The sequence below is a fragment of the Nannobrachium achirus genome (genome assembly GCF_963921795.1).
Source record: "Nannobrachium achirus genome assembly, chromosome: 1".
NCBI classification, from domain to species: Eukaryota; Metazoa; Chordata; class Actinopteri; order Myctophiformes; family Myctophidae; genus Nannobrachium; species Nannobrachium achirus.
Window position 1 is genome coordinate 76,090,706 of NC_137810.1, and position 72,089 is coordinate 76,162,794.

At 41.2% G+C, this 72,089-nt stretch overlaps 1 long non-coding RNA gene across 1 annotated transcript; it reads right to left on the bottom strand.

Moving 5' to 3' along the window:
* Window positions 1-1,343: 1,343 nt before the first annotated feature.
* Window positions 1,344-23,865, bottom strand: LOC308291837. The gene is made up of 5 exons (XR_013962360.1): window positions 23,728-23,865; window positions 20,633-20,720; window positions 18,896-18,984; window positions 11,065-11,156; window positions 1,344-2,668 (listed from the first exon to the last, which is right to left on the bottom strand). It is a non-coding gene; the product is annotated as an uncharacterized lncRNA (long non-coding RNA).
* Window positions 23,866-72,089: the final 48,224 nt, after the last annotated feature.

Here is a 72,089-nt window from a genome sequence, read left to right on the forward strand (position 1 = left end):
GTCGCGGGGTGTGCTGGCGGGACCCCAGGAAAATGGTTTATCTTGTGCAGTAGTTCAGTGGAACAGTTGGTGTAATAGATATCAAAATACATTCTTATCAAAGCAACCTTTTTGAACCTTAATCTTGTGAGATTAGCACAATATGATTTGATATTGCGTGATGTTGAAAATACTTTGTTTAGAGCAGGGGTCAGCAACCTTAGATGACCAGTACATAATCTGCATACAATTCTACATTCATTAAAACTCTGAACTCTGGCTGGGGGGCATTGGGAGAGAGGTGGATTAATGTAGTCTAATCATCGTCCTAACAATGTCCTGCAAATCAAAATATGAATGTTTGATGGCATGTCATTAAAATCTATCTTGACATGGCACACTGGTGACCATTACAAAAAGGTGGTGGAAGCCTGTCAATATAGGGCTATGCTTTCCCCACACTTATATACACTTTAATTATGACTAAGATGTATCACCTTTTATTTTCCTGGGCTGAGAATAGATATAAAATACCCTGTATTGCACTTGGGAACGTCTCACTTTATAATAGAAGTAGAGCCAATGTTGAAACATGTCAAAGAGTTTAGTAGCTGTGTTGAAGCCATACTATTTGTATGCTGTATGATCGATACTGCTCAGCATGTCAGGCACATTATTGAATGGTGTCAAAATGACAATGCAAAACTATTGTTCAGGCTACATTGTGACAAACTTTATCAGAGAAGTTGGATCCTTGTTGATCGCGTCACCATCTTGCACACAGTACACGGATTGAAGTCCATCCAGCAGGGATTGAGGTCCATTCAGAGAGCATGGATTAGTCAGGACACCATCAATACAAGTTTTGACTCTTGCAAGGATCAAACAGTTATGTGGAACCATGTAAAATAAATTATAACACCAGATTGTAGAGCCAAGAATAATTGGAGGTTAACACACCTTTAAACTGAATGTTCATGGGCTTGTGTATTAATGGATGTTACATTTATTCAAAAGAATCACTTTTTGTTCAAGTGGTGAATAACTATTCTGATTGTGGATAGTAACTCAAAAACCCAAAACACATCTGTATTCATAGTAAATGTCAGACTAAATAGATTACCAAATATATAGATTAACTTTCAAAACAGATTCACTTTTCAAACACATGGTAAAAAGAATAAGAGACACAAACACTGTAGCAGATATAGTTTAAATGTTTATTAACAAACTGTTTAGTACCTTTACTTTATGCAACACCATAAATATCTGTGCTATTATAATCAATGGTTAGTGGTTATGATTATATTTAACAATATTATGGTTAAATTGTAAGATTTGTATGTTATGCTAAAGTTAACAGTTTTACTATTGACAGATATTTTACTATGGTTATATTATTGATGTCAGATTGTTATTATTAGTACTGTTATTGTCAAAACTAAAGTGGTGGAAAGTCTTACAAAATATACTCAAGTGCTTGGCTTGCTGAACTGGATATGTTCAATCTTTTAATTTTTTTAATTACTTTTACTCCACTACATCTTATCAAACATTATATTATACTGTACAAATTTTGATTACTAACATAATACATTAACCACTACATTTCTAATTAAACTTTGACTATTTGCTATTTACAATTTTTGATTATTAACATAATACATTAACCACTACATTCTTAATTACATTTTGACTATTTGCCATTTGAAAAATGGTATCTACAATACTTTTAACAGCTTTTCTACACATTTATGCAAGCCTATTTTAGATTTTCCAGGGTGAAGCGAAAAACCCCTGCCTCCTATTTCTGCCAATTTCAGAGTGCAGGGGGGAAAATGGTTCACCGACCCCTCAACGGCGATCAAGCAAGCTCCTGAAAAATGTATTTAAATAATAACTAACATTCTGCAACTGATTAACAAATTTAGGTATTGTTTAGTTACTATTTTCTTTTCAAATATTAACACAACACATTACTTCATTCCTAATTAAATGTTGACTATTTGAAAATAGCCGTTCTACAATCTCAGGAAACATTGGAAAACTATGTGTTGTGAGCTTGTAGATCTGCCATTTTGCTGTTTGCATTTGAAACCTGTGAAGTGTTATATTTTGCATGTATATTTTAGACGTTTGCTATTTTCTGTACATTATGATGCCAATACTTTTGTATGTTTAATCAAATAAATTTGGAATACTGAACATTTACTTGTAGAAGACTATTTCTATCTACTTTAAGCCAAACATTTGAGTACTTTTACCACCACTGTAAATATTTATTTCTAACTTTTGAGTAAATTTAAGATATTGAACTAGTAACTAACATTCTGTAATTGATTAACTAATTTAGTCGAAATAGGTGTTGCAGGCCTAAAAACAAACAGTGGGTTAAGAAATGATCAATATGCACATGCAAATATAAGATGGGTCATGAACAGGCAGTCTAAAATCCAAAGTGGCATTTGGTTAGAGATAGTTAGTCCATGTTTTTGTTATCCAATTTAGGGATGGCCAATGTCATTCTATGTGAGCTTATATAAATTCAGTACCACATGTCCATGAGCCAGAGCAAAAATTAAATGAACAAAGACATATTATTTTCAAAGAACATTCCTGAAAAGTAGAAAAAGGTTAAAGGCAGAACAATTCAAACATCTGTTAGCACTGTAGAATCACTCAACGGCATCTGAAAAACAGGGAAAAAAGTGTTAGTATATTTAACCAATGCAGACGGTTCACAATCAACATGACATGACTGAAATAAAGTATTCAAATGAAGAAACAGAAATTAGAATTTACCCCTGTAAAGCAGAAAAGTGTTAAAGACATAACAAGTGTATAACAAGGCCACAATAAGAAATGTACTCGCAACTCAACCTTTTATTGATATAGTACATGTAACATTACAATGGTCAAGGTTGTACATTGATTAAACAAACATTACATAATGTAGATCAACATGACATGACTGAAATAAAGTTATCAAATGAAGAAACAGAAATTAGAATTGACCCCTGTAAAGCAGAAAAGTGTTAAAGACATAACACGTGTATAACAAGGCCACAATAAGAAATGTACTCGCAACTCAAGATTTTATTGATATAGCACATGCAACATTACAATGGTCAAAGTTGTACATTGATTAAACAAACAATACATAATGTAGATTAGTACACAACAATCACATAATGTAGATTAGTACACAATCACAGAAAGCAATGGGTTGGTTGGTTGGTGTTTAGGTGAGTAGGTCAAATCAGATTTGAGTTTTGGGAAATCGATTTCCATTATTTGAGGGCTATGTGTACCAGTAAGTGCTGCATCTTGTGCATTGTAATGTATTACTGGTCTGATTTGACCTTTGTGGGACTAGAGCCTGCCAGAGTGTGTTGATGAACAAAGTTCATCCATATCCCCCATAGCATCTCTGGTGTCCACCTTTGGGCAGATATCACCGTAAGTTCAAGTGTCATTGTGCGATTTTAAGTGGAGTTATATATATTTTACATTTAAAATGTAGTTATATATATTTTACATTTAAAACCAACCCAAAGCGTTTCCATGAGAAGAAAACCTATAGAACAGTCTATTCACAAAGGATTGGCCCTAACCCTAGTTATGAACATTTTAGTGACATCAGAGGCCCGACACGATGCTTTTATTGTGAAGCCAAGCGTTCCTGAACTTCTTTACTCCTGGAGGTTTCTGCATCAGGAATATAGCCGATCTGCAAGCCCGCGACGCGTTGAGCTTGTAGAAAAGTAGGTCTGCGTGCTGCCAGTGTTTGCAAGCACGTCCTGCAGTCTATGCACTAGTCATCTTCGGTGGACAATACGCAATACACAGGATTGTGATAGCTGTAGTATGTACGTAGCACTCCAGACTGTAGACATTGCTGTGGTCTTGAGATGTACATGTGATCCAACAGCGTGTTCTTTTCTGTGGTGGCCTCCTTGATGAGTTGTGCATATCCTCTGGACTCTAGAAGCCTTGTTATGGGCCCAGGAAAACCGTTCAGTAGGTCTTCGTTGAAGTCTCCACAGACTACGATGGGCTGGTGATCCATAACTTCCAAGGAGTCCAGAAGCGCCTTCAGGTTCTCCATAAATGGGTTACCATAATGTGGTGGTCTGTACACCGCAGCGATCAGAAGCTTGACAGGGGACTCGATCTTTACTGCCACAAACTCAAGGTTTGTCACATTGTGAAGGTAACGCTTTTCACTAGCCTGGAAATGGTCCCTCACATACACAGCGACGCCACCGCCGTTCTGTTCTGCACGTTCAGGTAGCTTTGCATATGACACGTGTCTGTTGCGGCTGAACATGGTGTAGCCGTCCAATTGCAGACTGTCAGCCACAAAGGAGCCAGTGAGATGAGTTTCTGTCAAGCACAGGACATCTGAAAGTGTCAGCTCGTGGTGTCGTTTGAGGTCCTGAATGTGAGCCGGTAGACTTTGAGTGTTGTGGTGGACAATCGTCAAAGTTTGGGCTTGGGCCGTCGTCTCTCGAAACTTCAACAGTGGCATGACACTGTCCAGAGACGCAGTCTTCATGGACTCCAGGGCAGCTGTGATTTCAGGATCAGCCCAGATTCTCTTCTCATCAAAGTCAATGATGTGCAATCCTTGCAGTGTCGTTGTCCTACTGAGGGCAACGTAGGCCATCCCTGGTAGGAAGACCGCTTTCAAGGAAACCACTGCGGATTGTGTAGTCTTCCCTTGGACTTTGTGAGACGTGCAAGCATATGCCAGCTTGATGGGAAATTGCCTGCGAATCACTTTGTGGTTACTCAGGTTTTCCTCCATCCTCTCGACGTACACCTGTGTGGCGCCAGGCGTAGTTCTCCGGTACTTCAGTCCTGCTTCAGGCTTGTCTAGCACCAGCCAAAGCTTGGTTACTGTAGTTCCGTCCCTGTCGACCCGCATGTCAACACCATCAATCTTGCCAAATGTGCCGTTTACAAGGCCATCCTCCACATCTATGTTCCTAGTGATCATGACAGGGGCGCCTTCTGCAATTTGCAAGTTGTCCTCAAGATCCTTGTACTCTTTACCTTTGTTGGGTTTTGAGCGTCGAGTCATGCGGTGACTAATTTCGTCTCTCTCGTAGTCTTCTGCAGGTATGTCAACGATGTGAGTGTGTAGCAGAGACAAAGTGTCCGTGTTGTGTTTTTTAACCTGAGGGTTGGTTGCGAAGATGTGCAAAACATCCTTAGGACAATGTTGATCATCAGTCAGTCTCTCACCAAGGAGTGCTCTGTCTGCATCGCTCAGCCGTTCCCTCTTGTCCTTGACTCTCAACCTATTCAGAAGTTGTGCATAGGGCACGTCATCCTTCTGTCGCATGATTTCTGTCAACGTGACCATCTCAAAGTGTTCACGCAGAAGATCCGGTTTGCCTTCTTCTGGCACGCAGAGCGGTTTTCCGCTTGCCGTTGGAGGGAGCTGGTAAAAGTCACCTACTGCAAGTACCGACATGCCACCGAAGGGTTTCTTACTGCCTTTGATCTCTTGCAGTCTCCAGTGAACGTAGGTAAACAATTGCTTTGAAACCATCGAGATCTCATCGATGACGATGATCTCTGCATTTCCCAGCTTTGCCCTCACATCATCCAAACTGTTTCCCAGCCCTTTGTAGGGTGGGTTGAGGCTTCTGGGCAACTTCAACAGGGAGTGCAGTGTGTTACCCCCGATGTTGTACGCTGCAGTTCCTGTAAACGCAGACAGCAACACCATGGGCATGGATGCATCTGCGTCTTCATACAGTCTGGGGAGTCGACGGAGAATCCTTGTTGCCTCACCGAAGATGCACCTTATCAGGTGTGATTTGCCAGTTCCAGCACCCCCAGTGACAAAGAAGAAGAACGGCTCGGGGTTCTGCTCAAGTATGCTCTGAAAGCACCAGTCACGTACAGAGTGAAACACGGAGGCTTGTGTCTGGTTGAGGTTTTGACACATTGTACGCAGATAATCCAGGCTCATTTGCGGGGCTACTACTCTATGTGCAGGAATTGTACCCACATCATGATTGCTGAATTCTGGCACATCATCTCGTTCTTCCACGTCCAGCGGATCCTCGTCTTGTTCGGCAAGACATTCCATGCGATCCAGCTCGTTTTCTGGGGCAATGTTGGCCCAGGCATTTTCAACTGGGCCATTTTTCCAGAACTCCTCCACGGCCTCTTCCACCGCTTGACTGTACTTTTCGAACCTCTTCTTGTTCTCAGCAACAATCGTTTTCGCGGGCCAAATCTCGTCTGTTCCGGGCAATCTAACACACGCGGACTCGTAGAATTCCTGGTATGTGGGGAATGCTTCGGTTTTGAGGGTCGATTGATAGCGATGAGGCAGGTAGACTTTAAGCAAGTTGCCATAGAATTTCTCTGGCTCCTTCTTTTCCGAGAATTTTGCATATCTGACAACTGCATCCTTGCCCTGGCGCTTCTTAATGGTTCCCATGTTGTCAGACAACTTCACGCAACTTTCGGCTTTTGCTTGTTGGCCGTAGACCACCCTGTACTTGGATGCAAAGTCTGCTAGACACATGTTGTCAAACTCTGGTGTTTTGGGCCTGGCGTTGTACTTGTCCAGATATCCCTTCATCCACACTTGGTCCGAGTCGTCTGGTCTTTTCTTCAGCGCAGCGAGGGGGAGACTCATTTTCATTGCATCGTCATCCGTCGGGAGGAAGATAACATCACGGGAGCATTTCTTCAACGGCATGCTGCAAGTCCTGGCCACTGCCTCCTGAGAGCTAACCTGCCTGTTTTTCACATAGGTTTGAACGAGTTGGTTCATGGCATCCCTCTCGGTGACTTTCGTCGGATCGATGCCAACTACTACCTGTTTCAGAAGTTCGCCCATCTCATGTTCTGCCTTGGATATGTAGGAGAGCATGTATGTGATTGCGATATGGTGATCCAGAACAAACTGGATATCCATGTTAGCATTCCAGGCCTTCAGGAAAACTGGGTTGTAGTTGTTCACAAAGCAGTCCTTCACGCCGCGCTTCATGAGGAGCACGCGGTTCTTCCTCATGTCTTCAAGACAGCTGTCGTACTCTTCGCTGGTCATATTGCACTTTGCCAGCAAGTCCGGCAGATCTGTCACTCCTGACGCAGAGTCCAGCAGCAGGTCGAAAATTGGTTTGAGTTTCGCCATAGCAGCTTCTGCTCTTGCCGTCTGTTTTTTGCCAATGCCTTCGGCACGCTTTGCCTTTGGTGCACTTTGGTTTGCGCCTTCATCCATGTCTTTGTTTGCTTCGCTTTCATCTTCTGTGCCACAGTCATTTCCAGTTGGATCAACCGCCTTTGGGTTTATTATGCAGGTTTTGTCCACTGGTGGCTTTGGAAATCCAAACCTGCATGTCCTCCTACCTTTCCTACAGGACTTTGTATGGTTTCGGCTGTGCATCTGAACCTGTAGGACAATTTGGTAAAGCACAGGATCTTCGTCCGGATCAGGCAGCTGGCACGAAATGTAGCGGTCTGCAAACTCGCAGATCTTCTCCTCTGAGTCAACGCCAAGGACGGGGGCGCCGTCGACCCACATTAATCCATGGAGGTGCGGGGACCCTCTGGCCTGAAACTCTATACGATGGAAGCAGTCGATGACGCGTCCTAATGGTAGAGCTTCTGAACGCACCAAGTTTGTGTAAGCGGAACGAACTCGCTTGTCAAACATTCGCATAGTTGTGACTGCGTTGCTTCTGAGAATGTCGCATTTCTCATTCCAGTCCAACTTTTCAAAATCCACGATCTGACCTTGCTGTGCTTTTATTGCCCTGATGACCTCTGGCCATCTGAACTCAGCCGCACTTATGGTCAAAAAGAAGGTGGGTGGGCCTAACTGACGGACCATGGCAAACAAGTCCAACAATGTCTTGTGCCAGTAAGCTGGAGTCCCTCTAATTGGTGACATGAATCGTGTTGCGTCTTTGTTTCTGACCAGTCTCTCGACTTCAGCCTTGTCTTGCAACATCTTGTTGGTGATCCTGCGACCATCCTTGGTTAAAGGTTTTCCTTTCTTTAACTGAAATGAGATGGTGGTTTTCGCAATGTGTGTCTCTGAGACACAATGTGCAAAGAAGAGAAAGCTTTGGTCTTTAGCGAACCGACCGTCAACACTGAAAAGTCTTGTGTTAAAGTAACGGCTTGGGGACAGTGGGATCCTTCTCTTCACGTCCAACGTGTTTGCTCCAGTTGGAAACAAAGTAGGGAAGGCCTTTGCTTCAAGGTTAGGGACAGTGCTGTAGCTGACAGGCCTGTTGCCTTCGGCGGGGGCAATGCTAAATATGCCATCTCCATAGGTCATCAATTCTTGTCCTATGTCATCTGCCTCCAAGCAACTGTCTAGGCCATGTCCAGGTCTCAGCGCATCTTGCTCATCTTCAGCACTGGGGGGATCTTGATCCACTGCCCGCGATGCGTCGAGAGCTTCAGTAGACTCCGCTACTTCCATCATTTCGGCCTCATCACAACTGTCCATGACTTTGTCTGTGGGCAGGTTTTCAACCTGGCCCTCCACATCGTCGTCATCGTCTCTGATTGGGATGTCTCTGTAGTTTGGGTTAATCTGGTTGAGTGTCCTCGCGCCCAGTATAACATTCCTCATATTGACAGTGTGAAACAAATAATGGCCTTTGTGCCGCAAACTCCGCTTTAGCTTCATTCGGTACAATCCGGATGAGCCGAGCCTTCTCGGTAAGGCGTTTATTGTGGTTTCCATCTGTGATGGCACACACACCACAGCACCATGTAAAGCCCCCTGTTTGCCTTTAGGAAGCGTGAGAATCTTGGCAAACGGTATGTGCAAAGCTAGGATTTGCCTTTCCAGAACATTCAGGTTGCTGAGCTCTGGGGGAATGGGTGCTAGCTCTAAATTGTTTGCGACAGCCAAGGCTGGCATTCTTCCAGCTTTCAGGGTGACCCGACAGCACTTGCATATCCACTCGTGATGCCTTTCTTCGGGGACAGTGCAGTCTTGCGGGCCTCCACATTGATCGTCACACGAATGGACGTATTTGCCTGTCAAGCAGGCGGCAACCAGCTTGCGGTTTTGTGTGAAGTCGGACCGATGGCAACAATAAACTTGTTCCGAGAAAAGCGCCCGATGGCACGTTGTGCACACATAAGTCGGGCCATCTTCTATGTCTTTCTGGAACGTGGCTATAGCGATTTCTTCTAACCTTTTCTGTTTTGCAGCTGCTATAGCAGCAGCTTCAGCTTCCCTCTCCTTTTCGTCATGTCTCAGTCTGAGCTGGACTTGACACAACACATTGTACCTACGTCTAACTTTCAATGCAGCGCGGACACGGCGGCGCAACTTGAAATACATGTCCGTTTTGCATTTGTGGGCCATGTAAAACTTCATGTGTTTCCTGACCTTCTCCCTATACTCAACATCTTCATTGAACCTTCTGTTGCCATATCCCTTCATCTTGACCTGATGCTGCTTTCTGAACAGCTCATCTTCCCTATACCTTTTGTTGCCATGTGCCTTCCGCTTGAGCTGATGCTGCTCTCTGAATTCCTCATATTCCCTGTACCTCTTGTTGCGATATCTCTTCTGCTTGTCCTGATGGTTCCCTCTAAACTCCTCATCATCCCTGTACTTCCTGTTGGCATATGCCTTCTTGTAATTATTTTGCCGTTCCCTGAATGTTCTCTCACTTATTATTCTCATGGCCATGTATTTCTGCATATAGGCCTTCCTCTGAGACCTAGGTTTTTCCTTACGATCAGATTTCAGCTGAGCCTCTCTTTCCCTTCTCATCATTCTCCGTCTACGTTCTTTATTCACTTTTCTGGCCCTATCAGGTGTTGTATCCGACATCACTATTGGGGATGGTTCATAGCCAACCTGCAAAGAATGTTTGGTGGTTGGATGACCAGTGTCAGATTCATCCTTGATAGTCAGATCAACAGGCTCTTTTTGATGCAGGTTGACAGGATGCATATGCATAGTTGACGGACGTGGTGACAGAGCACTTGTGTGTACAAATGTCACTGGCATGAAGTCAAACTGCATGTGGTCAATGCGTGACGAATGCAAGAAGTCGTTTAGCGTGTCAATCTGAGCAATGAGATCTTCTAAGCGAGTGAAGGTCATCATTACAGCTTTGCCTCCGTTCCATTCAGGCAAAGGTAGGCCATCAACACTTCTGTCATGAGAGTCAAACAGTCCATATCTTCCAGAACTGTCTCTAAACACAGCAATGGTGTACGGTGATACTGTAAGGAGAGCAAATTTGACATTTTGAGACAGACACTGAAGTCTTTCCTTAAGATTCAACCACCAATGTTGTCGGTGAGGCTCTCCCTGATCTCTCATATAGCCCATTTCTATGTTCTCTCTTTGGACAGAGTACCTATTGTGTTGGGTTTCCACAGTGAGTGGCGTTTCCTCCATAGATAGATGTTCGCTCCTAAATTGCCCTTGCCTTTTTATTTTTTCTATTGTTCTTTTATACAGACCATCTCCCTTGTCCAATATCTTGTCAAGATCATCCGTCTTCAAGTCCAGACCTTCATTTAGATGTGCCAGAAATGCCAGAGCCATGCATGTACACTGACGATTCTGTGACATTAAGGAAAATGAACGATGATTCTGGCTTTTGGATGCTTGCACAGATATCACAGAGGGTGGCGCGATGCATGGTTGTTGTACAGGGTCATTGTCGGAGAATTCCATGTCCTCGCATGGTTGTTGTCCATGGTCATCATGAGAAAGTTCCATGTCCTCGCCAATGTAGACTTTTTCTTCAACATCAGACTGTGCCTGTAGCTGAGGCTCCATGGCTGGACTAAAAGTTTCTCGTTTCTCTTCATCCTCCTCAGCGCAACCATTTGGTGATCTTTTACGTTTCCTGTCAGCCCACACTTTACTCATATGGATCGATCTTTGTTTTTTTCTCGGCATGATGTCAACGTTCTAGGTCTAAATTTGTGAAATATCCTCTCTTTAGCAAAAGAAAAACCTTCAAATATGTAGTACTAATCACATATCACTAAGCATAAAGAATCAACTTAATGTGTGTGTGTGTGTGTGTGTGTGTGTGTGTGTGTGTGTGTTAAACTAACCTTGTAGTAGTGTCACTCTGGGAAGGTCGGTCGGTCAATTGCAGCCGTGTCCAGATGTCTAGCCGCAGAACAGAAGAGCCCACCGGCCACAGCTGTAAATAATTTAAAAATACAGTATTTTAGATACAGAGTTAAACTGAACATACATGTACTAGTAAGTCTCCCTAATCGGGAGAAAAGCGACCGTAACGGTGCATACACAAACTTAATAATAAGCAGCGATGACCGGGCCCTCGCAGGTCTACCCACGTCACAAGGGGCAGCAGTTACACTATTACACTATTGCCCTATTAAACTATTACACTTATTGCACTATTACACTTATTGCCCTATTACACTTTCACACTTTTACACCTATGAAACTATTAAACCATTACACTTATTGCGCTATTACACTATTACACTTATTATGCTAATACACTATTACACTTATTACACAATTACACTTATTACACTATTACTTTATTACTTTTTGTTGGCTTCCTTCTGTCTCCTAAGACAATGGAGTATGCGCCAGGGATTAGTCAACTTTATTACACTATTACAATAATAAACTATACACTTATTACAATACTACACGATTATACTTATTCCGTTATTACACTATTGCACTTATCGCCCTATTACACTTATTTCACTATTAACCTTAATACAATATTACACTTATTACACTATTTCACGATTACACTTATATACAGGTACGGTTTAGTAGGAGTTGTGTCCCCTCAGCCATCGCCTGATTTAACAATCTGCTAAGCAAGCGCATCCGTCGCTAGGATTGTTTTTCTGTGAATAGTGGGGACCTGATGATCTGTCTTGTCACTCTTGTGATGTTTTGTGTTATATGGTTTTGTGTTGTTTTTGTGTTGAACAGACTGTGAAGACAAATTTCCCCTCGGGGACAATAAAGATTATTATTATTATTGCGCTATTACACTTATTGCACTATTACACTATTACACTTATTGTGCTATTACACTATTTCACTTATTACAATATTTCACTTATTACACTATTACACTTATTGCGCCATTACACTATTGCACTTATTACAAACCATTGAAAAGATATAGTAAATAGGAACTATCAATAATCAACCGATCAGAAGAGGGGCGGGGCTAAGTTACACCAATGAAGGACAAGTACTTTAGACCAAGTCCAATGACACCACCCAAAAGTCTGAGCGACAAACCGTTGAAAAGATATAGCAAATAGTACCTGTCAACTATCGACCAATCAGAATAGGGGGCAGGGCTAAGTTACACTAATTAAGGACAATGAATCTGAAACAAGTCAAATGGCATCACCCATAAGTTTGTACAACAAACCCTTGATGAGTTATAGCCAAAAAAGCAACAATCAAGTTTCGATGGCCGGGCCCTTGCATGGCTATTACACCATTACCCTATTAAACTATTACACTTATTGCACTATTACACTTATTGCCCGATTACACTATCACACTTTTACACATATTAAAACTATTAAACCATTACACTTATTGCGCTATTACACTATTACACATATTACACATATGCTATTACACTATTACAGTTATTACACTAATACAATTATTACACTATTACTTTATTACACTATTACAATAATGAACTATACACTTATTACAATACTACAGTATTACACGTATTGCGTTATTACACTTTTACACTCTTGCACGTATTGCCCTATTACACTTATTGCACTATTAATCTTATTACACTATTACACTTATTGCGCTATTTCACTATTGCACTTATTGCACTATTAATCCCTGTGCACTGACTTTCGTACGTGTATGTGAAACTTTATTCTGTAACCGTCTATGCGGAAAATGATGTAGGGGGCGCTATTGAGCCATTAAGCCACGCCCCCTTTTGATTATTTTTAAATACGTAATTTTTCGCCACTTGTGATGTGTGTGCAAAGTTGCACAACTTTTGGAGTATATTTTGCGCCTCAAAAACGCGATTCTTTATTGGGAATAATAATAATTAAAGCTGCAAGCAGCAATGACCGGGCCCTCGCAGCTCTACCCACGTCACAAGGGGTAGCAGCCAATTAGCGTTAGAATTTTAGATTCAGCATTAGCATTTGTTAGCATTAGCATTTGTTAGCATTAGCATGTGTAAGCATTAGCATTAGTTAGCAGTAGCATTTGTTAGCACTAGCATTTTTAACATTAGCATGTGTTAGCATTATCATGTGTTAGCATTAGCATGTGTTAGCATTAGCATTTGTTAGCATTAGTATGTGTTAGCATGTTAGCATTAGCATTTGTTAGCATTAGCATTAGCATGCGTTAACATTAGCATGTTAGCATTAGCATTTGTTAACATTAGCATGCGTTAGCATTAACTTTAGCATGTTAGCATTAGCATGTGTTAGCATTAGCATTTGTTAGCATTAGCATGTTAGCATTAGCATGTTAGCATTAGCATGTGTTAGCATTAGCATGTGTTAACATTAGCATGTGTTAGCATTAGCATTAAAATTAGCATGTTAGCATTAGCATGTGTTAGCATTAGCATTAGCATTTGTTAGCATTATTACGACAAACGGTTCATGAGATATAGAGGCACTTTGTTTGGTGAAGGGCACTTCCTGTTTGGCAAAGGAAGTGCCAATTATGGTTAAGGACTCTCAATCAAGTCATATGACATCAGTGACGAGTCTGTACGACAAACGGTTCATGAGTTATAGAGGCACTTCCAGTTTGGTGAAGGGCACTTCCTGTTTGGCGAAGGAAGCGTCAATTAAGGTTAAGGACTCTTAATCAAGTCATATGACATCAGCCACGAGTCTGTACGACAAACGGTTCATGAGTTATAGAGGCACTTCCTGTTTGGTGAAGGGCACTTCCTGTTTGGCGAAGGAAGCGTCAATTAAGGTTAAGGACTCTTAATCAAGTCATATGATACCAGCCACAACTCTGTACGATAAACGGTTGATGAGTAACAGCCAAAAAAGGGGACAATCAAGTTTCGGCAAATCAGAAGAGGGGGCGGGGCTTAGTTAAACCAATTAAGGTGAAGGACACTTAGTCAAGTCATATGATACCAGCCACAACTCTGTACGATAAACGGTTGATGAGTAACAGCCAAAAAAAGGAACAATCAAGTATGGACCAATCAGAAGAGGGGGCACTTCCTGTTTGGTGAAGGAAGTTTGACGCTTCGCCAGGGGCACGCCGTTTTACGAAAACTCACGATTCGCACAACTTTTCATCGTTAAGGTGTCTTGAGTATGCCGAGCGAACTTGAAGTTGATCCGATTAACCCCCTAGGAGGAGTTCGTTAAAGTGCGACACGTGAAAACGCGCCAAAACGCCACTAATTAGTCAAAATGTCTGACTTCCGGTTTGGTTTCGGACATGGCGCCAAGAGACTTTTTTGTGAGTTCGGACATGATACAGGTGTGTACCGATTTTCGTACTTGTAGGTGAAACCGTATAGTGGGGCTGTTGCGTTGAAATTTTGTAGGGGGCGCTGTTGAGCCATTAGGCCACGCCCCCCCCTTTTTTATACGAAATTTCTCGCCACTTGTGATGTGTGTGCAAAGTTGCGCAACTTTTGGAGTACGTTTTGAGTACTATTTTTACACACAATCCAGGAGCATTGACAGGCCTGACACACACACACACAATCCAGGCCATTGACAGGCCTGACAAGGCTCGGCTGACACAAACACAGTACGTCGTCAATTCACCATACAGTAAAGGAGGAGGGGAGCGCACTTTTTATGATCTATATACCAGTTTGCTTGTTTCTCTCGCATAAATCTGGCAACACTCTTCCTTCCACTGTCCAGTGTTTTGTTTTATATACCAGTTTGCTTGTTTCTCTCGCATAAGTCTGGCAACACGCTTCCTTCGTCCCTCCACTGTCCACAGTTTGGCTAATGGCTAACACTAGCTCCGGTAGAACTGGTCGTTTTAAACTCTATAAAGGGAATTAAAAATGCTATCCTTAGATCGCCAACATGTGTTGTCCCTATACTCCCATGGACTTTGTTTGGAATTATCTTTGTTGTTCTTCAGCAACGTTTGACGTTACGTGAGTTATCACGCACACACACATGCACACACACACACACACACACACACACGCACACACACACACCACACTCGCCTGGCCTGGCCTCAGTGTGAAGGAATGGCACTCTCTGCTGGACAACATATTTCATTACACTACCTTTTAATGCAGTCCACACAGCTCACAGCACTGCCTAGATTTTTAATTATTTATTTTTATATTGGATAAATTTCACCGATAAGATATAAACCGATATGCCCAAATAAGGCCATATGGGGCCGATAATATCGGTGGCCGATATATCGGTCGCTCACTAATGTTGATTACATGACTTTAGAGATACTGTGTACCGCTTTGTGATTTTAGGCCAAAATCTGTAGGAGCAGTGTCCAAAAATGTGATTGAAAAGAATCAGCCTGATGGTGGTGCTAAAATGGGACAGATCCATGTTGATTAGAGTCTAGTACACAGTATGTCTAGAGTCTAGACATACTAGACATACTGTGTACCGCTTTGCATGATTTTAGGGCAAAACCTGTAGGAGCAATGTGCTTTTTTGCAAGGCCTCAAGGTGGCGCTAGAAGAGGGCCACTTGAGAAATGAGGTGGTTTGGCAGCCAAGGAGTATGTGTGCAAAGTTTGGCATGGATAGGGGCAACGGTGACGGAGATATGAGTAGGGTAAAAGTGTGACAGACTGAAGGCCGGTGGAGGTTTGGATAGTAACTGTAACATGCACATTTGTTTGTCCGTCACATTTGGGGTTAATTAAATTTTTGTCATTTTGCAGATACTCCAACTCCAACTATAGTTAACTCTAAAGTTAAATCATTTCCCGAACTAATATTTTCATCAGGCAAGAGAATTTTTTCTTTATATTTTTTAGAAAATTGGAAAATGGCAAGGGCAGGCAAGGAGACATGTTTACAGCTTGTAGATCGGCTGTTTTTGCTACTTGACATGAAGCAGATCATTCATTTACAAAGTTATAAATCCAGAGATAAGAAGTTTCTGGCCGACAGTATATGCAATGTGGCCTTCTGGAGTGAGTGGAGAAATATTGCGGCCCTCTCCATCATCAAAGTTGACCACTCCTACTATAGAGGTACTGTGTAACGATATGCGTTATGTTTGTACAAAATCTGTAGGAGTACTGTAAAAAGCACCTCCTGGTAGCACTATGCCAGGCCCATGTGAAAATGTGGGGCAGAGGTTCTGCTGAACTGCTGCTTACAGACAGAAACACAAAACACAAACAAGGTGCAAAACGTATTTTCAAACATACTAAAATCCATTATGCACATGTGGAAAGTTTGTCCGTCACATTTGAGGTTAATTACAATTTTGTCATTTTACATCAACTATAGATTTTTTTTTAATTGGAAAATAGCAAGGCAGGCAGGGAGACATGTTTAGAGCTTGTAGATCGGCTGTTTTTGCTACTTGGCATGAAGCAGGTTCATTTACAAAGTTAAAATGCAGAGATAAGAGGTTTCATGCCGACAGTATATGCAATGTGGCCTTCAGGAGTGAGTGGTGAAAAATTGCGGCCTTCTCCAATAACAAAGTTGGCCACTCCTGCTATAGAGGTACTGTTTAACGATATGTGTGATGTTTGGACAAAATCTGTAGGAGTACTGTAAAAAGCACCTCCTGGTAGCACTATGCCAGATAAGCAACTGTCACTTCGCATACACAAAGAAGGCAGTCGTAGCCAATCAGGAGGGAATATGGGGATTTGGGACAGATCCATGTTGATGACATGACTTTAGAAATACTGTCTGACAGCCGGTGGAGGTTTTGATAGTAACTGCGACCTAACGGCAATTAATGGTTTACATACTAAAATCCATTATGCACTTGTCATGGATATGAGTAGGGGAAAAGTGTGACGTGCCGGACAGACAGACAGACTGACTGACAGGCGGTGGAGGTTTTGATGGTTAACTGCACCTGACGTCGCAATTAATGATTTACATACTAAAATCCATTATGTGCATGGAAAGTTTTTCCGTCACATTTGGGGTTAATTACAATTTTGTCATTTTACAACAACTATAGAAATCAAAAGTTCAATATTTCCCAAACCAATATTTGCATCATATGGCAAGAGATATCGTGTAGCAATTCTTTTTTTAGCTTGCAGATAGCTGTTTTTGCTACTTGACATGAAGCAGGTCATTCATTTACATTCAAGTTAAAAAATAAGTTTCTGGCCGACAGCATATGCAATGTGGCCGTCTGGATGAGTGGAGAAATATTGCCATCATCGAAGTTGGCCACTACTGATATAGAGGTACTGTGTAACGATATGCGTGATGTTTGGACATGGTAGCACTATGCCAGGCATATGTGAAAAATGTGGGGGAGAGGTTCTGCCCTGTCATCCAGGGAGTGTGTGTGTGGTCAGTTTCGCTGCTCACAGACAGAAACAGACAGAAACAAGGTGCAAATCATATTCTCAGACATGCCTTTGGCCTGGGGGAGAAAATAAAGTGTGCGCTAAAATAATATAGAAAATGTATCTTCAGAATTGTAATGGCATCGAGGACATACATTCTGGTGTCAACCCCAATTATTATTCATTTAGTAGACCCTCCAGAAAAACTTGATTCTGTAATCACTTAGGTGTCAAACAACAAACCTCAACAAACCACATGTGTATCTCTGCATCTACACATCCTAGAGTGCACTCAGCAGTTTGGGAATGTGTTCGTTCAGCGACCCCTCAACACCTAAGTCCACACAGGCACTAAGATAGATAGATAATAGACTGGGGACCTAAAACTATGACATCAGTCTATATAAAGGTATTACAATTGAACTGTAGCTTTCAACTTTTTCAAGCCACTTCCCCCCAGACTAATCATATTTTAAATGGGGACCCCTCATGCTGACAAGCCTAAGTGCTTGTCAATTTAGTTTCCCTGCACCACAGATAAATATGGTGAAATAGCTGATTTGCAAACTCACTACACCTCTCATTGAACTGGGGAGACCCCACCCCTAAAAGCACTTGGAATTACAGACATGACATTTAGTTTTGACTCTTAGGGATGAGCAACCGGGAACCACTATCAGCTAATAGTGATATACAGTATATATGTATGGGTCAATTTAGATCCCCTGAAAACTTGGGTCAGGATTTACACAGTATTTTTAGAATCAACCTCAGTCCTAAATGGGTGAAGTATACTACTAAGTAGGCTAATGCAGATGTATTTGCCAGTGGTACAAATTCAAAATAAGTATGGAATCATCCATTTACTTTCAAAATGTGTTTGTAAATGTCTGCTTGAACAGTACTGCTGAGTCTGCTTAGCTAGTAGATCTGCTATTTTTGGCTAATGTTCTACTATAATAGGGATTCTAGGGTTTAAGTGGTTAATCCTATCACACAAGGATTTGGCGGCCCCCCTGTAGTAACTCTGAGGACCCCCTAGGGGTCCCGGACCCCCTGTTGAAGACTCCTGTTCTAGTACATTAAATTAGTCCTCTGCATCTACTTGGGATGTCATTAACGGTTAATTTACCAGCTGGTTAGCCGTCAAGTGTGGGGGTCAGCAGCAATGACTGCATGTCTACAGTTCTAGTTTTTTTTATTTATACAGCGGGTCCCATGTCCAAAATAGCAGATCTACAAGGTCAAAATGTGTTGCATGAGCCTGCAGTTGTCAGCAAATACAAAAATCCACTGCCATGCACATTTCTCATGGATGTTATAGTTGATCTTCAGAGACATGAATGGAGATCACTGTTACATCTGAAACTATTTGATTTGCGTGTGTCAGTTAAAACAAACCTTGCAGTGTCAGTCAGTCTGGGAAGGTCGGTCCGTCACCAACAGCCGTGTCCACCAAAAGAACAGAAGAATCTGTCGTCGGGTCACAGCTGAAAATAATTCCAAAAATACTGTATTTTAGACCCAACTGAAGATACATGCATTATTGATTTACACACTGAAATCCATTGTGCACATGTGACTTGGAAAGTCATATTTTAAGTAGTTATTAACAATTGAATTCACCCTTTGTTAGCCTTCTGGTTGGTCCCTGACTGAGCAACCAGCAGGCTCTATGTGCCTTGTTCTGCCTTTTTAAAAATAAAATAAAAAATAACCGATCTACAAGCTCACAACGCCTCGCAGTGCAAGACGTTGTGAGGTCTGCTATTTTTGGCTAAAGTTCTCAGAATATGGACGCTAGGGTTCAAGTGGTTGATATAGAAATGGAGAAAAAAAGCAGGCTTGTCCCACCCTGGTTCTGCATTTTTATGTTGAATTTGCTAAAACATAATTTTTGAAGAAGAAATAAAAACATAAAAACATGCTGAGTCACTATACTGTCACTGAGCAGCTTCTGTCTCTGCATCTACACATCCTAGCTAACGGAGTGCACTCAGCAGTTTGGGAATGTGTTCGTTCAGCGACCTCTCAACCCTAAGACCACAGGCAGGGTATAGACTGGGGACCTAAAACTATGACATCAGTCTATATAAAGGTATTACAATTGAACTGTAGCTTTCAACTTTTGCAAGCCACGTCCCCCACCCCAGACTAATCATATTTGAAATGGGGACCCCTCATGCTGACAAGCCTAAGTGCTTGTCAATTTAGTTTGACCCTGCACCACAGATAAATATGGTGAAATAGCTGATTTGCAAACTCACTACACCTCTCATTGAACTGGGGAGACCCCACCCCTAAAAGCACTTGGAATTACAGACATGACATTTAGTTTTGACTATTAGGGATGAGCAACCGGGAACCACTATCAGCTAATAGTGATATACAGTATATATGTATGGGTCAATTTAGATCCCCTGAAAACTTGGGTCAGGATTTACACAGTATTTTTAGAATCAACCTCAGTCCTAAATGGGTGAAGTATACTACTAAGTAGGCTAATGCAGATGTATTTGCCAGTGGTACAAACTCAAAATAAGTATGGAATCATCCATTTACTTTCAAAATGTGTTTGTAAATGTCTGCTTGAACAGTACTGCTGAGTCTGCTTAGCTAGTAGATCTGCTATTTTTGGCTATTGTTCTACTATAATAGGGATGCTAGGGTTTAAGTGGTTAATCCTATCACACAAAGATTTGGCGGCCCCCCTGTAGTAACTCTGAGGACCCCCTAGGGGTCCCGGCCGGACCCCCTGTTGAAGACTCCTGCTCTAGTACATTAAATTAGTCCTCTGCATCTACTTGGGATGTCATTAACGGTTAATTGACCAGCTGGTTAGCCATCAAGTGTGGGGGTCAGCAGCAATGACTGCATGTTTACAGAAGTGTGGGGGTCAGCAGCAATGACTGCATGTTTACAGTTCTAGCTTTTTTTATTCATACAGCGGGTCCCATGTCCAAAATAGCAGATCTACAAGGTCAAAATGTGTTGCATGAGCCTGCAGTTGTCAGCAAATACAAAAATCCACTGCCATGCACATTTCTCATGGATGTTATAGTTGATCTTCAGAGACATGAATGGAGATCACTGTTACATCTGAAACTATTTGATTTGCGTGTGTCAGTTAAAACAAACCTTGCAGTGTCAGTCAGTCTGGGAAGGTCGGTCCGTCAACAACAGCCGTGTCCACCAAAAGAACAGAAGATCTGTCGTCGGGTCACAGCTGAAAATAATTCAAAAAAGACTGTATTTTAGACCCAACTGAAGATACATGCATTATTGATTTACACACTGAAATCCATTGTGCACATTTTAAGTAGTTATTAACAATTCACCCTTTGTTAGCCTTCTGGTTGGTCCCTGACTGACCAACCAGCAGGCTCTATGTGCCTTGTTCTGCCTTTTTAAAAATAAAATAAAAAATAACCGATCTACAAGCTCACAACGCCTTGCAGTGCGAGACGTTGTGAGGTCTGCTTTTTTTGGCTAAAGTTCTCAGAATATGGACGCTAGGGTTCAAGTGGTTGATATACAACGGGTAATGTGACAAAGGCCCTGACAGTATGACTCAGACATATGGGTTGGATTGACAGTGAGGCACAGGTGTGAAACAACAAAGCTCTCGTACAGGGGTCTTCAACGTTTTCAGGCCAGGGACCCCTTGGCTGAGAGTGAGATGAAGCAAGTACCCCCAATACAAATTGTGTAAAATTGTGTTGCCGAATAAAACTGTTCATAGATTTCTTAGACAGACTTGTTTGATAGCACTGTCATCCTATTGTCATGTGTATTTTCATACATTTAACCACTTGAACAGTCAAATATTTTAATCTTTTTCCCACTACAAACCTCTTTGCCAAAAATAGCCGATCTACAAGCTTACAAAGTCTCGCAGAGATCGGCTATTTTTGGCTAATGTTCTACTAGAATAGGGATGCTAGGGTTCAAGTGGTTAATGCAAAAAACATGATCCTATCACACAAAGATTTGGGCGGTCCCCCTGTAGTGACTTTGAGGACCCCCTAAGGGTCCAAGACCCTGTTGAAGACTCCTCTTGTACATGAAACGAGTCCTCTGCATCTACTAGGGATGTCATTAACGATCAGCTGGTTAGCCGTCAAGTGTGGGGGTCCAAAATAATCATAATTAACTGGGGACCCCCCACCCTGACAAGCACTTTGTATAACACGGTTATATTGTGAAATCATATTTAAACTGGGGACCCCCCACCCTGACAAGCACTTTGTATATTGTGAAAATAGCCGATCTACATGCTGTGAGCATGTAGATCAGCTATTTTCACAATTTCTGTCTCTAATATTTGACAATTTGGCCAACGTTTAATTTGACATTTTAGGAGTATTAAAAAGTCATTAAATTGTAACTTTAGAAATGTGCAGATACCCTCTATTCCCTTAAACTTTGGTTTGTTTACTGTTGAGTGAGAAAACAATGCTGCACATTCAGTTAATCATCTAGAGACCCCCCAAAATAATTTGGGAATCCCCCTGGGGGTCCCGACACACAGGTTGAGAACCACGGGCCTATGTGAAACATTTGGGGCAGTGGGAAACAGTCATGTATCATGTTGTGGTTCTGTTATGGCATCTATGGAGTGTGTGCACGGTTTCATGTTGATCGGTACCAGAGATTAGCAGTCAACAGACACATGGATGGACAGGGTGCAAAAAATATTCTCTGCCATGCCTTTGGCCTGGCAGAGACAACATTTGCTCAAATATTTGATTGTGACAGTCAGTTAAAACAGTAAGCTAATGCAAATGGATTTGCCAGTGGTACAACTTTACAAAATGTGTTTGTAAGGGCCTTTGCACACAGGAGCATAGCATTTTTTTCCGTTAGCCAATGAGTTTTTACCACAACCTTATCATAGATTCCATATAGCTGATCTACAAGCTCACAACAAACCAGGGGTCTTCAACATTTTCAGGCCAAGGACCCCTTAGTTGAGAGAGAGATGAAGCAGGGACCCCCACAACCTTATCATAGATTCCATATAGCTGATCTACAAGCTCACAACAAACCAGGGGTCTTCAACGTTTTCAGGCCAAGGACCCCTTAGTTGAGAGAGAGATGAAGCAGGGACCCCCACAACCTTATCATAGATTCCATATAGCTGATCTACAAGCTCACAACAAACCAGGGGTCTTCAACGTTTTCAGGCCAAGGACCCCTTAGTTGAGAGAGAGAGATGAAGCAGGGACCCCCACAACCTTATCATAGATTCCATATAGCTGATCTACAAGCTCACAACAAACCAGGGGTCTTCAACATTTTCAGGCCAAGGACCCCTTAGTTGAGAGAGAGATGAAGCAGGGACCCCCACAACCTTATCATAGATTCCATATAGCTGATCTACAAGCTCACAACAAACCAGGGGTCTTCAACGTTTTCAGGCCAAGGACCCCTTAGTTGAGAGAGAGATGAAGCAGGGACCCCCACAACCTTATCATAGATTCCATATAGCTGATCTACAAGCTCACAACAAACCAGGGGTCTTCAACGTTTTCAGGCCAAGGACCCCTTAGTTGAGAGAGAGAGAGATGAAGCAGGGACCCCCACAACCTTATCATAGATTCCATATAGCTGATCTACAAGCTCACAACAAACCAGGGGTCTTCAACATTTTCAGGCCAAGGACCCCTTAGTTGAGAGAGAGATGAAGCAGGGACCCCCACAACCTTATCATAGATTCCATATAGCTGATCTACAAGCTCACAACAAACCAGGGGTCTTCAACGTTTTCAGGCCAAGGACCCCTTAGTTGAGAGAGAGATGAAGCAGGGACCCCCACAACCTTATCATAGATTCCATATAGCTGATCTACAAGCTCACAACAAACCAGGGGTCTTCAACGTTTTCAGGCCAAGGACCCCTTAGTTGAGAGAGAGATGAAGCAGGGACCCCCACAACCAAGTTTGGGCGGAAACGGTGCTGTCTTTCACAATAAAACACCACCAGTTAGCTCATAGCCGTCAACTTGCAAAAGTACTTTTTCAGCCGTTTTAACGGCAAACGCCCGGGGCAGGACTCAACTTTATAACGAACTAAAAAGCTAACCTAACGTTAGCTTCGTTTAGACGACAGCAAAGGCATTAGCGCTGCTTTCGAGTTAGTTTATACAACATGGCAGTTTGCTATCAAGCTAACGTTAGCTTAAACACGACGCAGAACAAAAAGAAATGATCATGTTAAAGAAAGTTAATTACCTCAGTGTTGTAGGGTCCTGCGGGGAAAAGGAAAGATGTAACAATATCCAAGTAAATCAAATGGAATCGCTGTAAAATAGTAGCAATAAATCTGTGTGTAGTGTCTGTCTCGTCTCAACCAGGGTCTCAACACCAAACAAACAGCACGACAGCGTAAAGCAGTCTGAGGGGGCGTGTCCTCTGGTTTTAGAGCAGAAGCTTCTAGAATCAGCCAAAGAACCCTGGAATTCCGGTCTGTTGATTGGCTTGAGCCAATGACGTAGCAGGAAGTGTATGAGCTTGTAGTCCTCTCCTCCTCTCCCAAGGTTTTTTTATTGCCATTTTATGATTTATTATAACTTATAAGTATACAGGAAAGTGTTATTAACATTACTGTCCTGTTTAAAAATGAATGAATAAACAGTAGCATAACCAAGGTTACTCTTCTGTAGATAGATTAGAGATAGATTGTAACATTTAATTATCAATAAATATCCATTAAATAATAAAAAGATCGCTTTTATCCATTTAATAATAAAAAGATCGCTTTGTAAAATACAATTTATTTATTATTCAAAAGTAAGAAATACATTGTAACATTTAATTAACAATAATTATCCATTAAATAATAAAGAAATATCACTTCATATAATACACTTTATTTATTATTAAAAAATAAGGCACAGACCTTTCATGTTTTTGTATGACCCGCCCACTAATGGTGGATTGATTTATTGATTGATTGATTGATTGATTGATTGATTGATTGATTGATTGATTGAAGACTTTATTAGACGTTTGCATGTAGGAAAAGGTACAGTTTCATGACGGTACAGTTCACTGGTCTGGTACAAGGTCAACTAAAAGGAGATCTAAGCACTTGGCTTATTTGCACAGGAAACCATCATGTAACCTTGAATGACAGACGAATAGAAGACAGTGCATGCAGTATAGTAAAAAAAAAAAAAAAAAAAATATATATATATATATATATATATATATATATATATATATATATAGCAAACATATAATTTTCCGATTGTCTGTCTGTCTGTCTGTCTGTCTGTCTGTCTGTCTGTCTGTCTGTCTGAATGAATGAGTGAGTGAGTGAGTGAGTGTCTGTCTGAGTGTCTGTCTGTCTGTCTGTCTGTCTGTCTGTCTGTCTGTCTGTCTGTCTGTCTGTCTGTCTGTCTGTCTGTCTGTCTGTCTGTCTGTCACAGCGTTTCTCCTCAGTGGCTGGAGCAATTGATCTGAAATCGCATCACCATTAGCATATGAATACACCTGACTAACTGTGAAGCCCGTTTGTCACTTTCACAAATCATATGCTGTATATTAGCATTTTTATGGTGTATCTATATCTATTCTGCATCTAGCATGAGGCATATCTATTCTGCATCTAGCATGAGGCAACATGTTTAACCAGCTCTGTGTGTGTGTGTGTGTGTGTGTGTGTGTGTGTGTGTGTGTGTGTGTGTGTGTGTGTGTGTGTGTATAATCGCATCACCATTAGCATATGAATACACCTGACATAACTGTGAAGCCCGTTTGTCACTTTCACAAATCATATGCTGTATATTAGCATTTTTATGGTGTATCTATTTCTATTCTGCATCTAGCATGAGGCATATCTATTCTGCATCTAGCATGAGGCAACATGTTTAACCAGCTCTCTCTGTGTGTGTGTGTGTGTGTGTGTGTGTGTGTGTGTGTGTGTGTGTGTGTGTGTGTGTGTGTGTGTGTGTGTGTGTGTGTGTAATCGCATCACCATTAGCATATGAATACACCTGACATAAGGTCAACTAAAAGGAGAAAGCGGCAGAAAGCGCTGTTCTTCTATTCTCTCTTGTCAGTTGTCAACTTGTAGATCAGGGGTTCTCAACAGGGTGTCCTCAGAGTTACTACAGGCCGGGGCCATCCAAATCTTTGTGTGATAGAAGCTTTTTTTCTCCATTTCTTTATCAACCACTTGAACCCTAGCGTGTGTGTGTGTGTGTGTGTGTGTGTGTGTGTGTGTGTGTGTGTGTGTGTGTGTGTGTGTGTGTGTAATCGCATCACCATTAGCATATGAATACACCTGACATAAGGTCAACTAAAAGGAGATCTAAGCACTTGGCTTATTTGCACAGGAAACCATCATGTAACCTTGAATGACAGACGAATAGAAGACAGTGCATGCAGTATAGTAAAAAAAATAAAAATATATATATATCTATACTATAATTTTGCGAATGTCTGTCTGTCTGAGTGTCTGTCTGAGTGAGTGTCTGAGTGAGTGTCTGTCACAGCGTTTCTCCTCAGTGGCTGGAGCAATTGATCTGAAATCGCATCACCATAAGCATATGAACACACCTGACATAACTGTGAAGCCCGTTTGTCACTTTCACAAATCGTATGCTGTATATTAGCATTTTTATGGTGTATCTACTATCTATTCTGCATCTAGCTTGAGGCACATCTATTCTGCATCTAGCATGAGGCAAAATGTTTAACCAGCTCTGTGTGTGTGTGTGTGTGTGTGTGTGTGTGTGTGTGTGTGTGTGTGTGTGTGTGTGTGTGTGTGTGTGTGTGTGTAGGCAGGCGGGTGTGTGTGCAGGCGGGTGGGCGGGCGGGCTGGGGGGGGGGGACAGTATCTCTGTAGCCATTAAACGAAACGGGTTTCTTACATTGATGCTCCTACAGTACATCATGCAAGCACCAGTTAAAGTTACTTTCCATCCCTCATATACTGTGTGCACAGTGCACATCCCATAACCCACACACTGCACATCATTTTGGAGCTCATATCTTTGAACAGGTAAGGGCTAGTATATATATATATAGCAAACATATAATTTTCCGAATGTCTGTCTGTCTGTCTGTCTGTCTGTCTGTCTGTCTGTCTGTCTGTCTGTCTGTCTGTCTGTCTGTCTGTCTGTCTGTCTGTCTGTCTGTCTGTCTGTCTGTCTGTCTGTCTGTCTGTCTGTCTGTCTGAATGAGTGAGTGAGTGAGTGTCTGTCTGTCTGAGTGAGTGTCTGTCTGTCTGTCTGTCTGTCTGTCTGTCTGTCTGTCTGTCTGTCTGTCTGTCTGTCTGTCTGTCACAGCGTTTCTCCTCAGTGGCTGGAGCAATTGATCTGAAATCGCATCACCATTAGCATATGAATACACCTGACATAACTGTGAAGCCCGTTTGTCACTTTCACAAATCATATGCTGTATATTAGCATTTTTATGGTGTATCTATATCTATTCTGCATCTAGCATGAGGCACATCTATTCTGCATCTAGCATGAGGCAACATGTTTAACCAGCTGTGTGTGTGTGTGTGTGTGTGTGTGTGTGTGTGTGTGTGTGTGTGTGTGTGTGTGTGTGTGTGTGTGTGTGTGTGTGTGTGTGTGTGTGTGTGTAATCGCATCACCATTAGCATATGAATACACCTGACATAAGGTCAACTAAAAGGAGAAAGCGGCAGAAAGCGCTGTTCTTCTATTCTCTCTTGTCAGTTGTCAACTTGTAGATCAGGGGTCCTCAACAGGTTGTCCTCAGAGTTACTACAGGCCGGGGCCATCCAAATCTTTGTGTGATAGAAGCTTTTTTTCTCCATTTCTTTATCAACCACTTGAACCCTAGCGTCCATATTCTGAGAACTTTAGTCAAAAATAGATCGTAACCAGGCCTGGAATTTCGTCATTTTAGGGGCAAGGCCACTTGGCCTTTGGGGTTGTCCATGTTTTGAGGGCACAAAGGCCAAATGCCAGGGCAGGGAGGCCATCAAATAAAACAAGATTTTAGTCCATTGAAATAATTATTTGAATTTAAGGGTTACATTTCTTATGTAGAATATCTGCTGTGAAATAAATAAATACATATTTACAATCTGATGCTCAGCCCTGCACAAATCAAAGAAACTGGATTGGTTTAAAAATGGGGACTCAACAAGACACTGGTGTCCACATGACAAGAAAGACACTGATGTTTACATATTGACAACACAGAGGAGAAAGTAGTACAGTCAGCTGGGCTGGGGCATTAAGGCCAATGTGGCCTCAGGGCATGACATTTTTTGGAGGGGCACAAGGCCAAACTGAGGGTTAACGGCGGCCATGGCCTTCATGGCCTCCCTGAAATTCCTGCCCTGATCGTAACATTTAATTATCAATATATATCCATTAAATAATCATGATTTTGTATGACCCACCCACTAATGATTGATTGATTGATTGATTGATTGATTGATTGATTGATTGATTGATTGATTGAATATAATAATATAATATAACATTGAATGACAGACGGATAGAACAGAGTACTATGCAGTAGATATAGTCAGAGAAAAAAGGGAAATTGAAAAATATATACAGTAGATAATTACAAAGAAGAGTCAGGGGGAGGCAGGGGCGTCAAGTATTGCAGGGGTATGGAGCTGCCATACCCGGGGTCCAGGGGGGAAAATAAAAGTTACTTTTAAATATACATCCATGAATGTTTCTTTGTCTATCTGCGCTGGTTATTATGTTGTTAAATTACAGTAAAATAACTACAAATGCGAAATTTAACATAATGGTCACTTAAACAAGGTATTGTAATTATATTCTCCACACTTGTATTCTCCTCATCTTGACAAAATGGTATATTCCCAGGTCCCACAGGTCAGCTGCACAGGTGAAATGCATTATTGTTAATTGTGGCACGTTTAACTAACAGGCTAAGTTTAGCTGCACTTGAAAAACCATTCCAGGCTGGCATATCCAGCCCAAGAAACCGTTGAAACCAGTTTCCCATTTTTTTTCAGACTTTGTGGAAATAGCCGATCTACATGCTCACAACGCCTCGCAGCGTGAGGCGTTGTGAGCATGTAGATCGGCTATTTTCACAATAGAACCGCGTTATCCAAAATGTCATGCCTATTTTCCATGAGGACTCCCACCTTTGCCATACCCTAGCTTTTGCAGTATAGCTGGAGAACGAGTTTGACCCTTTGTTTGACCTGACTCTGGGTTGAATGTGATCTGTGGCAGTGCCTCTGGTGTTGTAATTGTGGACATCCTTAACGTTTTTAAAGTATTTGGTCAGGTACATGGGTATGTTAATGGTGTAGGCGCGTGCGTGCGACACCTTTGGTGTCTGTCTGAGTGTCTGGCCCTGTAACAGCGTAACCGTTTCATGCCAAAACGCATGGCCCCTGTAACAGCGCTGTAAGCAATCAACTGGAAAAGTTTCATTGTGGTAGCTATTAGTTTTTTTTTTACCCTATTCACCTGGTGTCTGTCTGAGTGTCTGGCCCTGTAACAGCGTAACCGTTTCATGCCAAAACGCATGGCCCCTGTAACAGCGCTGTAAGCAATCAACTGGAAAAGTTTCATTGTGGTAGCTATTAGTTTTTTTTTTACCCTATTCACCTGTAGTGTCTCGCCTTAAGAAATAGGCTCCTCCCACACATTTCACAAGGCGATTACGTTGTCACGTCTCTACCAAGATTGTTTGTGTTTCGTTTTGAGAGGTCGTTCATCCTGAAAAACACGTTTTGGCATGAAACGGTTACGTTTTGCACAAAAAAGTTTATCTAGAAAGAAATAAATAAAGTTTCCCTAGAACTATAGTGTGTTGCCCTGTAAGGGCAACCACACTAACTAGAAAATTTGCAATTTGGGAAATTGCGAGTGTGGTTGCCTGCCCCGCCGCCCCCTATGGGTCGAACTGGAAATGCTTTTGGGGATTTGTTGAATATCCCACCCGCGACTTGTGGTTAAAATTTTGTGTTGACTGGATGTGTCGTTTGTGATTTATGGCTGATTTTTGCGAAACGGGCCCCTCCCGCTAAATTTGGAAGGCTGTTACAGACGAACGGTATGGACTATCGAAATATCGCTTGAATATGTTTATCGCATGGGTCCAGAGATCAACTGTACCGATTTTTGTGACATTTGGAGAAAATATGTGGGAAAAGGAGCAAAAAGTGTGTTTTGAAGAAAATTCAAAATGGCGGAAAATCTATCCTGACGCAAATGGGCGTGGCCTATATGGGGAGATGCGTCATGACCCAAGGAATCCAGGGAAAAAATAATTTTAATTTTCCGACCTACGGTTCAAGAGTTACAGGCCGAAACGTAAAGTGGACTGTTATAGCGCCACCATGAGGCCAACTGACGAAATAATTTTTCATTTAATCCTTGATATCATTATAAATCTCCTCTCCAAGTTTTGAAACTGTAGCCCCTATGGTTTGCGAGAGAAAAAATATTGAATGTGAGTTTTTGCAATTCCCATTATAAGTCAATGGGGAAAATTAATTCACTAATAAATTAATATCAATTAAACTATACAACTTTTCTCTTAGAAAAGTAATAGCACACTATTCCCGATCAAGCCGGTCGATTTGACATATGGCGCGAGTGTGTGGCGCAAAAACTGTGGGAGGAGATTCGCGCCGAAAAAAAGGTTACATTGAAAGAATAATAATAAATAAAGTTTCCCTAGAACTATAGTGTGTTGCCCTGTTAGGGCAACCACACTAACTAGAAAATGTGCAATTTGGGAAATTGCGAGTGTGGTTGCCTGCCCTGCCACCCCCTATGGGTCGAACTGGAAATGCTTTTGGGGATTTGTTGAATATCCCACCCGCGACTTGTGGTTAAAATTTGGTGTTGACTGGATGTTTCGTTTCTGATTTATGGCTATTTTTGGCGAAACTGGCCCCTCTCGCTAACTTCGTAAGCCTGTTACGGACGAACGGTATGTACTATCGAAATATCGCTTGAATATGTTCATCGCATGGGTCCAGAGATCATGTGTACCGATTTTTGTGACATTTGGAGAAAATATGTAGGAAAAGGAGCAAAAAGTGTGTTTTGAAGAAAATTCAAAATGGCGGAAAATCTATCCTGACGCAAATGGGCGGGGCCTATATGGGGAGATGCGTCATGACCCAAGGAATCCAGGGAAAAAGGAATTTTAATTTTCCGACCTACGGTTAGAGAGTTATAGGCCGAAACGTAAAGTGGGCTGTTATAGCGCCACCATCTGGCCGATTGATGTAATTATTTTTCAGTTAATCCTTAGAAGCACTAGGAATCTCCTCTCCAAATTGTGAAACTGTAGCCCTTAAGACTTTTGAGAGAAAAATACTTGAACTCGGCTCCCATTATAAGTCAATGGGAAAATTAATTCACTAATAAATTAATATCAATTAAACTATACAACTTTTCTCTTAGAAAAGTAATAGCACACTATTCCCGATCAAGCCGGTCGATTTGACATATGGCGCGAGTGTGTGGCGCAAAAACTGTGGGAGGAGATTCGCGCCGAAAAAAAGGTTACTCTAGTAAGTAAAGAAATAAAGTTACCCTAGAACTATAGTGTGGTTGCCCTGTTGGGCAACCACACTAACTAGAAAATGTGCAATTTGGGAAATTGCGAGTGTGGTTGCCCGACCCGCCCCGGCGCGAGTCTTGTGGCGTCGCTCCCGAGATCGTTTGTGTTTCGTTTTGAGAGGGTCGTTCCCCCTGAAAAACGCGTTTTGGCCTGAAACGGTTACGTTTTGTGCGTTTGTGGCGCCCCCTAAGGGTCGAAGTGGAAATGCTTTTGGGGATTTGTTGAGTATATCACCTGCGAATTGTGGTTAAAATTTGATGTTTACCGGATGATTCATTTGTGATTTATGGCTATTTATTGCGAAACGGGCCCCTCTCGCTAAGTTTGGAAGCCTGTTACGGACGAACGGTTTGGACTATCGAAATATCGCTTGAGTATGTTTATCGCATGGGTCCATAGATCATGTGTACCGATTTTTGTGACATTTGGAGAAAATATGTAGGAAAAGGAGCAAAAAGTGTGTTTTGAAGAAAATTCAAAATGGCGGAAAATCTATCCTGACGCAAATGGGCGTGGCCTATATGGAGAGATGCGTCATGACCCAAGGAATCCAGGGAAAAAATAATTTTAATTTTCCGACCTACGGTTCAAGAGTTATAAGCCAAAACGTAAAGTGAGCTGTTATAGCGCCACCATGAGGCCGAATGATGTAATTATTTTTCAGTTAATCCTTGCTTGCATTATGAACCTCCTCTCCAAGTTTTGAAACTGTAGCCCCAATGGTTTGTGAGAGAAAAATAATTCAATGTGAGTTTTTGTGATTCCCATTATAAGTCAATGGGGAAAATTAATTCACTAATAAATTAATATCAATTAAACGATACAACCTTTCTCTTAGCAAAATGATAGCACACGATTCCCGATGAAGCCGGTCGATTTGACATATGGCGTGAGTGTCTGGCGCAAAAACTGTGGGCCGTGAAACGCGTCAAAATAAAGTTTACACGGAAAAATAAAGTTTCCCGAGGACTATAGTGTGTTGCCCTGTAAGGGCAACCACACTAACTAGAAAATGTGCAATTTGGGAAATTGCGAGTGTGGTTGCCCGCTCCACCCCGGCGCGAGCGGCGGGGATGCGCTCCCGAGATCGATGTAAGGATATGGTTTCTTGTTTTTTAAGAAATGGGCTCCTCCCACAAATTTTGCAAGGCGATTTTACGTTGTCACGTCGCTCCCGAGATCATTTGTGTTTCGTTTTGAGAGGGTTGTTCCCCCTGAAAAACGCGTTTTGGCCTGAAACGGTTACGTTTTGTGCGTTTGTGGCGCCCCCTAAGGGTCGAAGTGGAAATGCTTTTGGGGATTTGTTGAATATCCCACCCGCAACTTGTGGTTAAAATTTGGTGTTGACTGGATGTTTCGTTTTTGATTTATGGCTATTTTTGGCAAAACGGGCCCCTCTCGCTAACTTCGGAAGCGTGTTCCGGACGAACGGTATGGACTATCAAAATATCGCTTGAATATGTTTATCGCGTGGGTTCAGAGATCTTGTGTACCGATTTTTGTGACATTTGGAGAAAATATGTGGGAAAAGGAGCAAAAAGTGTGTTTTGAAGAAAATTCAAAATGGCGGAAAATCTATCCTGACGCAAATGGGCGTGGCCTATATAGGGAGATGCGTCATGACCCAAGGAATCCAGGGAAAAAATAATTTTAATTTTCCGACCTACGGTTCAAGAGTTACAGGCCGAAACGTAAAGTGGGCTGTTATAGCGCCACCATGAGGCTGACTGACAATATTATTTTTTATTTATTCCTTGAACTCATTATGCATCTCCTCACCAAGTGTTGAAACTGTAGCCCCTATGGTTTGCAAGAGAAAAAATAATTGAATGTGAGTTTTTGCTATTCCCATTATAAGTCAATGGGTTTGGCCTGAAACGGTTACGTTTTGCGCATTTGTGGCGCCCCCTAAGGGTTGAAGTGGAAATGCTTCTGGGGATTTGTTGAATATCCCACCCGCAACTTGTGGTTAAAATTTGGTGTTGACTGGATGTTTCGTTTCTGATTTATGACTATTTTTGGCGAAACGGGCCCCTCTTGCTAACTTCGTAAGCCTGTTCCGGACGAACGGTATGGACTATCGAAATATCGCTTGAATATGTTTATTGCATGGGTCCAGAGATCCTGTGTACCAATTTTTGTGACATTTGGAGAAAATATGTAGGAAAAGGAGCAAAAAGTGTGTTTTGAAGAAAATTCAAAATGGCGGAAAATCTATCCTGACGCAAATGGGCGTGGCCTATATGGGGAGATGCGTCATGACCCAAGGAATCCAGGGAAAAAATAATTTTAATTTTCCGACCTACGGTTCAAGAGTTACAGGCCAAAACGTAAAGTGGGCTGTTATAGCGCCACCATGTGGCCGACTGATGTAATTTTTTTTAAATTAATTCTTACAATTATTATGAATCTCCTCTCCAAGTTTTGAAACTGTAGACCCTATGGTTTGCGAGGGAAAAATAATTGAATGTGAGTTTTTTCGATTCCCATTATAAGTCAATGGGGAAAATTAATTCACTAATAAATTAATATCAATTAAACTATACAACTTTTCTCTTAGAAAAGTAATAGCACACTATTCCCGATCAAGCCGGTCGATTTGACATATGGCTCGAGTGTGTGGCGCAAAAACTGTGGGAGGAGATTCGCGCCGAAAAAAAGGTTACACTAGAAGTCAAGAATAATAATAAATAAAGTTTCCCTAGAACTATAGTGTGTTGCCCTGTTAGGGCAACCACACTAACTAGAAAATGTGCAATTTGGGAAATTGCGAGTGTGGTTGCCTGCCCTGCCCCGGCGCGAGTCGTGGGGATGCGCCGCCGGGACCCTGAGCAAAACGCAGGGTTCCGAGGAAGACGACGTCGGGACGGATAGCGTCGGGGCCGTGTGACGCGCGATTAGAAAAGGTGCCGGTCGGATCCTGCGTTCCCAAAGTAAGGATATGGTTTCTTGTTTTTAAGAAATAGGCTCCTCCCACGAGTTCCGCAAGGCGATTACGTTGTCGCGTCGCTCCCGAGATCGTTTGTGTTTCGTTTTGAGAGGGTTGTTCCCCCTGAAAAAAGCGTTTTGGCCTGAAACGGTTACGTTTTGTGCGTTTGTGGCGCCCCCTAAGGGTCGAAGTGGAAATGCTTTTGGGGATTTGTTGAATATCCCACCCGCAACTTGTGGTTAAAATTTGGTGTTGACTGGATGTTTCGTTTATGATTTATGGCTATTTTTGTGAAAACGGGCCCCTCTCGCTAACTTTGGAAGCGTGTTCCGGACGAACGGTATGGACTATCGAAATATCGCTTGAATATGTTTATCGCGTGGGTTCAGAGATCTTGTGTACCGATTTTTGTGACATTTGGAGAAAATATGTGGGAAAAGGAGCAAAAAGTGTGTTTTGAAGAAAATTCAAAATGGCGGAAAATCTATCCTGACGCAAATGGGCGTGGCCTATATGGAGAGATGCGTCATGACCCAAGGAATCCAGGGAAAAAATAATTTTAATTTTCCGACCTACGGTTCAAGAGTTATAGGGCAAAACGTAAAGTGGGGTGTTATAGCGCCACCATGTGGCCGAATGATGTAATTATTTTTTAATTAATTCTTAAAGTTATTATGAATCTCCTCTCCAAGTTTTGAAACTTTAGACCCTATGGTTTAAGAGAGAGAAAATAATTGAATGTGAGTTTTTGCTATTCCCATTATAAGTCAATGGGGGAAATTAATTCACTAATAAATTCATATCAATTAAACGATACAACTTTTCTCTTATCGCAATAATAGCACTCGATTCCCGATGAAGCCGGTCGATTTGACATATGGCGCGAGTGTGTGGCGCAAAAACTGTGGGCCGTGAAACGCGCCGAAAAAAAGTTTATCTAGAAAGAAATAAATAAAGTTTCCCTAGAACTATAGTGTGTTGCCCTGTAAGGGCAACCACACTAACTAGAAAATGTGCAATTTGGGAAATTGCGAGTGTGGTTGCCTGCCCTGCCCCGGCGCGAGTCGCTGGGATGCGCCGCCGGGACTCTGAGCCAAACGCAGGGGTCCGAGGGAGACGACGTCGGGATGGATAGCGTCGGGGCCGTGCGACGCGCGATTGGAAAAGGTGCCGGTCGGATCCTGCGTTCCTGAAGTAAGGATGTGGTTTCTTGTTTTTAAGAAATAGGCTCCTCCCACGAGTTCCGCGAGGCGATTACGTTGTCGCGTCTCTCCCGAGATCGTTTGTGTTTTGTTTTGAGAGGGTCGTTCCCCCTGAAAAACACGTTTTGGCATGAAACGGTTACGTTTTGCGCATTTGTGGCGTCCCCTATGGGTCGAAGTGGAAATGCTTTTGGGTATATGTTCAGTATAGCGCCGGCCACTTGTGGTTAAAATTTGGTGTTGACTGGATGTTTCGTTTGTGATTTATGGCTACTTCTTACAAAACAGGCTCCTCCCGCTAACTTTGGAACCCTGTTACGGAAGAACGGTATGGACTATCAAAATATCGTTTGAATATGTTTATCGCATGAGTCCATAGATCATGTGTACTGATTTTTGTGACATTTGGAGAAAATATGTAGGAAAAGGATCAAAAAGTGTGTTTTGAAGAAAATTCAAAATTGCGGAAAAATCAATCCTGGCGCAAATGGGTGGGGCCTATATGGGGGGATGCGTCATGACCCAAGGAATCCAGGGAAAAAGGAATTTTAATTTTTTGACCAATGGTTCAAGAGTTATAAGCCAAAACGTAAAGTGAGCTGGTATAGCGCCACCATGAGGCCGACTGATGTAATTATTTTTTAATAAATCCTTGTAGTTATTATGAACCTTCCCTCCAAGTGTTGTAACTGTAGGCCTTACCATTTCTGAGAGAAAAATACTGGAATGGGAGAATATTAGTGAATTAATTTTCCCCATTGACTTATAATGGGATACTAATAAATTAATATCAATTAAACTATACAACCTATCTCTTAGAAAAGTAATAGCACACTATTCCCGATGAAGCCGGTCGATTTGACTTATGGTGCGAGTGTGTGGTGCAAAATCTGTGGGCGGTGAAGCGCGCCGAATGTGTGGTTACTCTATAGAGTAACCAACTAGAAAATGTGCAATTTGGGAAATTGCGAGTGTGGTTGCCTGCCCTGCCCCGGCGCGAGTCGTGGGGATGCGCCGCCGGGACCCCGAGCAAAACGCAGGGGTCAGAGGGAGACGACGTCGGGACGGATAGCGTCGGGGCCGTGCGACGCGCGATTAGAAAAGGTGCCGGTCGGATCCTGCGTTCCTGAAGTAAGGATATGGTTTCTTGTTTTTAAGAAATAGGCTCCTCCCACGAGTTCCGCAAGGCGATTACGTTGTCACGTCGCTCCCGAGATCGTTCGTGTTTCGTTTTGAGAGGGTCGTTCCCCCTGAAAAACACGTTTTGGCATGAAACGGTTACGTTTTGCGCGTTTGTGACGCCCCCTATGAGTCGAAGTGGAAATGCTTTTGGGTATATGTTCAGTATAGCGCCCGCCACCTGTGGTTAAAATGTGGTGTTGACTGGATGTTTCGTTTGTGATTTATGGCTACTTCTTACAAAACGGGCTCCTCCCGCTAACTTTGGAACCCTGTTACGGAAGAACGGTATGGACTATCGAAATATCGTTTGAATATGTTTATCGCATGAGTCCATAGATCATGTGTATCGATTTTTGTGACATTTGGAGAAAATATATAGGAAAAGGAGCAAAAAGTGTGTTTTGAAGAAAATTCAAAATGGCGGAAAATCTATCCTGACGCAAATGGGCGTGGCCTATAGAGGGAGATGCGTCATGACCCAAGGAATCCAGGGAAAAAAATATTTTAATTTTCCGACCTACGGTTCAAGAGTTACAGGCCGAAACGTAAAGTGGGCTGTTATAGCGCCACCATGAGGCTGACTGACAATATTATTTTTTATTTATTCCTTGAACTCATTATGCATCTCCTCACCAAGTGTTGAAACTGTAGCCCCTATGGTTTGCAAGAGAAAAAATAATTGAATGTGAGTTTTTGCTATTCCCATTATAAGTCAATGGGTTTGGCCTGAAACGGTTACGTTTTGCGCATTTGTGGTGCCCCCTAAGGGTTGAAGTGGAAATGCTTCTGGGGATTTGTTGAATATCCCACCCGCAACTTGTGGTTAAAATTTGGTGTTGACTGGATGTTTCGTTTCTGATTTATGACTATTTTTGGCGAAACGGGCCCCTCTTGCTAACTTCGTAAGCCTGTTCCGGACGAACGGTATGGACTATCGAAATACCGCTTGAATATGTTTATTGCATGGGTCCAGAGATCCTGTGTACCAATTTTTGTGACATTTGGAGAAAATATGTAGGAAAAGGAGCAAAAAGTGTGTTTTGAAGAAAATTCAAAATGGCGGAAAATCTATCCTGACGCAAATGGGCGTGGCCTATATGGGGAGATGCGTCATGACCCAAGGAATCCAGGGAAAAAATAATTTTAATTTTCTGACCTACGGTTCAAGAGTTACAGGCCAAAACGTAAAGTGGGCTGTTATAGCGCCACCATGTGGCCGACTGATGTAATTTTTTTTAAATTAATTCTTACAATTATTATGAATCTCCTCTCCAAGTTTTGAAACTGTAGACCCTATGGTTTGCGAGGGAAAAATAATTGAATGTGAGTTTTTTCGATTCCCATTATAAGTCAATGGGGAAAATTAATTCACTAATAAATTAATATCAATTAAACTATACAACTTTTCTCTTAGAAAAGTAATAGCACACTATTCCCGATCAAGCCGGTCGATTTGACATATGGCGCGAGTGTGTGGCGCAAAAACTGTGGGAGGAGATTCGCGCCGAAAAAAAGGTTACACTAGAAGTCAAGAATAATAAATAAAGTTTCCCTAGAACTATAGTGTGTTGCCCTGTAAGGGCAACCACACTAACTAGAAAATGTGCAATTTGGGAAATTGCGAGTGTGGTTGCCCGCTCCACCCCGGCGCGAGCGGCGGGGATGCGCTCCCGAGATCGATGTAAGGATATGGTTTCTTGTTTTTTAAGAAATGGGCTCCTCCCACAAATTTTGCAAGGCGATTTTACGTTGTCACGTCGCTCCCGAGATCATTTGTGTTTCGTTTTGAGAGGGTTGTTCCCCCTGAAAAACGCGTTTTGGCCTGAAACGGTTACGTTTTGTGCGTTTGTGGCGCCCCCTAAGGGTCGAAGTGGAAATGCTTTTGGGGATTTGTTGAATATCCCACCCGCAACTTGTGGTTAAAATTTGGTGTTGACTGGATGTTTCGTTTTTGATTTATGGCTATTTTTGGCAAAACGGGCCCCTCTCGCTAACTTCGGAAGCGTGTTCCGGACGAACGGTATGGACTATCGAAATATCGCTTGAATATGTTTATCGCGTGGATTCAGAGATCTTGTGTACCGATTTTTGTGACATTTGGAGAAAATATGTGGGAAAAGGAGCAAAATGTGTTTTGAAGAAAATTCAAAATGGCGGAAAATCTATCCTGACGCAAATGGGCGTGGCCTATATAGGGAGATGCGTCATGACCCAAGGAATCCAGGGAAAAAATAATTTTAATTTTCCGACCTACGGTTCAAGAGTTACAGGCCGAAACGTAAAGTGGGCTGTTATAGCGCCACCATGAGGCTGACTGACAATATTATTTTTTATTTATTCCTTGAACTCATTATGCATCTCCTCACCAAGTGTTGAAACTGTAGCCCCTATGGTTTGCAAGAGAAAAAATAATTGAATGTGAGTTTTTGCTATTCCCATTATAAGTCAATGGGTTTGGCCTGAAACGGTTACGTTTTGCGCATTTGTGGCGCCCCCTAAGGGTTGAAGTGGAAATGCTTCTGGGGATTTGTTGAATATCCCACCCGCAACTTGTGGTTAAAATTTGGTGTTGACTGGATGTTTCGTTTCTGATTTATGACTATTTTTGGCGAAACGGGCCCCTCTTGCTAACTTCGTAAGCCTGTTCCGGACGAACGGTATGGACTATCGAAATATCGCTTGAATATGTTTATTGCATGGGTCCAGAGATCCTGTGTACCAATTTTTGTGACATTTGGAGAAAATATGTAGGAAAAGGAGCAAAAAGTGTGTTTTGAAGAAAATTCAAAATGGCGGAAAATCTATCCTGACGCAAATGAGCGTGGCCTATATGGGGAGATGCGTCATGACCCAAGGAATCCAGGGAAAAAATAATTTTAATTTTCCGACCTACGGTTCAAGAGTTACAGGCCAAAACGTAAAGTGGGCTGTTATAGCGCCACCATGTGGCCGACTGATGTAATTTTTTTTAAATTAATTCTTACAATTATTATGAATCTCCTCTCCAAGTTTTGAAACTGTAGACCCTATGGTTTGCGAGGGAAAAATAATTGAATGTGAGTTTTTTCGATTCCCATTATAAGTCAATGGGGAAAATTAATTCACTAATAAATTAATATCAATTAAACTATACAACTTTTCTCTTAGAAAAGTAATAGCACACTATTCCCGATCAAGCCGGTCGATTTGACATATGGCGCGAGTGTGTGGCGCAAAAACTGTGGGAGGAGATTTGCGCCGAAAAAAAAGTTACACTAGAAGTCAAGAATAATAAATAAAGTTTCCCTAGAACTATAGTGTGTTGCCCTGTAAGGGCAACCACACTAACTAGAAAATGTGCAACTTCGTAAGCCTGTTCCGGACGAACGGTATGGACTATCGAAATATCGCTTGAATATGTTTATCGCATGGGTCCAGAGATCATCTGTACCGATTTTTGTGACATTTGGAGAAAATATGTGGGAAAAGGAGCAAAAAGTGTGTTTTGAAGAAAATTCAAAATGGCGGAAAATCTATCCTGACGCAAATGGGCGTGGCCTATATAGGGAGATGCGTCATGACCCAAGGAATCCAGGGAAAAAATAATTTTAATTTTCCGACCTACGGTTCAAGAGTTATAGGGCAAAACGTAAAGTGGGGTGTTATAGCGCCACCATGTGGCCGAATGATGTAATTATTTTTTAATTAATTCTTAAAATTATTATGAATCTCCTCTCCAAGTTTTGAAACTTTAGACCCTATGGTTTAAGAGAGAGAAAATAATTGAATGTGAGTTTTTGCTATTCCCATTATAAGTCAATGGGGGAAATTAATTCACTAATAAATTCATATCAATTAAACGATACAACTTTTCTCTTATCGCAATAATAGCACACGATTCCCGATGAAGCCGGTCGATTTGACATATGGCGCGAGTGTGTGGCGCAAAAACTGTGGGCCGTGAAACGCGTCAAAATAAAGTTTACCCGGAAAAAATAAAGTTTCCCTAGGACTATAGTGTGTTGCCCTGTAAGGGCAACCACACTAACTAGAAAATGTGCAATTTGGGAAATTGCGAGTGTGGTTGCCTGCCCTGCCGCCCCTATGGGTCGAAGTGGAAATGCTTTTGGGGATTTGTTGAATATCCCACCCGCGACTTGTGGTTCAAATTTGGTGTTGACTGGATGTTTCGTTTGTGATTTATGGCTATTTTTGGCGAAACTGGCCCCTCTCGCTAACTTCGTAAGCCTGTTCCGGACGAACGGTATGGACTATCGAAATATCGCTTGAATATGTTTATCGCATGGGTCCAGAGATCATCTGTACCGATTTTTGTGACATTTGGAGAAAATATGTGGGAAAAGGAGCAAAAAGTGTGTTTTGAAGAAAATTCAAAATGGCGGAAAATCTATCCTGACGCAAATGGGCGTGGCCTATATGGGGAGATGCGTCATGACCCAAGGAATCCAGGGAAAAAATAATTTTAATTTTCCGACCTACGGTTCAAGAGTTACAGGCCGAAACGTAAAGTGGGCTGTTATAGCGCCACCATGAGGCTGACTGACAATATTATTTTTTATTTATTCCTTGAACTGATTATGCATCTCCTCTCCAAGTTTTGAAACTGTAGCCTCTATGGTTTGCGAGAAAAAAAATAATTGAATGTGAGTTTTTGCTATTCCCATTATAAGTCAATGGGTTTGGCCTGAAACGGTTACGTTTTGCGCATTTGTGGCGCCCCCTAAGGGTCGAAGTGGAAATGCTTCTGGGGATTTGTTGAATATCCCACCCGCAACTTGTGGTTAAAATTTGGTGTTGACTGGATGTTTCGTTTCTGATTTATGACTATTTTTGGCGAAACGGGCCCCTCTTGCTAACTTCGTAAGCCTGTTCCGGACGAACGGTATGGACTATCGAAATATCGCTTGAATATGTTTATTGCATGGGTCCAGAGATCCTGTGTACCAATTTTTGTGACATTTGGAGAAAATATGTAGGAAAAGGAGCAAAAAGTGTGTTTTGAAGAAAATTCAAAATGGCGGAAAATCTATCCTGACGCAAATGGGCGTGGCCTATATAGGGAGATGCGTCATGACCCAAGGAATCCAGGGAAAAAATAATTTTAATTTTCCGACCTACGGTTCAAGAGTTATAGGGCAAAACGTAAAGTGGGGTGTTATAGCGCCACCATGTGGCCGAATGATGTAATTATTTTTTAATTAATTCTTAAAATTATTATGAATCTCCTCTCCAAGTTTTGAAACTTTAGACCCTATGGTTTAAGAGAGAGAAAATAATTGAATGTGAGCTTTTGCTATTCCCATTATAAGTCAATGGGGGAAATTAATTCACTAATAAATTAATATCAATTAAACTATACAACTTTTCTGTTAGAAAAGTAATAGCACACTATTCCCGATCAAGCCGGTCGATTTGACATATGGCGCGAGTGTGTGGCGCAAAAACTGTGGGAGGAGATTCGCGCCGAAAAAAAGGTTACATTGAAAGAATAATAATAATAATAAAGTTTCCCTAGAACACACTAACTAGAAAATGTGCAATTTGGGAAATTGCGAGTGTGGTTGCCCGCCCCGCCCCAGTTTCACAAGGCGATTATGTTGTCACGTCGCTCCCGAGATCATTTGTGTTTCGTTTTGAGAGGGTTGTTCCCCCTGAAAAACGCGTTTTGGCCTGAAACGGTTACGTTTTGCGCATTTGTGGCGCCCCCTAAGGGTCGAAGTGGAAATGCTTCTGGGGATTTGTTGAATATCCCACCCGCGACTTGTGTTTAAAATTTGGTGTTGACTGGATGTTTCGTTTGTTATTTATGGCTATTTTTGGCGAAACTGGCCCCTCCCGCTAACTTTGGAACCCTGTTACGGACGAACGGTATGGACTATCGAAATATCGCTTGAATATGTTCATCGCATGGGTCCAGAGATCATGTGTACTGATTTTTGTGACATTTGGAGTAAATATGTAGGAAAAGGAGCAAAAAGTGTGTTTTGAAGAAAATTCAAAATGGCGGAAAATCTATCCTGACGCAAATGGGCGTGGCCTATATGAGGAGATGCGTCATGACCCAACGAATCCAGGGAAAAAGGAATTTTAATTTTCCGACCTACGGTTCAAGAGTTATAGGGCAAAAGGTAAAGTGGGGTGTTATAGCGCCACCATGTGGCCGACTGATGTAATTATTTTTTTATTAATTCTTACCCTTATTATGAATCTCCTCTCCAAGTTTTGAAACTGTAGCCCCTATGGTTTGCGAGAGAAAAATTATTGAATTTGAGTTTTTGCGATTCCCATTATAAGTCAATGGGGAAAATTAATTCACTAATAAATTCATATCAATTAAACGATACAACCTTTCTCTTAGAAAAGTAATAGCACACGATTCCCGATTAAGCCGGTCGATTTGACATATGGCGCGAGTGTGTGGCGCAAAAACTGTGGGAGGAGATTCGCGCCAAACTTTTGGTTACACTATAAATAAAGAAAAAAAATAAAGTTTCCCTAGAACTATAGTGTGTTGCCCTGTAAGGGCAACCACACTAACTAGAAAATGTGCAATTTGGGAAATTGCGAGTGTGGTTGCCCGCCCCGCCCCAGTTTCACAAGGCGATTATGTTGTCACGTCGCTCCCGAGATCATTTGTGTTTCGTTTTGAGAGGGTTGTTCCCCCTGAAAAACGCATTTTGGCCTGAAACGGTTACGTTTTGCGCATTTGTGGCGCCCCCTAAGGGTCGAAGTGGAAATGCTTCTGGGGATTTGTTGAATATCCCACCCGCGACTTGTGTTTAAAATTTGGTGTTGACTGGATGTTTTGTTTGTTATTTATGGCTATTTTTGGCGAAACTGGCCCCTCCCGCTAACTTTGGAACCCTGTTACGGACGAACGGTATGGACTATCGAAATATCGCTTGAATATGTTCATCGCATGGGTCCAGAGATCATGTGTACTGATTTTTGTGACATTTGGAGTAAATATGTAGGAAAAGGAGCAAAAAGTGTGTTTTGAAGAAAATTCAAAATGGCGGAAAATCTATCCTGACGCAAATGGGCGTGGCCTATATCAGGAGATGCGTCATGACCCAAGGAATCCAGGGAAAAAGGAATTTTAATTTTCCGACCTACGGTTCAAGAGTTATAGGGCAAAAGGTAAAGTGGGGTGTTATAGCGCCACCATGTGGCCGACTGATGTAATTATTTTTTTATTAATTCTTACCCTTATTATGAATCTCCTCTCCAAGTTTTGAAACTGTAGCCCCTATGGTTTGCGAGAGAAAAATTATTGAATTTGAGTTTTTGCGATTCCCATTATAAGTCAATGGGGAAAATTAATTCACTAATAAATTCATATCAATTAAACGATACAACCTTTCTCTTAGAAAAGTAATAGCACACGATTCCCGATTAAGCCGGTCGATTTGACATATGGCGCGAGTGTGTGGCGCAAAAACTGTGGGAGGAGATTCGCGCCAAACTTTTGGTTACACTATAAATAAAGAAAAAAATAAAGTTTCCCTAGAAGAGAATTAATTTTTCCCATTGACTTATAATGGGATACTAATAAATTAATATCAATTAAACTATACAACCTATCTCTTAGAAAAGTAATAGCACACGATTCCCGATGAAGCCGGTCGATTTGACATATGGCGCGAGTGTGTGGTGCAAAAACTGTGGGCGATGAAGCGCGCCGAATGTGTTTAATCGCCTGGAGCGATTAAACACTAGAAAATGTGCAATTTGGGAAATTGCGAGTGTGGTTGCCTGCCCCGCCCCGGCGCGAGTCGTGGGGATGCGCCGCCGGGACCCTGAGCAAAACGCAGGGGTCCGAGGGAGACGACGTCGGGACGGATAGAGTCGGGGCCGCGTGACGCGCGATTAGAAAATGTGCCGGTCGGATCCTGCGTTCCTGAAGTAAGGATATGGTTTCTTGTTTTTAAGAAATAGGCTCCTCCCACAAGTTCCGCAAGGTGATTACGTTGTCACGTCGCTCCCGAGATCGTTTGTGTTTCGTTTTGAGAGGGTCGTTCCCCATGAAAAACGCGTTTTGGCATGAAACGGTTACGTTTTGCGCGTCTGTGGCGCACCCTAAAGGTCGAAGTGGAAATGCTTTTGGGGATTTGTTGAATATCCCACCCGCGACTTGTGATTAAAATTTGGTGTTGAATGGATGTTTCGTTTGTGATTTATGGCTATTTTTTGCAAAACGAGACCCTCCCGTTAAATTTGGAAGCCTGTTACGGGCCAACGGTATGGACTATCGAAATATCGCTTGACTGTCTTCATCGCATGTGTCCAGAGATCTTGTGTACCGATTTTTGTGACATTTGGAGAAAATATGTGGAAAAAAGAGCAAAAAGTGTGTTTTGAAGAAAATTCAAAATGGCGGAAAATCCCTCCTGACGCAAATGGGCGGGGCCTATATGGGGAGATGCGTCATGACCCAAGGAATCCAGGGAAAAAGGAATTTTAATTTTTTGACCTACGGTTCAAGAGTTATAAGCCAAAACGTAAAGTGAGCTGGTATAGCGCCACCATGAGGCCGACTGATGTAATTATTTTTTAATAAATCCTTGTAGTTATTATGAACCTTCCCTCCAAGTGTTGTAACTGTAGGCCTTACCATTTCTGAGAGAAAAATACTGAAATGGGAGAATATTAGTGAATTAATTTTCCCCATTGACTTATAATGGGATGCTAATAAATTAATATCAATTAAACTATACAACCTATCTCTTAGAAAAGTAATAGCACACTATTCCCGATGAAGCCGGTCGATTTGACATATGGTGCGAGTGTGTGGTGCAAAAACTGTGGGCGGTGAAGCGCGCCGAATGTGTTTAATCGCCTGGAGCAATTAAACACTAGAAAATGTGCAACTTCGTAAGCCTGTTCCGGACGAACGGTATGGACTATCGAAATATCGCTTGAATATGTTTATCGCATGGGTCCAGAGATCATCTGTACCGATTTTTGTGACATTTGGAGAAAATATGTGGGAAAAGGAGCAAAAAGTGTGTTTTGAAGAAAATTCAAAATGGCGGAAAATCTATCCTGACGCAAATGGGCGTGGCCTATATAGGGAGATGCGTCATGACCCAAGGAATCCAGGGAAAAAATAATTTTAATTTTCCGACCTACGGTTCAAGAGTTATAGGGCAAAACGTAAAGTGGGGTGTTATAGCGCCACCATGTGGCCGAATGATGTAATTATTTTTTAATTAATTCTTAAAATTATTATGAATCTCCTCTCCAAGTTTTGAAACTTTAGACCCTATGGTTTAAGAGAGAGAAAATAATTGAATGTGAGTTTTTGCTATTCCCATTATAAGTCAATGGGGGAAATTAATTCACTAATAAATTCATATCAATTAAACGATACAACTTTTCTCTTATCGCAATAATAGCACACGATTCCCGATGAAGCCGGTCGATTTGACATATGGCGCGAGTGTGTGGCGCAAAAACTGTGGGCCGTGAAACGCGTCAAAATAAAGTTTACCCGGAAAAAATAAAGTTTCCCTAGGACTATAGTGTGTTGCCCTGTAAGGGCAACCACACTAACTAGAAAATGTGCAATTTGGGAAATTGCGAGTGTGGTTGCCTGCCCTGCCGCCCCTATGGGTCGAAGTGGAAATGCTTTTGGGGATTTGTTGAATATCCCACCCGCGACTTGTGGTTCAAATTTGGTGTTGACTGGATGTTTCGTTTGTGATTTATGGCTATTTTTGGCGAAACTGGCCCCTCTCGCTAACTTCGTAAGCCTGTTCCGGACGAACGGTATGGACTATCGAAATATCGCTTGAATATGTTTATCGCATGGGTCCAGAGATCATCTGTACCGATTTTTGTGACATTTGGAGAAAATATGTGGGAAAAGGAGCAAAAAGTGTGTTTTGAAGAAAATTCAAAATGGCGGAAAATCTATCCTGACGCAAATGGGCGTGGCCTATATGGGGAGATGCGTCATGACCCAAGGAATCCAGGGAAAAAATAATTTTAATTTTCCGACCTACGGTTCAAGAGTTACAGGCCGAAACGTAAAGTGGGCTGTTATAGCGCCACCATGAGGCTGACTGACAATATTATTTTTTATTTATTCCTTGAACTGATTATGCATCTCCTCTCCAAGTTTTGAAACTGTAGCCTCTATGGTTTGCGAGAAAAAAAATAATTGAATGTGAGTTTTTGCTATTCCCATTATAAGTCAATGGGTTTGGCCTGAAACGGTTACGTTTTGCGCATTTGTGGCGCCCCCTAAGGGTCGAAGTGGAAATGCTTCTGGGGATTTGTTGAATATCCCACCCGCAACTTGTGGTTAAAATTTGGTGTTGACTGGATGTTTCGTTTCTGATTTATGACTATTTTTGGCGAAACGGGCCCCTCTTGCTAACTTCGTAAGCCTGTTCCGGACGAACGGTATGGACTATCGAAATATCGCTTGAATATGTTTATTGCATGGGTCCAGAGATCCTGTGTACCAATTTTTGTGACATTTGGAGAAAATATGTAGGAAAAGGAGCAAAAAGTGTGTTTTGAAGAAAATTCAAAATGGCGGAAAATCTATCCTGACGCAAATGGGCGTGGCCTATATAGGGAGATGCGTCATGACCCAAGGAATCCAGGGAAAAAATAATTTTAATTTTCCGACCTACGGTTCAAGAGTTATAGGGCAAAACGTAAAGTGGGGTGTTATAGCGCCACCATGTGGCCGAATGATGTAATTATTTTTTAATTAATTCTTAAAATTATTATGAATCTCCTCTCCAAGTTTTGAAACTTTAGACCCTATGGTTTAAGAGAGAGAAAATAATTGAATGTGAGCTTTTGCTATTCCCATTATAAGTCAATGGGGGAAATTAATTCACTAATAAATTAATATCAATTAAACTATACAACTTTTCTGTTAGAAAAGTAATAGCACACTATTCCCGATCAAGCCGGTCGATTTGACATATGGCGCGAGTGTGTGGCGCAAAAACTGTGGGAGGAGATTCGCGCCGAAAAAAAGGTTACATTGAAAGAATAATAATAATAATAAAGTTTCCCTAGAACTATAGTGTGGTTGCCCTACAGGGCAACCACACTAACTAGAAAATGTGCAATTTGGGAAATTGCGAGTGTGGTTGCCCGCCCCGCCCCAGTTTCACAAGGCGATTATGTTGTCACGTCGCTCCCGAGATCATTTGTGTTTCGTTTTGAGAGGGTTGTTCCCCCTGAAAAACGCGTTTTGGCCTGAAACGGTTACGTTTTGCGCATTTGTGGCGCCCCCTAAGGGTCGAAGTGGAAATGCTTCTGGGGATTTGTTGAATATCCCACCCGCGACTTGTGTTTAAAATTTGGTGTTGACTGGATGTTTCGTTTGTTATTTATGGCTATTTTTGGCGAAACTGGCCCCTCCCGCTAACTTTGGAACCCTGTTACGGACGAACGGTATGGACTATCGAAATATCGCTTGAATATGTTCATCGCATGGGTCCAGAGATCATGTGTACTGATTTTTGTGACATTTGGAGTAAATATGTAGGAAAAGGAGCAAAAAGTGTGTTTTGAAGAAAATTCAAAATGGCGGAAAATCTATCCTGACGCAAATGGGCGTGGCCTATATGAGGAGATGCGTCATGACCCAACGAATCCAGGGAAAAAGGAATTTTAATTTTCCGACCTACGGTTCAAGAGTTATAGGGCAAAAGGTAAAGTGGGGTGTTATAGCGCCACCATGTGGCCGACTGATGTAATTATTTTTTTATTAATTCTTACCCTTATTATGAATCTCCTCTCCAAGTTTTGAAACTGTAGCCCCTATGGTTTGCGAGAGAAAAATTATTGAATTTGAGTTTTTGCGATTCCCATTATAAGTCAATGGGGAAAATTAATTCACTAATAAATTCATATCAATTAAACGATACAACCTTTCTCTTAGAAAAGTAATAGCACACGATTCCCGATTAAGCCGGTCGATTTGACATATGGCGCGAGTGTGTGGCGCAAAAACTGTGGGAGGAGATTCGCGCCAAACTTTTGGTTACACTATAAATAAAGAAAAAAAATTAAGTTTCCCTAGAACTATAGTGTGTTGCCCTGTAAGGGCAACCACACTAACTAGAAAATGTGCAATTTGGGAAATTGCGAGTGTGGTTGCCCGCCCCGCCCCAGTTTCACAAGGCGATTATGTTGTCACGTCGCTCCCGAGATCATTTGTGTTTCGTTTTGAGAGGGTTGTTCCCCCTGAAAAACGCATTTTGGCCTGAAACGGTTACGTTTTGCGCATTTGTGGCGCCCCCTAAGGGTCGAAGTGGAAATGCTTCTGGGGATTTGTTGAATATCCCACCCGCGACTTGTGTTTAAAATTTGGTGTTGACTGGATGTTTTGTTTGTTATTTATGGCTATTTTTGGCGAAACTGGCCCCTCCCGCTAACTTTGGAACCCTGTTACGGACGAACGGTATGGACTATCGAAATATCGCTTGAATATGTTCATCGCATGGGTCCAGAGATCATGTGTACTGATTTTTGTGACATTTGGAGTAAATATGTAGGAAAAGGAGCAAAAAGTGTGTTTTGAAGAAAATTCAAAATGGCGGAAAATCTATCCTGACGCAAATGGGCGTGGCCTATATCAGGAGATGCGTCATGACCCAAGGAATCCAGGGAAAAAGGAATTTTAATTTTCCGACCTACGGTTCAAGAGTTATAGGGCAAAAGGTAAAGTGGGGTGTTATAGCGCCACCATGTGGCCGACTGATGTAATTATTTTTTTATTAATTCTTACCCTTATTATGAATCTCCTCTCCAAGTTTTGAAACTGTAGCCCCTATGGTTTGCGAGAGAAAAATTATTGAATTTGAGTTTTTGCGATTCCCATTATAAGTCAATGGGGAAAATTAATTCACTAATAAATTCATATCAATTAAACGATACAACCTTTCTCTTAGAAAAGTAATAGCACACGATTCCCGATTAAGCCGGTCGATTTGACATATGGCGCGAGTGTGTGGCGCAAAAACTGTGGGAGGAGATTCGCGCCAAACTTTTGGTTACACTATAAATAAAGAAAAATAAAGTTTCCCTAGAACTATAGTGTGTTGCCCTGTAAGGGCAACCACACTAACTAGAAAATGTGCAATTTGGGAAATTGCGAGTGTGGTTGCCCGCCCCGCCCCGGCGCGAGCCGCGGGGACGCGCCTCCGGGACCCCGAGGAAAACGCCGGGGCCCGAGGGAGACGACGTCGGGACGGATACCGTCGGGCCGCGCGACGCGCGATTCTAAAAGGTGCCGTTCGGATCCTGCGTTCGTGATGTAAGGATACGGCGTCTTGTTTTTAAGAAATAGGCTCCTCCAACGAGTTTCGCCAAGCGATTACGTTGTCCTGTCGCTCCCGAGATCCTTTGTGTTTCGTTTTGAGAGGGTCGTTCCCCCTGAAAAACGCGTTTTGGCACGAAACGCATACGTTTTGCGCGGTTGTGGCGCCCCCTATGGGTCGAAGTGGAAATGCTTTAGGGGATTCGTTGAGTATACCACCTGCAACTTGTGGTTAAAATTTGGTGTTGACTGGATGTTTTGTTTGTGATTTATGGCTATTTATTGCAAAACGGGCCCCTCCCGCTAACTTTGGAACCCTGTTACGGACAAACGGTACGGACTATCAACATATCGCTTGACTTTGTTTATCGCATGGGTCCAGAGATCATGTGTACAGATTTTTGTGACATTTGGAGAAAATATGTAGGAAAAGGAGCAAAAAGTGTGTTTTGAAGAAAATTCAAAATTGTGGAAAAATCAATCCTGGCGCAAATGGGCGGGGCCTATATGGGGAGATGTGGCATGACCCAAGGAATCCAGGGAAAAAGGAATTTTAATTTTTTGACCTACGGTTCAAGAGTTATAAGCCAAAAGGTAAAGTGAGCTGGTATAGCGCCACCATGAGGCCGACTGATGTAATTATTTTTTAATAAATCCTTGTAGTTATTATGAACCTTCCCTCCAAGTGTTGTAACTGTAGGCCTTACCATTTCTGAGAGAAAAATACTGGAATGGGAGAATATTAGTGAATTAATTTTCCCCATTGACTTATAATGGGATACTAATAAATTAATATCAATTAAACTATACAACCTATCTCTTAGAAAAGTAATAGCACACTATTCCCGATGAAGCGGGTCGATTTGACATATGGTGCGAGTGTGTGGTGCAAAAAGTGTGGGCGGTGAAGCGCGCCGAATGTGTTTAATCGCCTGGAGCGATTAAACACTAGAAAATTTGCAATTTGGGAAATTGCGAGTGTGGTTGCCTGCCCCGCCCCGGCGCGAGTCGTGGGGATGCGGCGCCGGGACCCTGAGCAAAACGTGGGGGTCCGAGGGAGACGACGTCGGGACGGATAGCGTCGGGGCCGTGCGACGCGCGATTGGAAAAGGTGCCGGTCGGATCCTGCGTTGTCGCGTCTCTCCCGAGATCGTTTGTGTTTCGTTTTGAGAGGGTCGTTCCCCCTGAAAAACACGTTTTGGCATGAAACGGTTACATTTTGGCATGAAACGGTTACGTTTTGCGCGTTTGTGGCGCCCCCTATGGGTCGAAGTGGAAATGCTTTTGGGGATTTGTTGAATATCCCACCCGCGACTTGTGGTTAAAATCTTGTGTTGACTGGATGTTTCGTTTGTGATTTATGGCTGATTTTTGCGAAACGGGCCCCTCCCGCTAAATTTGCAAGGCTGTTACGGACGAACGGTATGGACTATCGAAATATCGCTTGAATATCTTTATCGCATGGGTCCAGAGATCAACTGTACCGATTTTTGTGACATTTGGAGAAAATATGTGGGAAAAGGAGCAAAAAGTGTGTTTTGAAGAAAATTCAAAATGGCGGAAAATCTATCCTGACGCAAATGGGCGTGGCCTATATGGGGAGATGCGTCATGACCCAAGGAATCCAGGGAAAAAATATTTTTAATTTTCCGACCTACGGTTCAAGAGTTACAGGCCAAAACGTAAAGTGGACTGTTATAGCGCCACCATGAGGCCGAATGATGTAATTATTTTTCAGTTAATCCTTGCCTGCATTATGAACCTCCTCTCCAAGTTTTGAAACTGTAGCCCCAATGGTTTGTGAGAGAAAAATAATTCAATGTGAGTTTTTGTGATTCCCATTATAAGTCAATGGGGAAAATTAATTCACTAATAAATTAATATCAATTAAACGATACAACTTTTCTCTTAGCAAAATAATAGCACACGATTCCCGATGAAGCCGGTCGATTTGACATATGGCGCGAGTGTGTGGCGCAAAAACTGTGGGCCGTGAAAGGCGTCAAAATAAAGTTTACGCAGAAAAAATAAAGTTTCCCTAGAACTATAGTGTGTTGCCCTGTTAGGGCAACCACACTAACTAGAAAATTTGCAATTTGGGAAATTGCGAGTGTGGTTGCCTGCCCCGCCGCCCCCTATGGGTCGAACTGGAAATGCTTTTGGGGATTTGTTGAATATCCCACCCGCGATTTGTGGTTAAAATTTTGTGTTGACTGGATGTTTCGTTTGTGATTTATGGCTACTTCTTACAAAACGGGCTCCTCCCGCTAACTTTGGAACCCTGTTACGGAAGAACGGTATGGACTATCGAAATATCGTTTGAATATGTTTATCGCATGAGTCCATAGATCATGTGTACCGATTTTTGTGACATTTGGAGAAAATATGTAGGAAAAGGAGCAAAAAGTGTGTTTTGAAGAAAATTCAAAATGGCGGAAAATCTATCCTGACGCAAATGGGCGTGGCCTATATGAGGAGATGCGGCATGACCCAAGGAATCCAGGGAAAAAGGAATTTTAATTTTCCGACCTACGGTTCAAGAGTTACAGACCGAAACGTAAAGTGGGCTGTTATAGCGCCACCATGAGGCTGACTGACAATATTATTTTTTATTTATTCCTTGAACTGATTATGCATCTCCTCTCCAAGTGTTGAAACTGTAGCCCCTATGGTTTGCAAGAAAAAAAATAATTGAACGTGAGTTTTTGCTATTCCCATTATAAGTCAATGGGTTTGGCCTGAAACGGTTACGTTTTGTGCGTTTGTGGCGCCCCCTAAGGGTCGAAGTGGAAATGCTTTTGGGGATTTGTTGAATATCCCACCCGCAACTTGTGGTTAAAATTTGGTGTTGACTGGATGTTTCGTTTTTGATTTATGGCTATTTTTGGCAAAACGGGCCCCTCTCGCTAACTTCGGAAGCGTGTTCCGGACGAACGGTATGGACTATCGAAATATCGCTTGAATATGTTTATCGCGTGGGTTCAGAGATCTTGTGTACCGATTTTTGTGACATTTGGAGAAAATATGTGGGAATAGGAGCAAAAAGTGTGTTTTGAAGAAAATTCAAAATGGCGGAAAATCTATCCTGACGCAAATGGGCGTGGCCTATATGGGGAGGTGCGTCATGAGCCAAGGAATCCAGGGAAAAAGAAATTTTAAATTTCCGACTTACGGTTCAAGAGCTAAAGGCAGAAACGTAAAGTGGGCTGTTATAGCGCCACCATGAGGCTGACTGACAATATTATTTTTTATTTATTCCTTGAACTGATTATGCATCTCCTCTCCAAGTGTTGAAACTGTAGCCCCTATGGTTTGCAAGAAAAAAAATAATTGAACGTGAGTTTTTGCTATTCCCATTATAAGTCAATGGGTTTGGCCTGAAACGGTTACGTTTTGCGCATTTGTGGCGCCCCCTAAGGGTCGAAGTGGAAATGCTTTTAGGGATTTGTTGAATATCCCACCCGCGACTTGTGGTTAAAATTTTGTGTTGACTGGATGTTTCGTTTCTGATTTATGGCTACTTCTTACAAAACGGTCTCCTCCCGCTAAATTTGGAACCCTGTTACGGAAGAACGGTATGGACTATCGAAATATCGCTTGAATATGTTTATCGCATGGGTCCAGAGATCATGTGTACCAATTTTTGTGACATTTGGAGAAAATATGTAGGAAAAGGAGCAAAAAGTGTGTTTTGAAGAAAATTCAAAATGGCGGAAAATCTATCCTGACGCAAATGGGCGTGGCCTATATGGGGAGATGCGTCATGACCCAAGGAATCCAGGGAAAAAATAATTTTAATTTTCCGACCTACGGTTCAAGAGTTATAGGGCAAAACGTAAAGTGGGGTGTTATAGCGCCACCATGTGGCCGAATGATGTAATTATTTTTTAATTAATTCTTAAAATTATTATGAATCTCCTCTCCAAGTTTTGAAACTTTAGACCCTATGGTTTAAGAGAGAGAAAATAATTGAATGTGAGTTTTTGCTATTCCCATTATAAGTCAATGGGGGAAATTAATTCACTAATAAATTCATATCAATTAAACGATACAACCTTTCTCTTAGAAAAGTAATAGCACACGATTCCCGATTAAGCCGGTCGATTTGACATATGGCGCGAGTGTGTGGCGCAAAAACTGTGGGAGGAGATTCGCGCCAAACTTTTGGTTACACTATAAATAAAGAAGAATAAATAAAGTTTCCCTAGAACTATAGTGTGTTGCCCTGTAAGGGCAACCACACTAACTAGAAAATGTGCAATTTGGGAAATTGCGAGTGTGGTTGCCTGCCCTGCCGCCCCCTATGGGTCGAAGTGGAAATGCTTTTGGGGATTTGTTGAATATCCCACACGCGACTTGTGGTTCAAATTTGGTGTTAACTGGATGTTTCGTTTGTGATTTATGGCTATTTTTGGCGAAACTGGCCCCTCTCGCTAACTTCGTAAGCCTGTTCCGGACGAACGGTATGGACTATCGAAATATCGCTTGAATATGTTTATCGCATGGGTCCAGAGATCATCTGTACCGATTTTTGTGACATTTGGAGAAAATATGTGGGAAAAGGAGCAAAAAGTGTGTTTTGAAGAAAATTCAAAATGGCGGAAAATCTATCCTGACGCAAATGGGCGTGGCCTATATGGGGAGATGCGTCATGACCCAAGGAATCCAGGGAAAAAATAATTTTAATTTTCCGACCTACGGTTCAAGAGTTACAGGCCGAAACGTAAAGTGGGCTGTTATAGCGCCACCATGAGGCTGACTGACAATATTATTTTTTATTTATTCCTTGAACTAATTATGCATCTCCTCTCCAAGTTTTGAAACTGTAGCCTCTATGGTTTGCGAGAAAAAAAATAATTGAATGTGAGTTTTTGCTATTCCCATTATAAGTCAATGGGTTTGGTCTGAAACGGTTACGTTTTGCGCATTTGTGGCGCCCCCTAAGGGTCGAAGTGGAAATGCTTCTGGGGATTTGTTGAATATCCCACCCGCAACTTGTGGTTAAAATTTGGTGTTGACTGGATGTTTCGTTTCTGATTTATGACTATTTTTGGCGAAACGGGCCCCTCTTGCTAACTTCGTAAGCCTGTTCCGGACGAACGGTATGGACTATCGAAATATCGCTTGAATATGTTTATTGCATGGGCCCAGAGATCCTGTGTACCAATTTTTGTGACATTTGGAGAAAATATGTAGGAAAAGGAGCAAAAAGTGTGTTTTGAAGAAAATTCAAAATGGCGGAAAATCTATCCTGACGCAAATGGGCGTGGCCTATATAGGGAGATGCGTCATGACCCAAGGAATCCAGGGAAAAAATAATTTTAATTTTCCGACCTACGGTTCAAGAGTTATAGGGCAAAACGTAAAGTGGGGTGTTATAGCGCCACCATGTGGCCGAATGATGTAATTATTTTTTAATTAATTCTTAAAATTATTATGAATCTCCTCTCCAAGTTTTGAAAATTTAGACCCTATGGTTTAAGAGAGAGAAAATAATTGAATGTGAGTTTTTGCTATTCCCATTATAAGTCAATGGGGGAAATGAATTCACTAATAAATTCATATCAATTAAACGATACAACTTTTCTCTTATCGCAATAATAGCACACGATTCCCGATGAAGCCGGTCGATTTGACATATGGCGCGAGTGTGTGGCGCAAAAACTGTGGGCCGTGAAACGCGTCAAAATAAAGTTTACCCGGAAAAAATAAAGTTTCCCTAGGACTATAGTGTGTTGCCCTGTAAGGGCAACCACACTAACTAGAAAATGTGCAATTTGGGAAATTGCGAGTGTGGTTGCCCGACCCGCCCCGGCGCGAGCCGCGGGGATGCGCCTCCGGGACCCCGAGGAAAACCCCGGGGCCCGAGGGAGAGGACTTCTGGACGGATACCGTCGGGGCCGCGCACCGCTTAATTCGAAAAGGTGCCGTTTGGATCCTGCGTTTGTGATGTAAGGATACGGCGTCTTGTTTTTAAGAAATAGGCTCCTTCCACGAGTTTAGCCAAGCGATTACGTTGTTACGTCGCTCCTGATATCGTTTGTGTTTCGTTTTGAGAGGGTCGTTCCCCCCGAAAAACTCGTTTTGGCACGGAATGGTTATGTTTTGCGCGTTTGTGGCGCCCCCTATGGGTCGAAATGGAAATGCTTTTGGGGATTTGTTGAGTATACCACCCCCGACTAGTGGTTAAAATGTGGTGTTGACTGGATTTTTCGGTCGTGATTTATGGCTATTTTGGGCGAAACGGGCCCGCCCCGCTAATTTTGGAAGCCTGTTACGGACGAACGGTATGGACTATTGAAATATCGCGTGAATATGTTCATCGCATGGGTCCAGAGATCATGTGTACTGATTTTTGTGACATTTGGAGAAAATATGTAGGAAAAGGAGCAAAAAGTGTGTTTTGAAGAAAATTCAAAATGGCGGAAAATCTATCCTGACGCAAATGGGCGGGGCCTATATAGGGAGATGCGTCATGACCCAACGCATCCAGGGAAAAAGGAATTTTAATTTTCCGACCTACGGTTCAAGAGTTATAGGGCAAAAGGTAAAGTGGGGTGTTATAGCGCCACCATGTGGCCGACTGATGTAATTATTTTTTTATTAATTCTTACCCTTATTATGAATCTCCTCTCCAAGTTTTGAAACTGTAGCCCCTATGGTTTGCGAGAGAAAAATTATTGAATTTGAGTTTTTGCGATTCCCATTATAAGTCAATGGGGAAAATTAATTCACTAATAAATTCATATCAATTAAACGATACAACCTTTCTCTTAGAAAAGTAATAGCACACGATTCCCGATTAAGCCGGTCGATTTGACATATGGCGCGAGTGTGTGGCGCAAAAACTGTGGGAGGAGATTCGCGCCAAACTTTTGGTTACACTATAAATAAAGAAAAAAATAAAGTTTCCCTAGAACTATAGTGTGTTGCCCTGTAAGGGCAACCACACTAATAATAATAAAGTTACCCTAGAACTATAGTGTGTTGCCCTGTTAGGGCAACCACACTAACTAGAAAAATATTGTTCCTTCGAAACAATTGTGGGCTCGCTTCAAGCCAGAAAACAATGGCTATAAAAGCACAAAATGTCAAGATCGCAGGCAGTGCTCTCTTTGACGTTACTGACATCAAAGATTGGTCCATTTTGATCCAAAAATGTGTTATGCAAAAGTTGACCCGCTGGTGGCGCTATAACAGGCCAATGTGAGAAGGTTGGTATCTGTTCCTTGACCTATCGGGAATGTGCTTGCAAGATTTCACGCACATCCCAGGCTGTGTTCATGATTTGAGGTGTTTTTGGCTTTGGACACTTTATCGCTGCTTGCAGCTATATTTACTAGAAGAGAAAATTTCTAAGAAATTTTAAGTGTGCCTGCAGCTCGCTAAGTCTGTGCAACCTTCTGTAGCGGTTGGTGTTAGCATTAGCGTTATTTCATTTGACGCAACCCGCGTGTCTGTATGACAAACGGTTCACGAGATCAAGGGTCACTTCCTGTTTGGTGAGGGGCACTTCCTGTTTGGCGAAATAGGCCCCAATTAAGGTCATGGACGATTAATGAATTAAAGCTGCAAGCAGCGATGACCAGGCCCTCGCAGCTCTACCCACGTCACAAGGCCAGCAGCCAATCAGAAACCAAACAGGAAGTCAGCCATTTCGACTAATTAGTGGCGTTTTGGAGCATTTTTGGCCGTTATCACGGGTCGCACTTTAACGACAGTTTTTTGAGAAAAAATTGTTTTGTGAGAAAAAAAATTTGAGAAAAAAACTTTTTTGAGAAAAAGAAATTTTGAAAAAAAAATTGTGAGAAAAAAAAATCTTGAGAAAAAAAAATGTGAGAAAAAAAAATGTTGAGAAAAAAATAATTTTGAGAAAACAATTTTGAGAAAAAAATTTTTTGAGAAAAAAAATTTGAGAAAAAAATTGAGAAAAAATTTTTTTTGAGAAAAATAAATTTTGAGTAAAAAATTGAGAAAAAAAAATTTTGAGAAAAAAAATTTGAGAAAAAAAAATTTGGAGAAAAAAAATTTTTGAGAAAAAAAAGCTGAGAAAAAATTTTTTTGAGAAAAAAAAATTTGAGAAAAAAAAATTTGAGAAAAAAATTTTTTGAGAAAAAAAAAATTTGAGAAAAAAAATTTGAGAAAAAAAAATTTGAGAAAAAAAAAATTTGAGAAAAAAAAAATTGAGAAAAAAAAATTGAGAAAAAAAGAAAAGGTATGACACCAGCCGCAAGTCTGTACGACAAACGGTTCATGAGTTATAGAGGCACTTCCTGTTTGGTGAAGGGCACTTCCTGTTAAAGAGGGGGCGAGGCTTAATCAATTACAGCTCATCCCTATTGGTCGGAAAAAGACCAAAGTTGTGTGAGCATTTTACATTTTAAATGACGTTGCTAGGCAAAAGTATGGCAGAGTTATGTGGCGCCAAAGTTTCTGGGTTTTTTTCGGAGTCCCCCATTCAAAGTCAATGGAGTTTTTGGGCGTTGTTTTTTGCGAATTACATCGCAATCGTAAAGCGGATCGGAAAGAAAAGTAATAGCACACCATTCCCGGCCGAGCCGCACATTTTGATGTATATATTGCGGGGGTGGCGTAAATCGTGCGGCAGTTATTACGTGCCGAAGTTTCCCCCATTCTAAGTCAATGGGGTTTTTTGGCGTCGTTTTTTGCGAATTACGTCGCAATGGTAACGCGGATCGGAAAGAAAAGTAATAGCACACCATTCCCGGCCGAGCCGCACGTTTTGATGTATATATTGCGGCGGTGGCGTAAATTGTGCGGCAGTTATTACGTGCAGAAATTCGTGGCGAAAGACTTAATTAATTAAGTATGGCGGATTACAATAAGTGTTTTGCTATTGCATAGCAGGCACACTTAATAATAAAGTTTCCCTAGAACTATAGTGTGTTGCCCTGTAAGGGCAACCACACTAATGACAATATCTAAAGTGTGCTCGCCTTATAGGCGAGCCCACAATAACTAGAAAAATATTGTTCCTTCGAAACAATTGTGGGCTCGCTTCAAGCCAGAAAACAATGGCTATAAAAGCACAAAATGTCAAGATCGCAGGCAGTGCTCTCTTTGACGTTACTGATGTCAAAGATTGGTCCATTTTGTTCCAAAAATGTGTTGTGCAAAAGTTGACCCGCTGGTGGCGCTATAACAGGCCAATGTGAGAAGGTTGGTATCTGTTCCTTGACCTATTGGGAATGTGCTTGCAAGATTTCACGCACATCCCAGGCTGTGTTCATGATTTGAGGTGTTTTTGGCTTTGGACACTTTATCGCTGCTTGCAGCTATATTTATTATTATTATTTTATAATTTTTGTTGTGTGCACTTCATAGGCATGTTAGATAAAGGTCCTTAGATTGCGTGTAGAATGTTTCATGCAAATTGCAAAAAAAATCCTAGAACAAAAACGGGTTTAAGCGTTTTACAAACTGCTCAAAATTATATAGCGCCCCCCTTTGGCCATTTGGGGTAAGATTGGTTTCAGTGATATTTGAACTAACCCTCTACACTATTTTGTCATGAAAATGTGACTTTGCATGTATGTTTTAGAGGCAGAAGAATAATTTGCATAAAAATGCAATATTGTTTGAATTATTTAAAAAAGCATGTTTCAATGTTAAAGAAATCCGATCTGACAGATCTTTAGATATCGGTCCAAAGTTCACGTAAAAAAAGTTTTGTGCACGTGACGCGAAAATTCCAGAATAAAAGCGGGTTTACGCGTTTTACAAACTGCTCAAAATGGCGGAAAATTGAAGGGCGGAGCTTACTTAACAACGACACAGATGTCTTCCGCTTGAGTCAAAGCACGCGTGTAACAAGTTGCATGTCTTCAAACGAAACGAGTCATGACTTATGCCCGTTTGAAGTTTGAATTTTCAGACGCTTCGTATAGCGCCCCCCTTTGGCCGATTGGAATAAAATTGGTTTCAGTGATACTTTGACTAACGCTCCACATCTTTGCCAAATGCCATGAACGTGTAACTTTGCATGTATGATTTAGAGGCCGAAGAATAATTTGCATAAAACCGCAATATTGATTGAACTATTAAAAAATTATATTTCACTTTAAAAAAAATCTGGTTGATCAATCTGACCGTATTGGTCCAAAGTTCATGTGAAAAAAGTTTTGTGCACTTGACGCGAAAATCCCAGGAGGAGATAGATTTTTACTGTTTTTCATATAATTCCGAATTGTGGGAGACCTAAAGGTCAGAGGTCAAAAGTTAGAGGGTAAAAGTTGTTCGGCATGAGGAGACGCATAAGTGTATACAGGTTTCATGGTTTTACCTCAAACACAGCATGAGCTATACCTGTTCAAAGTTCGCACTTTCGAAGGCTTCCAACAGCGCCACCATTTGGCCGATTGCTGTATAAAATAATAGCACACGTCGCCACTGTAGGCTGAACACATTGATGTTTTTATTTTCATTTTCTCACTAAGTATGTAGGAGTTGAAAGCGGACAAAGTATTGAGGAGAACTTGATATGTCTGATAGATAAACTAGAAAAATATTGTTCCTTCGAAACAATAGTGGGCTCGCTTCAAGCCGGAAAACAATGGCTATAAAAGCACAAAATGTCAAGATCGCAGGCAGTGCTCTCTTTGACGTTACTGACGTCAAAGATTGGTCCATTTTGTTCCAAAAATGTGTTGTGCAAAAGTTGACCCGCTGGTGGCGCTATAACAGGCCAATGTGAGAAGGTTGGTATCTGTTCCTTGACCTATTGGGAATGTGCTTGCAAGATTTCACGCACATCCCAGGCTGTGTTCATGATTTGAGGTGTTTTTGGCTTTGGACACTTTATCGCTGCTTGCAGCTATATTTATTATTATTATTTTATAATTTTTTTGTGTGCACTTCATAGGCATGTTAGATAAAGGTCCTTAGATTGCGTGTAGAATGTTTCATGCAAATTGCAAAAAAAAATCCTAGAATAAAAACGGGTTTAAGCGTTTTACAAACTGCTCAAAATTATATAGCGCCCCCCTTTGGCCATTTGGGGTAAGATTGGTTTCAGTGATATTTGAACTAACCCTCTACACTATTTTGTCATGAAAATGTGACTTTGCATGTATGTTTTAGAGGCAGAAGAATAATTTGCATAAAAATGCAATATTGTTTGAATTATTTAAAAAAGCATGTTTCAATGTTAAAGAAATCCGATCTGACAGATCTTTAGATATCGGTCCAAAGTTCACGTAAAAAAAGTTTTGTGCACGTGACGCGAAAATTCCAGAATAAAAGCGGGTTTACGCGTTTTACAAACTGCTCAAAATGGCGGAAAATTGAAGGGCGGAGCTTACTTAACAACGACACAGATGTCTTCCGCTTGAGTCAAAGCACGCGTGTAACAAGTTGCATGTCTTCAAACGAAACGAGTCATGACTTATGCCCGTTTGAAGTTTGAATTTTCAGACGCTTCGTATAGCGCCCCCCTTTGGCCGATTGGAATAAAATTGGTTTCAGTGATACTTTGACTAACCCTCCACATCTTTGCCAAATGCCATGAACGTGTAACTTTGCATGTATGATTTAGAGGCCGAAGAATAATTTGCATAAAACCGCAATATTGATTGAACTATTAAAAAATTATATTTCACTTTAAAAGAAATCCGCCGAGATTAGTTTGACCGTATTGGTCCAAAGTTCATGTAAAAAAAGTTTCGTGCGCGTATCGAAAAAAAACCCAGGAGGAGATAGATTTTTACTGTTTTTCATATAATTCCGAATTGTGGGAGACCTAAAGGTCAGAGGTCAAAAGTTAGAGGGTAAAAGTTGTTCGGCATGAGGAGACGCATAAGTGTATACAGGTTTCATGGCTGTACCTCAAACACAGCATGAGCTATACCTGTTCAAAGATCGCACTTTCGAAGGCTTCCTACAGCGCCACCATTTGGCCGATTGCTGTAAAAAGTAATAGCACACTTCACCACTGTAAGCTGAACACATTGATGTTTTTATTTTCATTTTCTCACTAAGTATGTAGGAGTAGAAAGGAACCGAAGTTTTTTGATACTTGCACTGACTAGTATGACTAGTATAGAAACTAGAAAAATATTGTTCCTTCGAAACAATTGTGGGCTCGCTTCAAGCCAGAAAACAATGGCTATAAAAGCACAAAATGTCAAGATCGCAGGCAGTGCTCTCTTTGACGTTACTGACGTCAAAGATTGGTCCATTTTGTTCCAAAAATGTGTTGTGCAAAAGTTGACCCGCTGGTGGTGCTATAACAGGCCAATGTGAGAAGGTTGGTATCTGTTCCTTGACCTATTGGGAATGTGCTTGCAAGATTTCACGCACATCCCAGGCTGTGTTCATGATTTGAGGTGTTTTTGGCTTTGGACACTTTATCGCTGCTTGCAGCTATATTTATTATTATTATTTTATAATTTTTTTGTGTGCACTTCATAGGTATGTTAGATAAAGGTCCTTAGATTGCGTGTAGAATGTTTCATGCAAATTGCAAAAAAAATCCTAGAATAAAAACGGGTTTAAGCGTTTTACAAACTGCTCAAAATTATATAGCGCCCCCCTTTGGCCATTTGGGGTAAGATTGGTTTCAGTGATATTTGAACTAACCCTCTACACTATTTTGTCATGAAAATGTGACTTTGCTTGTATGTTTTAGAGGCAGAAGAATAATTTGCATAAAAATGCAATATTGTTTGAATTATTTAAAAAAGCATGTTTCAATGTTAAAGAAATCCGATCTGACAGATCTTTAGATATCGGTCCAAAGTTCACGTAAAAAAAGTTTTGTGCACGTGACGCGAAAATTCCAGAATAAAAGCGGGTTTACGCGTTTTACAAACTGCTCAAAATGGCGGAAAATTGAAGGGCGGAGCTTACTTAACAACGACACAGATGTCTTCCGCTTGAGTCAAAGCACGCGTGTAACAAGTTGCATGTCTTCAAACGAAACGAGTCATGACTTATGCCCGTTTGAAGTTTGAATTTTCAGACGCTTCGTATAGCGCCCCCCTTTGGCCGATTGGAATAAAATTGGTTTCAGTGATACTTTGACTAACGCTCCACATCTTTGCCAAATGCCATGAACGTGTAACTTTGCATGTATGATTTAGAGGCCGAAGAATAATTTGCATAAAACCGCAATATTGATTGAACTATTAAAAAATTATATTTCACTTTAAAAAAAATCTGGTTGATCAATCTGACCGTATTGGTCCAAAGTTCATGTGAAAAAAGTTTTGTGCACTTGACGCGAAAATCCCAGGAGGAGATAGATTTTTACTGTTTTTCATATAATTCCGAATTGTGGGAGACCTAAAGGTCAGAGGTCAAAAGTTAGAGGGTAAAAGTTGTTCGGCATGAGGAGACGCATAAGTGTATACAGGTTTCATGGTTTTACCTCAAACACAGCATGAGCTATACCTGTTCAAAGTTCGCACTTTCGAAGGCTTCCAACAGCGCCACCATTTGGCCGATTGCTGTATGAAATAATAGCACACGTCGCCACTGTAGGCTGAACACATTGATGTTTTTATTTTCATTTTCTCACTAAGTATGTAGGAGTTGAAAGCGGACAAAGTATTGAGGAGAACTTGATATGTCTGATAGATAAACTAGAAAAATATTGTTCCTTCGAAACAATAGTGGGCTCGCTTCAAGCCGGAAAACAATGGCTATAAAAGCACAAAATGTCAAGATCGCAGGCAGTGCTCTCTTTGACGTTACTGACGTCAAAGATTGGTCCATTTTGTTCCAAAAATGTGTTGTGCAAAAGTTGACCCGCTGGTGGCGCTATAACAGGCCAATGTGAGAAGGTTGGTATCTGTTCCTTGACCTATTGGGAATGTGCTTGCAAGATTTCACGCACATCCCAGGCTGTGTTCATGATTTGAGGTGTTTTTGGCTTTGGACACTTTATCGCTGCTTGCAGCTATATTTATTATTATTATTTTATAATTTTTTTGTGTGCACTTCATAGGCATGTTAGATAAAGGTCCTTAGATTGCGTGTAGAATGTTTCATGCAAATTGCAAAAAAAAATCCTAGAATAAAAACGGGTTTAAGCGTTTTACAAACTGCTCAAAATTATATAGCGCCCCCCTTTGGCCATTTGGGGTAAGATTGGTTTCAGTGATATTTGAACTAACCCTCTACACTATTTTGTCATGAAAATGTGACTTTGCTTGTATGTTTTAGAGGCAGAAGAATAATTTGCATAAAAATGCAATATTGTTTGAATTATTTAAAAAAGCATGTTTCAATGTTAAAGAAATCCGATCTGACAGATCTTTAGATATCGGTCCAAAGTTCACGTAAAAAAAGTTTTGTGCACGTGACGCGAAAATTCCAGAATAAAAGCGGGTTTACGCGTTTTACAAACTGCTCAAAATGGCGGAAAATTGAAGGGCGGAGCTTACTTAACAACGACACAGATGTCTTCCGCTTGAGTCAAAGCACGCGTGTAACAAGTTGCATGTCTTCAAACGAAACGAGTCATGACTTATGCCCGTTTGAAGTTTGAATTTTCAGACGCTTCGTATAGCGCCCCCCTTTGGCCGATTGGAATAAAATTGGTTTCAGTGATACTTTGACTAACGCTCCACATCTTTGCCAAATGCCATGAACGTGTAACTTTGCATGTATGATTTAGAGGCCGAAGAATAATTTGCATAAAACCGCAATATTGATTGAACTATTAAAAAATTATATTTCACTTTAAAAAAAATCTGGTTGATCAATCTGACCGTATTGGTCCAAAGTTCATGTGAAAAAAGTTTTGTGCACTTGACGCGAAAATCCCAGGAGGAGATAGATTTTTACTGTTTTTCATATAATTCCGAATTGTGGGAGACCTAAAGGTCAGAGGTCAAAAGTTAGAGGGTAAAAGTTGTTCGGCATGAGGAGACGCATAAGTGTATACAGGTTTCATGGTTTTACCTCAAACACAGCATGAGCTATACCTGTTCAAAGTTCGCACTTTCGAAGGCTTCCAACAGCGCCACCATTTGGCCGATTGCTGTATGAAATAATAGCACACGTCGCCACTGTAGGCTGAACACATTGATGTTTTTATTTTCATTTTCTCACTAAGTATGTAGGAGTTGAAAGCGGACAAAGTATTGAGGAGAACTTGATATGTCTGATAGATAAACTAGAAAAATATTGTTCCTTCGAAACAATAGTGGGCTCGCTTCAAGCCGGAAAACAATGGCTATAAAAGCACAAAATGTCAAGATCGCAGGCAGTGCTCTCTTTGACGTTACTGACGTCAAAGATTGGTCCATTTTGTTCCAAAAATGTGTTGTGCAAAAGTTGACCCGCTGGTGGCGCTATAACAGGCCAATGTGAGAAGGTTGGTATCTGTTCCTTGACCTATTGGGAATGTGCTTGCAAGATTTCACGCACATCCCAGGCTGTGTTCATGATTTGAGGTGTTTTTGGCTTTGGACACTTTATCGCTGCTTGCAGCTATATTTATTATTATTATTTTATAATTTTTTTGTGTGCACTTCATAGGCATGTTAGATAAAGGTCCTTAGATTGCGTGTAGAATGTTTCATGCAAATTGCAAAAAAAAATCCTAGAATAAAAACGGGTTTAAGCGTTTTACAAACTGCTCAAAATTATATAGCGCCCCCCTTTGGCCATTTGGGGTAAGATTGGTTTCAGTGATATTTGAACTAACCCTCTACACTATTTTGTCATGAAAATGTGACTTTGCATGTATGTTTTAGAGGCAGAAGAATAATTTGCATAAAAATGCAATATTGTTTGAATTATTTAAAAAAGCATGTTTCAATGTTAAAGAAATCCGATCTGACAGATCTTTAGATATCGGTCCAAAGTTCACGTAAAAAAAGTTTTGTGCACGTGACGCGAAAATTCCAGAATAAAAGCGGGTTTACGCGTTTTACAAACTGCTCAAAATGGCGGAAAATTGAAGGGCGGAGCTTACTTAACAACGACACAGATGTCTTCCGCTTGAGTCAAAGCACGCGTGTAACAAGTTGCATGTCTTCAAACGAAACGAGTCATGACTTATGCCCGTTTGAAGTTTGAATTTTCAGACGCTTCGTATAGCGCCCCCCTTTGGCCGATTGGAATAAAATTGGTTTCAGTGATACTTTGACTAACCCTCCACATCTTTGCCAAATGCCATGAACGTGTAACTTTGCATGTATGATTTAGAGGCCGAAGAATAATTTGCATAAAACCGCAATATTGATTGAACTATTAAAAAATTATATTTCACTTTAAAAGAAATCCGCCGAGATTAGTTTGACCGTATTGGTCCAAAGTTCATGTAAAAAAAGTTTCGTGCGCGTATCGAAAAAAAACCCAGGAGGAGATAGATTTTTACTGTTTTTCATATAATTCCGAATTGTGGGAGACCTAAAGGTCAGAGGTCAAAAGTTAGAGGGTAAAAGTTGTTCGGCATGAGGAGACGCATAAGTGTATACAGGTTTCATGGCTGTACCTCAAACACAGCATGAGCTATACCTGTTCAAAGATCGCACTTTCGAAGGCTTCCTACAGCGCCACCATTTGGCCGATTGCTGTAAAAAGTAATAGCACACTTCACCACTGTAAGCTGAACACATTGATGTTTTTATTTTCATTTTCTCACTAAGTATGTAGGAGTAGAAAGGAACCGAAGTTTTTTGATACTTGCACTGACTAGTATGACTAGTATAGAAACTAGAAAAATATTGTTCCTTCGAAACAATTGTGGGCTCGCTTCAAGCCAGAAAACAATGGCTATAAAAGCACAAAATGTCAAGATCGCAGGCAGTGCTCTCTTTGACGTTACTGACGTCAAAGATTGGTCCATTTTGTTCCAAAAATGTGTTGTGCAAAAGTTGACCCGCTGGTGGCGCTATAACAGGCCAATGTGAGAAGGTTGGTATCTGTTCCTTGACCTATTGGGAATGTGCTTGCAAGATTTCACGCACATCCCAGGCTGTGTTCATGATTTGAGGTGTTTTTGGCTTTGGACACTTTATCGCTGCTTGCAGCTATATTTATTATTATTATTTTATAATTTTTTTGTGTGCACTTCATAGGCATGTTAGATAAAGGTCCTTAGATTGCGTGTAGAATGTTTCATGCAAATTGCAAAAAAAATCCTAGAATAAAAACGGGTTTAAGCGTTTTACAAACTGCTCAAAATTATATAGCGCCCCCCTTTGGCCATTTGGGGTAAGATTGGTTTCAGTGATATTTGAACTAACCCTCTACACTATTTTGTCATGAAAATGTGACTTTGCTTGTATGTTTTAGAGGCAGAAGAATAATTTGCATAAAAATGCAATATTGTTTGAATTATTTAAAAAAGCATGTTTCAATGTTAAAGAAATCCGATCTGACAGATCTTTAGATATCGGTCCAAAGTTCACGTAAAAAAAGTTTTGTGCACGTGACGCGAAAATTCCAGAATAAAAGCGGGTTTACGCGTTTTACAAACTGCTCAAAATGGCGGAAAATTGAAGGGCGGAGCTTACTTAACAACGACACAGATGTCTTCCGCTTGAGTCAAAGCACGCGTGTAACAAGTTGCATGTCTTCAAACGAAACGAGTCATGACTTATGCCCGTTTGAAGTTTGAATTTTCAGACGCTTCGTATAGCGCCCCCCTTTGGCCGATTGGAATAAAATTGGTTTCAGTGATACTTTGACTAACGCTCCACATCTTTGCCAAATGCCATGAACGTGTAACTTTGCATGTATGATTTAGAGGCCGAAGAATAATTTGCATAAAACCGCAATATTGATTGAACTATTAAAAAATTATATTTCACTTTAAAAAAAATCTGGTTGATCAATCTGACCGTATTGGTCCAAAGTTCATGTGAAAAAAGTTTTGTGCACTTGACGCGAAAATCCCAGGAGGAGATAGATTTTTACTGTTTTTCATATAATTCCGAATTGTGGGAGACCTAAAGGTCAGAGGTCAAAAGTTAGAGGGTAAAAGTTGTTCGGCATGAGGAGACGCATAAGTGTATACAGGTTTCATGGTTTTACCTCAAACACAGCATGAGCTATACCTGTTCAAAGTTCGCACTTTCGAAGGCTTCCAACAGCGCCACCATTTGGCCGATTGCTGTATAAAATAATAGCACACGTCGCCACTGTAGGCTGAACACATTGATGTTTTTATTTTCATTTTCTCACTAAGTATGTAGGAGTTGAAAGCGGACAAAGTATTGAGGAGAACTTGATATGTCTGATAGATAAACTAGAAAAATATTGTTCCTTCGAAACAATAGTGGGCTCGCTTCAAGCCGGAAAACAATGGCTATAAAAGCACAAAATGTCAAGATCGCAGGCAGTGCTCTCTTTGACGTTACTGACGTCAAAGATTGGTCCATTTTGTTCCAAAAATGTGTTGTGCAAAAGTTGACCCGCTGGTGGCGCTATAACAGGCCAATGTGAGAAGGTTGGTATCTGTTCCTTGACCTATTGGGAATGTGCTTGCAAGATTTCACGCACATCCCAGGCTGTGTTCATGATTTGAGGTGTTTTTGGCTTTGGACACTTTATCGCTGCTTGCAGCTATATTTATTATTATTATTTTATAATTTTTTTGTGTGCACTTCATAGGCATGTTAGATAAAGGTCCTTAGATTGCGTGTAGAATGTTTCATGCAAATTGCAAAAAAAATCCTAGAATAAAAACGGGTTTAAGCGTTTTACAAACTGCTCAAAATTATATAGCGCCCCCCTTTGGCCATTTGGGGTAAGATTGGTTTCAGTGATATTTGAACTAACCCTCTACACTATTTTGTCATGAAAATGTGACTTTGCTTGTATGTTTTAGAGGCAGAAGAATAATTTGCATAAAAATGCAATATTGTTTGAATTATTTAAAAAAGCATGTTTCAATGTTAAAGAAATCCGATCTGACAGATCTTTAGATATCGGTCCAAAGTTCACGTAAAAAAAGTTTTGTGCACGTGACGCGAAAATTCCAGAATAAAAGCGGGTTTACGCGTTTTACAAACTGCTCAAAATGGCGGAAAATTGAAGGGCGGAGCTTACTTAACAACGACACAGATGTCTTCCGCTTGAGTCAAAGCACGCGTGTAACAAGTTGCATGTCTTCAAACGAAACGAGTCATGACTTATGCCCGTTTGAAGTTTGAATTTTCAGACGCTTCGTATAGCGCCCCCCTTTGGCCGATTGGAATAAAATTGGTTTCAGTGATACTTTGACTAACGCTCCACATCTTTGCCAAATGCCATGAACGTGTAACTTTGCATGTATGATTTAGAGGCCGAAGAATAATTTGCATAAAACCGCAATATTGATTGAACTATTAAAAAATTATATTTCACTTTAAAAAAAATCTGGTTGATCAATCTGACCGTATTGGTCCAAAGTTCATGTGAAAAAAGTTTTGTGCACTTGACGCGAAAATCCCAGGAGGAGATAGATTTTTACTGTTTTTCATATAATTCCGAATTGTGGGAGACCTAAAGGTCAGAGGTCAAAAGTTAGAGGGTAAAAGTTGTTCGGCATGAGGAGACGCATAAGTGTATACAGGTTTCATGGTTTTACCTCAAACACAGCATGAGCTATACCTGTTCAAAGTTCGCACTTTCGAAGGCTTCCAACAGCGCCACCATTTGGCCGATTGCTGTATGAAATAATAGCACACGTCGCCACTGTAGGCTGAACACATTGATGTTTTTATTTTCATTTTCTCACTAAGTATGTAGGAGTTGAAAGCGGACAAAGTATTGAGGAGAACTTGATATGTCTGATAGATAAACTAGAAAAATATTGTTCCTTCGAAACAATAGTGGGCTCGCTTCAAGCCGGAAAACAATGGCTATAAAAGCACAAAATGTCAAGATCGCAGGCAGTGCTCTCTTTGACGTTACTGACGTCAAAGATTGGTCCATTTTGTTCCAAAAATGTGTTGTGCAAAAGTTGACCCGCTGGTGGCGCTATAACAGGCCAATGTGAGAAGGTTGGTATCTGTTCCTTGACCTATTGGGAATGTGCTTGCAAGATTTCACGCACATCCCAGGCTGTGTTCATGATTTGAGGTGTTTTTGGCTTTGGACACTTTATCGCTGCTTGCAGCTATATTTATTATTATTATTTTATAATTTTTTTGTGTGCACTTCATAGGCATGTTAGATAAAGGTCCTTAGATTGCGTGTAGAATGTTTCATGCAAATTGCAAAAAAAAATCCTAGAATAAAAACGGGTTTAAGCGTTTTACAAACTGCTCAAAATTATATAGCGCCCCCCTTTGGCCATTTGGGGTAAGATTGGTTTCAGTGATATTTGAACTAACCCTCTACACTATTTTGTCATGAAAATGTGACTTTGCATGTATGTTTTAGAGGCAGAAGAATAATTTGCATAAAAATGCAATATTGTTTGAATTATTTAAAAAAGCATGTTTCAATGTTAAAGAAATCCGATCTGACAGATCTTTAGATATCGGTCCAAAGTTCACGTAAAAAAAGTTTTGTGCACGTGACGCGAAAATTCCAGAATAAAAGCGGGTTTACGCGTTTTACAAACTGCTCAAAATGGCGGAAAATTGAAGGGCGGAGCTTACTTAACAACGACACAGATGTCTTCCGCTTGAGTCAAAGCACGCGTGTAACAAGTTGCATGTCTTCAAACGAAACGAGTCATGACTTATGCCCGTTTGAAGTTTGAATTTTCAGACGCTTCGTATAGCGCCCCCCTTTGGCCGATTGGAATAAAATTGGTTTCAGTGATACTTTGACTAACCCTCCACATCTTTGCCAAATGCCATGAACGTGTAACTTTGCATGTATGATTTAGAGGCCGAAGAATAATTTGCATAAAACCGCAATATTGATTGAACTATTAAAAAATTATATTTCACTTTAAAAGAAATCCGCCGAGATTAGTTTGACCGTATTGGTCCAAAGTTCATGTAAAAAAAGTTTCGTGCGCGTATCGAAAAAAAACCCAGGAGGAGATAGATTTTTACTGTTTTTCATATAATTCCGAATTGTGGGAGACCTAAAGGTCAGAGGTCAAAAGTTAGAGGGTAAAAGTTGTTCGGCATGAGGAGACGCATAAGTGTATACAGGTTTCATGGCTGTACCTCAAACACAGCATGAGCTATACCTGTTCAAAGATCGCACTTTCGAAGGCTTCCTACAGCGCCACCATTTGGCCGATTGCTGTAAAAAGTAATAGCACACTTCACCACTGTAAGCTGAACACATTGATGTTTTTATTTTCATTTTCTCACTAAGTATGTAGGAGTAGAAAGGAACCGAAGTTTTTTGATACTTGCACTGACTAGTATGACTAGTATAGAAACTAGAAAAATATTGTTCCTTCGAAACAATTGTGGGCTCGCTTCAAGCCAGAAAACAATGGCTATAAAAGCACAAAATGTCAAGATCGCAGGCAGTGCTCTCTTTGACGTTACTGACGTCAAAGATTGGTCCATTTTGTTCCAAAAATGTGTTGTGCAAAAGTTGACCCGCTGGTGGCGCTATAACAGGCCAATGTGAGAAGGTTGGTATCTGTTCCTTGACCTATTGGGAATGTGCTTGCAAGATTTCACGCACATCCCAGGCTGTGTTCATGATTTGAGGTGTTTTTGGCTTTGGACACTTTATCGCTGCTTGCAGCTATATTTATTATTATTATTTTATAATTTTTTTGTGTGCACTTCATAGGCATGTTAGATAAAGGTCCTTAGATTGCGTGTAGAATGTTTCATGCAAATTGCAAAAAAAATCCTAGAATAAAAACGGGTTTAAGCGTTTTACAAACTGCTCAAAATTATATAGCGCCCCCCTTTGGCCATTTGGGGTAAGATTGGTTTCAGTGATATTTGAACTAACCCTCTACACTATTTTGTCATGAAAATGTGACTTTGCTTGTATGTTTTAGAGGCAGAAGAATAATTTGCATAAAAATGCAATATTGTTTGAATTATTTAAAAAAGCATGTTTCAATGTTAAAGAAATCCGATCTGACAGATCTTTAGATATCGGTCCAAAGTTCACGTAAAAAAAGTTTTGTGCACGTGACGCGAAAATTCCAGAATAAAAGCGGGTTTACGCGTTTTACAAACTGCTCAAAATGGCGGAAAATTGAAGGGCGGAGCTTACTTAACAACGACACAGATGTCTTCCGCTTGAGTCAAAGCACGCGTGTAACAAGTTGCATGTCTTCAAACGAAACGAGTCATGACTTATGCCCGTTTGAAGTTTGAATTTTCAGACGCTTCGTATAGCGCCCCCCTTTGGCCGATTGGAATAAAATTGGTTTCAGTGATACTTTGACTAACGCTCCACATCTTTGCCAAATGCCATGAACGTGTAACTTTGCATGTATGATTTAGAGGCCGAAGAATAATTTGCATAAAACCGCAATATTGATTGAACTATTAAAAAATTATATTTCACTTTAAAAAAAATCTGGTTG